Raw genomic sequence first — 72,089 nt, 5'->3', positions numbered from 1 at the left:
CATTATCATCATTGCATTTTCAATTCATGATTGGAGTATTCACCCTATCTGGGATTATTGTAGACACTTGTCATGCTTTAGTTGACATTATGCTGCAAGAATTCCTCCCCCAACCCACAACTGAACTGTGGACAGCAAACACATTAGGAATGTGAAACCAGCTGGAAGTGGAACAGAGTTCTTCAATTACAAAAAATACTTTTCCATTGTTCTAATGGCTATTGCAAATGTTGAGTGTAGATTTATTGCTGTGGACATTGGCTCATTTAGATGAGGAAATGACTCGCAGACGTTCAAAAACTCTGACATGGGCTAACGTCTGTATGGGAATGATTTCAATTTTCTGCCACCACGACCTCTTCCCAACACTGATGGACCACCAATGCCTTTTGTTGCTGTTGGTGATGAGGCATTCCAAATGTGTGCCAACCTCCTTAAACCATACTCAAGAAGGAACTTAAATCACACAAAAAAATGTTCAACTACAAATTGACAAGGGCACGAAGAAACTTGGAGTGTGCATTTGGATTTCTGGTATTGAAATGGCGCATTTTGTGCACATCCATTAATCTAATAATTGACACTATTGATGAGGTTGTGAAAGAATGTGTTGTTCTGCACAACTACATCATGGTAAAAGAGCGACCAATCTTACAACCTGAGGAACCTGTTACATTGCATGATTACCAATTTCATCCTCTGAGAACCACAGTGGCAGTTGCCCAGATGTGGGATAAGTTTGCCATTTATTTTCTTTCAGATAATGGACGTGTGGCATGGCTAGAAGAAATTATTTAAGCCGCTAAGTAAAATGTACCTGTTATGTTTAAAACATACCTGTAATGTCAAATATTGCATACATGTTAAGTTTAAGTGTACCTGTGATGTTAAAATGTACATGTAATGTATAAATTTACCCCTAATATTTGCTGAGATAAATAAACTTCCTTCCCTCAAAAATAAAGTGTGTTTGTGTCTGCAGCGGTGCATAAAGATACAAATAAAATAAGATATAGTGCAAACAAAAAACAACTTTTATTTTCAAAATTTTAACAAAAAAGAAGGGTTAAGGTTGGGGTGAATGTTTTTTTCTTTGGGGTTTACATGAGTTTGAGATGGGGCGGACCTTGGGGGTGTGAAGCTGTGAGGAATGGGTGGTAGTTGATGAGGAAGGGGTTAAAGGGGAAGGGTCTACAGGGGAAGTGGCAGCAAATTGAAGGATTGGATCAGGGATGGCAGGGGAGACATTGGGGAGAGATGACAAAGTGGAATCATGGGAATTGATAGACAAACTTGAAGGAACAGACAGAGACACAAGGGAAGGTATTGACAAATTGGTAGGTGAGGGTGGAGGTGGTGGGTTCAATGTGGGCATAGTTTTTTGGCTCCTGGTTTTTGTCCTCGTGGCAATATTTTATTTTGGACTTTCCTTTTCTTGGCTGAGTGGGAGTGGTGGCCTCTGTAGCAGTCAACTGGCATGCTGCTGGACTGAGCTGCATTGTGGATACTGCTTGCTGCAGGGGTGCTGGACTGGGCAGGGGTGCTGGACTGGGCAGGAGTGCTGTAGTGGGCAGGAGTGGTGGACTGGGCAGCATCATTGATACTGCTGGCTGCATAGGTGCTGGACTCGAGCATGGTGGATGCTGCCGGCTGCAGGGTTGATGAACTTGGCAGCGTGGTCGCTCAGTGAACTAGAGGCAGTGGTGGTGGCAGATATTTCGGTGCTGTGGGAGCTGGAAGGTAGATTGGATGCTGGTAATATCCTCCAGCCTGTTGATTGTAGGTTTGTGACTGCTTCTGGGACTGCTGCAGTTGCAATGCGTGGCTGTAAGCAACCTGGCAGGTCTGCATGACGTTCAGCTGGAGTTCAGGCGTAAGGTTTTCCAACACGCTCTGCTCAATTGCAGAAAAAAAATGTTGCGCCGGTCTCTCAAGGTCTGCTTGCAGGCGGTCAAGGCGTTTGTTGACTTCCTTGAACCCACTCTTCACTCTGTCAGCAATCAACCTAATCCCATCCTGAAAGACCGAGCTTAATTGCATAAACTCAAGCATGCCTGACCTCACTCAGGCCCTCTGCTGTTGACGAGAAGACCGAGTAAAAGCAGCAGTAGAGGGCTGGGAGAGGGGAAAACATGATGGACTGGCTGCCTCTTCCCCAGCCTGTGAAGCCTGCAAGGTTGCTCCATCGCTGGTAGATGATTGGGACTGTGTCTCTCATGTCCTTGTTGAAGCGGTCCTTCATCGAGCGCCAACGGATTTTTATTCGCTTCACTGTGAAGGGAAAAAAAAATAATTAGAAAACAATACACATCCATTCACAGTTTCACTGCCGTTTCAGACCACATTGCAATACTTAACAAAAGACAAAAAAATGGACACAAATACGTGCATTACAGGCAGTAGTCCAACTGCACACCAGTCAGCACAGGACAGGGACAGACGGCAGCAACAGGAGACAACCACAGCACAAGGAGGCGACCAAGAGAAAGCCGCTGCACCAGAAGACAACCAAGAGACACCCACCAGAGAGTCGGCCAGTCTGCAAGGAACAGAAAAAGCATTCAGAGACAGACATTTACAAAGCTTATATACTTACATAGGCAGTATTGTCCTCACCATGAAAAAAAACAGCAACAGAAGATGAACAGGAGAAAATCACTGCACCAGGAGACAAGCAGGAGACACACATTGCACCAGAGAGTCAGCCAGTCTACAAGGAACAGAAAAAGCATTCAGAGAGACAGACATTTACAAAGCTTCTATACTTACATTGACAGTGTTGTCCTCACCACAACAGAAAGCAGCACCAGGAGACGAACAGGAGAAAACCGTTGCACTAGGACAGTTGACATGTATAAAAGTAAACAGAAAACAAAATTAGTACAAAGTACAAACAGCAGTGAGAGAGACAGACATTTTCTAAGGATCTGTACTTACATAGCCAGTGTTGTGGTATCGTCTAAAGAGTTATGGCCTTGCACATGCTTTTTGTCACGGTCACGTGTGTCTGGACGCAGCGACTACCGCAAGGCGAACTCATGTGACGAACGCGACCCTGGATACACCACCTCCAGTGGGGCGAATTTAAATAATAAACACTTGCAGCTGGATACACCACCTCCAACTGGCAAATTTAGACATTAGACGTATATACAAGTCTGGAAACCCCGCCTCCAGTAAGGCGAATTTAGATAATAAAGGGGGAACCTGGGAAACATTAACAATGGTGGGCCCTGTGATAGGGAATAGGGAAGTGGAGACCTCCTGTACTCCCCTGAGCCAGTGTCCCTGCACTCCTAACGTTCCCTATGCTGGTTCCGCACCAGGCGCACAACAGGAACCTAAAAACCCTAGCTCGTCCTGACCTAAACCCTCACTAGGGAATTGGTCGGTGCGGAAACTAATCCCACCACTGCACTAAAACACACATGAGAAAAGATGACAAAACAGGGGAAATACCACTTAGCTTTGCTCTGTTGCGTACGCTCCTAGCAACAGAGCCCACCACCTGTGTGCATCTTCCCCTCCACCCGGATCCATCACCATAACTGGATCCTTCACCATAGTGCAGCCTTGGAGCAGAGTCCACCACCAGTTGCAGCTGTCCAGTAACAGAGTCCCAAAGATGAGTTCAGCTCCTGCCCAAAAAGTCCAGCATGCTTGAGTCCAGCTCTCAGCAACCAAGTCCAGCATGCTGAGTGCAACTCTCTCCATAGTCGTCACTCCACCAAGCCATGCAAGCACTTCCTGCAAACACCATAAACTGTGACTCCACCACGCCATGCCAGCCCTTCTTGCAGACCACCTAGCTGCCACTCGTCCCCTCTGGCTGGGCTGCGCAGGACTCTTGTTCAGCTCCTTCATTCACCCAGGCTTCCTTGTGAATGACTAACACACAATATCACCAACAGTGACTGAACACCCCTGGCTCCCTTTTCTAGAGCCTAACACCTGATTTGCAATTAAGTGCACATTAAACCAAAGAAATTGCAGTGCACTACCGCTCACCACCACCGGGGCAACTTAGAATGAACGACACCGTGTGTAATAATTCTAATGGCCACCGGGGGCAATCAACCCACTTTGGCACCAAGCCAAAGGGAAAAAAGTTCACTTTGTCCATTTAAGCTGTCAGATCCACCTTGGATCATGACAGTACCCCCTACTTAATGAGGGGCCTCTGGACCCTCAAGACCACTCCTCATTAGGGAAACACCTACAGCGGGGACGCCCAGATCCTGAGTTCACCCCACTACTACCTGACACTTCAGATTAATGACAAACGCACCGCTGGTATCGGCAATAATGTTCGTTTTGGAGGCACCACTCATCTCCAAGGTGCCGACCTGGGGAACGAGGTTATGTATGTGAATGTTTAGTATGCGCTGGTAACACTTCGCAACACACTTCCACTGATGTTTCTTTTTTGTGGCCACCCATACATGCTCGTTCACACACAGGTCCGGACCTGAACATTTATTGCGCACATTCATTTGTCATATATTTGGTGAACTCCTTCTGGACACGACAACAGAGGCGTCCCCCTGCTGTCACCACACTCACACCCCCGCTATTCACCAAGGGACCCCATCCTCCAACCCTTTCACCATGAGGTCTGTGCCTCCCAGGGTTGGTTAATGGCGAGGGGTGAGATTTGTCCCTACTCTCCCGCAGCACACCTGCCGCTCACGCCTGGAGAAGAAGGGGACAGGAATATGGAGGAAATATACACTCGCTGGTCGCCTTCCTCCAAACGACCAGGAAGGGGCGGCCTCTTCGGTGGTATTGAAGATTTGGCATGAGCCCCGTGGACTATCACCAGTCTGCTCACTACAGGGACGTACCCCTTCACCTCGGGGAACCCCAGACAGCACCATGGGGATCACCAACTCCACCCACCTGTCAGGTTACATCCACCTGTATGAACAAGTCCCACTCTCCAGCAGCGACTCAAGGGGCTTTTGCCAGACCCGCAATTTGCCAAAGCCGCCATTTTGACTTCCAGGTTACCTGAGCAGAGGCCCCAGACCCTGATAACTGCTGCTGCAGCGGCTCTAATACACCTTGTCGCTCCCCACTCACCTCAGTGAGGCCCAGCAGCAATTACTCAGCGGTCTCCACATGGCCAAGGCTCACCAGAAAAAAAGAAGTTTGGTTGGTGATAACGTCACGGTCACGTGTGTCTGGACGCAGCGACTACCGCAAGGCGAACCCATGTGACGCACGTGATCCTGGATACACCGCCTCCATTGGGGCGAATTTAAATAATAAACACTTGCAGCTGGATACACCGCCTCCAACTGGCGAACTTAGACATTACACGTATATACAAGTCTGGAAACCCCGCCTCCAGTAAGGCGAATTTAAATAATAAAGGGGGAACCTGGGAAAAAATAACAATGGTGGGCCCTGCGATAGGGAATAGGGAAGTGGAAACCTCCTGTACTCCCCTGAGCCAGTGTCCCTGCACTCCTAACGTTCCCTATGCCGGTTCCGCACCGGGCGCGCAACAGGAACCTAAAAACCCTAGCTCGTCCTGACCTAAACCCTCACTAGGGAATTGGTCGGTGCGGAAACTAATCCCACCACTGCACTAAAACACACATGAGGAAAGATGACAAAACAGGGGAGACACCACTTAGCTTTGCTCTGTTGCGTACGCTCCTAGCAACAGTGCTCACCACCTGTGTGCATCTTCTCCTCCACCAGGATCCATCACTATAACTGGATCCTTCACCATAGTGCAGCCTTGGAGCAGAGTCCACCACCAGTTGCAGCTGTCCAGTAACAGAGTCCCAAAGATGAGTTCAGCTCCTGCCCAAAAAGTCCAGCATGTTTGAGTCCAGCTCTCAGCAACCAAGTCCCGCATGCTGAGTGCAACTCTCTCCATAGTCGTCACTCCACCAAGCCATGCAAGCACTTCCTGCAAACACCATAAACTGTGACTCCACTACGCCATGCCAGTCCTTCTTGCAGACCACCTAGCTGCCACTCATCCCCTCTGGCTTGGCTGCGCAGGACTCATGTTCAGCTCCTTCATTCACCCAGGCTTTCTTGTGAATAACTAACACACAATATCACCAACAGTGATTGAACACCCCTGGCTCCCTTTTCTAGAGCCTAACACCTGATTTGTAATTAAGTGCACATTAAACCAAAGAAACTACAGTGCACTACCGCTCATCACCACCGGGGCAACTTAGAATGAACGACACCACGTGTAATAATTCTAATGGCCACCGGGGGCAATCAACCCACTTTGGCACCAAGCCAAAGGGAAAAAAGTTCACTTTGTCCATTTAAACTGTCAGATCCACCTTGGATCATGACTCTTTTATAGAGCTATCAAATAACAGGTAGTTGAATCACTTCCTGAAGCAACTCATTAAAAAATGCATGCGTATAGAACGCATGTGTGTATGCATGTCCTTGCGTATGCATGCATTCCCATAGACAGTAATGCATTTTTTATGCACTCATCTGCATGCGCATGAATGCGCATATTTGACAGATTTTTGCCGCTTCCAAAAATCCAACATGTTGCATTCGCCATACCCCGCTGCACACTGAAAAACAATGCGTGCGCATGCTGACACATGCGAACTGATGCAAATGCATGCCCCTGCGTACATCATGTTAAAGATAGGTAAACATGATGCATTCAGATTGCTGCAGATGAAACACTGTGCAAACAGATGCAAATGTGAAATCAGCCTTACTCAAAGAAGTTTTTTGTGGCTGTCTTGGCAAAGCTTTAAGGCCCCTTTGCATTTAGCGATTCACCAGCGATCCCGACCATGATATGACCCGGTCAGGATCACTGGTGCATCGCTAAATGGTCGCTAGTCAGCTGTCAAACAGGCAGATTTCACTAGCGATGCAGAAGCGATCGTTACTTACCTTTCAGACGCGGCGACCATGATGTCCTCTGTCCGCATCCACGCGTCGCTCGTCGGCCCCAGCAGGAAGCGCCCGATGAGAAATGGACCTGCATGATCTCGCGCGATCAGCGACAGACAGCGGGGAAGCCGGTCGGAGATAAGTATCACACATAGCGATATCGCTAGCAATATCGCTGCTGCGTCACAAAATCAGTGACGCTTTAGCGATATTGCTAGCGATATCGCTATGTGTAAAACCCCCTTTAGATGGCATTGGCTGCTTAGTGCAGGAGCTCCAGCAGAGATCGACTTTAACTCAGCACAACATGGTGAAAAATCGCTTTGGGAAGCCCTAAATAAGTTACCTGGTGACCAGATGACAGTGATTCAGATGGTGAGAGGCAGGTCAGCGAGAAGGAGCTCTCGAAGGAAGGTGACTGCATATTTCTCTCAGGACCAGGTAATGAATGCAGCTTCTAAAATGGCTGCAGCTTCTCCTTCCCCAGCTCCTTCCTGCTCATCAAGGGGTGGCTCACATGCAGCAGTCTCAGAAAGAGGTGAGGAGGAACAGACAATTACTCCCCTTACACAAAACACAATGCAGGCTTTGTTGAAGTCATTGAGATAAGAGCTCCAATCTGATCTAAAAGCAATGATATTTGACTTTAAGGGAGAGCTGGAGGAGCTGGGCACTAGAGCAGATCATCTGGAGCAGGAACTGGCAGAGCTTATTATATTTCATAATGAACTAATAGATGCTAATGAGGCTTTAGAAAAGGAAGTTTCCCAAATCCACAATAAAACCCTGGATCTTGAAGACAGATCCAGGAGAAATAATATTCACATTAGAGTGATTGATGAATCTACTCCTGACAGAGACCCGCCAGGTCTCCTGCAGAGCTTTATACTGTAATCCCTTTTGCAGACAGCAAGGACTTAATGGCAGATAGAATACACAGGATTCCAAAACCAAAAGGTCTCAGCCCAGATTTACCTCGATATGTTATTGCCCACATTCATTTCTGTACAGTGAAGGAGACTTTTATGGCTGGCCTCAGGAAAACTCCAAAACTTCCAGACAATTTGGCCTAGCTAAAGGTATTCCCTGATTTTACGGCAGGTATTTTAGCTCAGAGGAGGGATTATATGCCATATAATACAGTGTCATGAATGGGTCACCGAGAAGGATAGCAGGCCCAGGCTAAGCCACAGAAAGCCAGAGAGGTTGGTAACTAAGCGGATTGCAGACCCCTGATCCTATCCACACAAGTAGCAGTAGCCGTGGAGCGTACCTATGATGATCTTAGATGACTCGGCACAGCCGCAGAGCTAACTAAGCCTAAAGCAAGAAAGGGGAAATCTAAACTGCCTCGGAGCAGACCCCAAAGGGATAGATAGCCCCCAAGCATATATTGTCAGTGAGACAAGATGAAAACACAAATGCAGGCAGAAAAATAGACTGAGCAAACAATGGGGCCCACACTGACTAGACAGGACAGGAATGGAAAGACACTGTCTGGAATCATGCAAAAAACCCTGCAAAATTCCAACACGCCTAATGGACAATAAACACTGAAGTCGTACGACTTTGCCCCCCACTATATCACCACTCTGGTATATTCTGAAGGCAAAGCAAAAAGAGACCAATATAACAGGGGACAAAACAAACTGGCACAAGCAGTAACATATGGGCGGTGATTCAGCACAGCCCCAGCCGGAGCTAGCTGACCTGCATAAAGCAGAGATAGACAGAACCAGATCAAATGCAAACAGAATAGCAAATTAACCACTTAGCTAAACCATGCAGGGAAAGATCAGGAGACATCAGACCTCAGAAGGCACAGGAAGAAAATCACCAGCAGGGATAGAGGTAGTCAGCTGTCTTAAATCCCAATCAGAAACCCCAGATTTCCAATCATCTTCCTAATTATCAGGTGGCAAGCCTCTGTCGATCAGCTCCGCTACCTCCAGTAACCACCAGAGGGAGCCCAGAAAGAGAACTCACAACCCCTCTGTCAATCTGACCAGCTCCACTACCTTCAGTAATCACCAGAGGGAAGCCAGAGAAAGAATTCACAACACTACAGCCCTCAGAGAACAAGGGATAAAGTACCACTGGGGGTTCCCCACAAAATTGAAAGTCTTGAAGGTCAATTCCACATTTGTCTGTACATCCCCGTAATAGGCAAGAGATTTATTGCTAAAATGGAAGATTCAACCTATATATCCAAATGACAAAAGAGCTCCTCAGGCACAGAAAAAGAAAAAACTGGACCCAGACTGGTTTAAGGCATGATTGATTACTGGAGAGCCATTCTCTGTTTCCTGCTATCTTCTCTGCCTGGTACCTCTATGGTGATGTTGAAACCAGACAAATTTGCCCAGTGTGTCTTTTTCACTCCTTTTTGTAGCAGAGTGTATCTTCTGAGAATCCACCTGGTACACCTAAGAGAACTTCACTGAGCAAGTTATCTTGAGCAAACAGTATTTAGTTCATATGGGTAAACATGAGATATGAATTCAGTAGCACACAGTCCGTGCTGCTGGCATAATACCCTCAAAAGCGAAAGTAAAAGTAGCAACAATAGTGAACTTCCCTCCCCACAATACAGCAAACATAACCACATACTGCCATATGCTGTCAGGCTAGTGTAAAGTCCTCCCTTCACTTATAAGTCCTGATCTGTTGCATATGTCAACACTCTTTCTCAACAGTAAGGACTTATTCAATTAAACCCAACTTTTTCATTAGTCTGGTGTTTATCAGCATTCAGCACCTTCGTGAAGATGTGTGCTGTCATTTCTTCAGTAAGACAATATTCTAACTTCAAGAATCCTTGTTCCTGATGATCTCTCAAGAAATGATGCTTCATATTTCCCAAGTTTTTGATTTCGAAATGTCGCTTCAGGATTTTTAGAATGTTTTCTTTATCCCTTTCTTGTTCAGAACAAATCAAAATGTCGTCTACATATATGAGTACATACATCCATCTATTCATCAGCCTTTTTGTGTACAAGCATGGCTCACCTTTGCTTCTCTGAAATTTTTCATTTTTCCGTATTTTGACCCACAGAGTCATGTGAGGTCTTATTTTTTGAGGGACGAGTTGACGTTTTTATTGGTACTATTTTCGGGCACGTGACTTTTTTGATCGCTTTTTATTCCCATTTTTGGGATGCAAAATGAACAAAAAACAGCATTTCATGAATTTCTTTGGGGGGGCATTTACACCGTTCTGCATGTGGTAAAATTGATAAAGCGGTTTTATCCTTCGGGTTTTTTAATGTTTTGGCGGTTTTATACAATAAAACCAATTTTATATAAAAAATAATTATTTTTGCATCGCTTTATTCTGCAAGCTATAACTTTTATATTTTTTCGCTGATGATGCTGTGTGGCAGCTCGTTTTTTGCAGGACAAGATGACGTTTTTAGCGGTACCATATTTATTTATATACGTCTTTTCGATCGTGCGTTATTGCACTTTTTGTTCAGAGGTATGATGATAAAGCATTGTTTTTTGCTTTGTTTTTGTTTTTTTTGAAGGGGTACACTAAAGGGGTTAATTGGTGGGACAGTTTAATAGGGCTGGTCGTTACGGACGCGGCGATACTAAATATGTGTACTTTTATTGCTTTTTTATTTAGAAAAAAAAGAATTTATTTGGGAATTTTTATTTATTTATTTATTTATTTGGGGATTTTTTAAAATTATTTTTACAAGTGTTTTTTTTTACTTTATTATAATGTCCCGGGGGTAACATCAATGTCTTGTTTCAGATCGTTGATCTGACTCTTAGAACAGCGCTGTGTCAGATCGGCGATCTGACAGGCGCTGCAGCAGGCTTCTTCATGCCTGCAGGGAGGAGGACTCTCGGAGTGATGCAGCAAATCACGTCGCTCCAGGGGTCGCAGGGAAGCATGGAGGGAGCCCCCTTCCTGCGGGCTTCTCTCCTATTCCCCCGGTAGATTGCGATCATGTTTGATCGCAGTGTGCCAGGGGTTAATGTGCCGGGGGTGGTCTGTGACCGCCCCTGACATATAGTGCCGGGTGTCAGCTGTGATAATCAGCTTACAACCAGCCGCGATCAGGGGCGCTCCCCCCATGAGTGCCGCTGATCACGTGTGAAGTAATATTCCGTCCTTGGGACTTAGGTCCCAGGTCACATGGACGGAATATTATGTCCAATGTAAGAAAGGGGTTAAGGGCAGAAAAATATGCAGCACGATTTGCCATTAAAATTAGGACTGCAAATATACACATTAACAGGTAGGACATATACAGTATTTACAGGCTTGTGGTGAGAAGGGGTTTATGATTGAAACATTTTTTGTTTTTCAGGACCAAGAGCATGTTCTCATTTTTGACTCTGTGTATGTGTAAGACCAAATAGCTGTTTGAGGTCTTGATTTTTACAGAACAAACCACAAATTTTAAACATTATTTTTGTAAATTATGAGACAAAAAGTGAGGTACTCACCTATCAAACCCTATGTTATTACTAGTTTATGCAGTTGCAGCAATGATGTGCCGTCTGAACAGGTGACTTCCGCAGCCAAAAACCGTGTGCGGCGGCCATTGATTTTCTGCTTTGGTTATCTGTTGTCATTTCAGGCCTGTGGTTTTTTTTTTTTGGGGGGAGGTAAAAAAAAATATAAAGATAATGTATACATGATTTTACAGTTTTTCAAAAAACAAATTTCTTCTTTAAAGTCTGAATTTGCCTTATTTTTACCTATTATGTTTTTATTTTGTTTTTTATGCTTATTTTCATACTTATTATGCATACAGAACATGTAGTTATACTTTAGAGCTAAGCATATATATTATGTGAAAAAGAAAGCTACAGCTTTGCTTCTGCTTGTAGTTCAGTGTCTGTTTCCAGTAGAGGCTGCTCTACTGTTTAATAATATTATATGAAAGATTGCTTTAACAACTAGGAATTACAAGACACTTTTAGCCTAATCCTTCAGTTATTAGAGTTTTGAAATGGGAGTTAAGTTCCTTGAACAGCTGGCAAACAATATAGATCGAGCTAACTTTAGATCCTACATTACAGAGTTCCGGGAAACAGAACCATTTGCTAGTCCATTGTTAAACTCATTAAACGTTTTAGCTCTAAAATCAATTCTTTGAGTTATGTAAAATTTTTATAGTACTTGTCAGAGTATATATACAGCATATGCATGTGCCCATATATTTCGCATGCACATTCTTCTTCATGGTAAGTGGTCACAGATACGCGAAATATAATATGAAGCTCTATGCAACTTGTTCCATTTAACGTACGGGAAGAAGATTTTATTTGAAAGCCCAGAAGCTTATGCTGCTCTTAGGAGCATAACACTTTTGTACTAAGCTTGTCTCTAAACTGATGTAATGTGTTTGCTTGGTATCACATATCAGTCATATCAATCTCCACTATGATGGATTCAGTACATAGTCTAGAGACAAGCAGGCTGCCACATATCGCCTGAAGATGAGCATTTTGGAAGATGTCATGTGGAAAATTTCAAATTGGTATAGTTTACTGTGATTTACTGTGTTACTGGACACAAATGTGAATGGGTAGTGTGCATTTATCTCAGCTGCATGTGAAATGAGAATCATGACTTTGGGAGCTTTTTCCTAATAATATTTACAGTATTAATAGTAGAATTTTAAGGAAGAGAATTGATCAATATTCAGTTGTGCAGCTATGTTGTGTGTTAATGGGATATCCTATGTCGGATGATTCCATTTATTTCAGAATTAGTTGTACTGAATAAAATGTGTAAATTGAATAATCTATCTCAGAATTTAATAAAAAATAATTTGACTCTATCATGAATTACTCAGAAGGAGGATCAAGAATTCTGACTTTCCATCTTGATTGTTTGAGGTCTTTTTTCCATTTTGATTGCTTCCATCTTAATTGTTTGAGGATAAAATTGGGTAAAGTAAAAATGGCAATATATTTTTACCAGAACTTTCATATTCAGAATTAAAGAAGAGAAGATCGATTAGCGGAAGGTTGTGTTCAAGTCAAATTTCCTGAAATTCACGGTTTTACTTGAATATGTACATTTTGAAATTCGATTGGCAATTTTCCAAAAAAAAATGTCGGACACTATTTACATCACTGCTAAACCATCTCAGAGTGGGCTAATGTCATTTTGCGTTGCTGTTCAAGCTTCCCAATAATGCCATTTGGCAATGACATCTTATGGATTATCACACCTTGTACAGTGGTGGTCAGTCCTTGGGCCATCACAGGTCAGTGGTTCCCGGAGGAACACAGTATGTATGACAGAGTCATTTTCCATTTCCAGTCACTGGTTAAGTCTCTCTCTTCTGTAGAATGTAAGATCTTATGGTCAGTGGAGTTCTGTCTCTCTCTCTCTCTTACCTGTAGGTGTAATGTCTTATTGTCAGTAAGGTCCTTTCACTCTATCTAGTAGAGTGTCAGATATTAAGATCAGCAGGGTCATCTCTTTTCTGCAGAGTAAAGTGTAAGCTGCTTTTGGTTAGAGCGGCTCTATCTTTTTCTTCTGTACAGTGTAAGCTCTTAACCCCTTCGTGACCTTCTGCTCTGCGGGAGCTGCGTTTGTCCCCAGAGCAGTACTATTATGGCAGCACGATCACGTGGCCTCATGCTGAGCACCGTGGCAATCGCTGTGGGTGTCAGCTATATGTGACAGTTGACATTCTGCAGCATCACCGACGATCAGTGCTAGCTCTAGTCACGGTCATTTTACCCCTCTCATGCAGCTGTCAGTAGAGACAGCGGCATAGAGAAGACTCACGCAAGTAGGGGGCTCCCTGTGCGCTTCCATCAGAATAATGCAATGCAATTGCATCATGATGTGCTGATGGTCTCTATGGAGACCCCAGGCATTAAGATGGCCTAGGGATCCTTCGGGGTCCGGCAGGTAAGGTGGCTTGTGAGAATCTGCTGAAAGCAGGCTCTAGCATGCCTCCTTCCTTGCCTGTCAGATCCTGATCTGATATTCTGCAGTGCAATGTCCCATACTGGAGCAATGTAAAAAAGTAAAAAAAAAATATATTATAAAGTGTAAAAATCATTTAAAAAATCCCTAAATTAAGAAAAATATAATAAATATTTTTCCAATAAATACATTTATTTATGTAAATAAAAAAACTATTAAAAGTACACATTTGGTATTTCCATGTCAGTAAAGACTTGCTCTATAAAACTGTCCCACTAGTTAAACCTTTCGGTGAACACCGTTAAAAAGAAAAAGCGAGGCAAAAAACAATGCTTTATCATAATACCACTGAACAAATAGTGCACTAAAACGCGATCAAAAAGACAGATGTAAATAAGAATGGTACCACTGAAAACATGATCTTGCCCCACAAAAAACAAGCCACCATACAGCTTCATCAGCAGAAATATAAAAGTTATAACTCTTAGACTCAAGTGATGCAAAAATGATTATTTTTTCTTTAAAGTAGTTTTATTGTTGAAAAGCCCCAAAGCATAAAAAAGATATAAATGAGATATTGCTGTAATCATACTGACCCAAAGAATTAAGCTGCTTTACCAATTTTACCACACGCAAAACGGTATGTATAAAAAAAGCAATTCCTGAATTGCTGGTTTTTGCGCATTCTGTCTCCCAAATGTGGTAGTAGAAAGCAATCAAAAAATGTTATGTGCCTGAAAATGGTACCAATAAAAAATATGGTGACTAGAGTTGAGCAAAACAGGTCGGCCAGATTAATAAGTCACTGACTTATGCCAAAGGCAGGTTTCGCCGACCGAAACCCGACCATAGCGTGAAGTCGGCCATGCGGTCGGCAAAACGAGCACCAAAGTCGGATTTCCCAGAATGCTTGCAGGTGCCTTTTTTCAGCCAATGAGCAAGGACGTATACTATGTGCAACGAGATGACATGTGCAGCGTCCACCACCATCGTAGAGAAGGGCATTGCAGTGATTGGCTTACTTTGATGGGTGTCATAGTGTCTATAAAAGCCCTGACCGCCGAGCTCCATTTTACTTCTGCCGATCTTAACAGTAGGGAGAGGTTGCTGTTTATCAGTAGGGAGAGAGTTAGGGCTGTAAAGATATAAGAAGTTCTTATGTGCTTGTGCTGATAGCAATTGTGCTGCACAGGGGAGTATTTTCTTGTTTGCAGCAGCGCTGGTTATTAGGCTGCCTGATAGCTGTATTGCTGTGTATACACTGCTGTGCAGACTGTTTTTTACACAGCACTAATACTTTTATTCTTTTTTTCTGCACAGTTACCGACTGTTCATTTTTTCGTACACCGTATAGAGCTGTACACTCCTCACACACTACCGTGTACCGGCTGGTATCACGGACAAATACATGCTGACTATCTGTGTGTGACTCCGGAAATAAATACGGAGATTTAAATTTTACCCTACACCGTATACAGCTGTACGCTCCTCATACAGTACCGTATATCTGCAGTTTGTATTACGGTCAAATCCATTCTGAGTGAGCGTCTCTGTGTGAATCCAGAAATAAATACGGAGATTTAAATTTTTCCCTACACGTTATACAGCTTAAAAACTCATGTGACATGCACATATGTGAACAGGTCAGTCGGACAGTGTTCACACCACCCACTGACTGAAACACAAAAAGAAAGCACAGAATGACAAATGTGCAAAAATACTCTGTAGTAAAGAATATAACAGTAGTCAGCTTAGTGCTGGTAGAAAGATGATGACAAATACAGGGTATTTAGTCAATACGTTTTTTGCAAAAAATGTATACCAAGCTACTCCACCTCGTCACGGTAACCCTTAATGGAGCAGTCCCTATCTAATGTATTTAAAACCCAAACATGTGAACAGAACCCAAATGAGCAGGATTCAGACAGGCGCTTCCTCATGTGGGCACGTGGTGTAAGATAGCTTTTCGGAACTCCGACTTTTGCTGATAGTCGGCTGATTTCATTCGACTCGACTTTTGGTAATGTCGGGTGGTCCGAAACCCGACGCAATCCTCCCGGAGGCAAAGTTGCTCATCTCTAATCTTCACCCATAAATATTACCAAATCATCTAAATTTCATGTTGAAAACTTTTTCTTATGGTGCAACTAACACTGTTAAAGGAATACAAATAAACGTAGTTAACCACGAACCTGTGAAACCACAGATTTACTATTTACAAGATATGGACGATGATGGTATTGATGACGACTTGGAACTTTCCCACATCCCCACCGAGAAGATGAAGATCACAGCTGCAACACTGCAAAAAAGGCCGGGAATGTCTGGAAATTCATTTTCTCTTGGGCAAACTTTAACTCTTACTAAAGTTGTACAGAATGACACAGCTTCCATGTCTACTCAGCACAAGACTTTGCCACCTTTATTTATTGTACACAAAGGCTCTAAAAAATGTGTCATGGACATTTGTCACAACTAAGGACAGTTCTCAGTAGGGTCGACCCTAAAGAGTCTGACATTAGCCCTTCCTTTAGAAGGCACAAAAATGACCATTATTAATTTGCATCCAAGAGCCACAGAGATAGATATCATGTAGCTTTAATGTATATGCGGTGCATACACAGTCAACACTTGTTGAGTTCCGGACTTACAGAAGTTTTGTTTGTAGGAAAGGAAGATGCAGTTGGTGACTACAAAAAATACAACAACACATACCTAGATGGACAACCAATGAAATGCAATCTACATTTGAATGTTAGTATGATAACATCAGACCAGCCCATTCTTCTAATATTAAGTGACACCCCATCAAAGAAGTAAGGTGAATTTACAAGAAACACATCCTCCTCCTCCTCCAGTGTTGCATTAAATCCTCCCACTGAAGTTGATCCTGATATTATCTTAAAAGCACTCTTTAAATTCTCAGGGTCATCAGCAGTCACCCAAGCAACTGCATTTAAGATTAAGCTCTGATGAGACCAACACAAATTGGAAACTGTAGTAAGACAGATTCCCAAGTCACATATGGGCCCAGAGACTCCTTAAAAAAATCCTTCATTTTGCTTCTTGGGTTTTGTTTAGCACTGATCATCACCAGGTAGTTAATGTTTGAAGGAGTCTGGCATCAGACATTGGACAATCAATCCTATTCCTATCATTGTATAGTTCACCTTCATTGTGGAGCAGTTGCGCCATTGCATAAAGAATTTCCGTGTTCCCCTTGCTCCATTATTCTGATATAGCACAAATATGGTTTGTGTTATGATTGAGTCACCGTAGGAGGCAGACACAAAAATAGAAGCTACGTCCAGAAAACCAGAGAAGTTGGCAACTATCAGATTGCAGACCCCTGAACCTATCAGCACAGTTAGCAGTAGCCGTGGGGGGTTCCTACGGTGCCCTAGACCCCTCGATCACAGCCGGAGAGCTAAATAGCCTAAAGACAGAAAAGGAAATCTAAACTGCCCCAGAGCAGACCCCAAAGTAAAAGACAGCCCCCAACATATAATGACGGTGAAGCAAGATGAAAAAACACTCACACAGATAGAAAGATAGGCTGAGCAAACGATGGGGCCCAAGCTAACTAAACAGAACAGGAAAGGAAGGTTGCTGTCTGCAATCTGCCAAAACCCTATCAAAAACATAAGCCAACAAGCTGATATGGAAAAAGACCCTGAAGCAGCTAGGCTTCAAAAACTAAATCAGCACTCAGGTATTTTCAGAAGACAGAGCTAAAGGAATTCAGCTCACCCCAGCAGGGAATGGCAGAAATCCAGAAAAACAAAGCAAAACAGTCAAAGCACAAATGCAAAAAGCCGAGCAGAAAACTTAGTTTTAGAAGAGCAGGAATTCAGACTGGTCTCCAAGGATCCCACAGAGAAATCACCCGCAGGGCAGAAGGGCGTTGGCAGCCTTATATCCAGTCAGTAACTCCACTCAGCCAGTCATCATCATTAGGCTCAGGTGTTTGATAATCAGGCTCACTACCTTTCTTTACCAGAAGCGGGAGTTCCTCGGGCCTCAGTAGTGAAGGGGAAAATGAACTCACAACAGTACCTCCCCCTTGAGGAGGGGTCACCGAACCCTCAACCACGCCACCAGGGCGATCAGGGTGAGCCCGATGAAAGGCACGCACCAATCTTTTGGCATGAATATCAGAGGCAGAGACCCAGGAATTATCCTCCTGACCATAACCCTTCCACTTAACCAAATACTGGAGTCTCTGTCTAGCCAGACGGGAATCCAGTACTTTCTCTACCTCATATTCCATGTTACCTTCAACCAATACAGGGTCTGGAGGTGCTACCCCCGGAACAACAGGTTCAACAAACCTTTTCAACAAAGATTTATGGAACACATTATGGATTTTAAATGTGACAGGAAGAGCCAAACGAAAAGAGACTTGATTAATAATCTCCAAAATCTTGTAAGGTCCAATAAATCTAGGCTTAAACTTAGGAGAAGCCACCTTCATAGCAATATATTTTGATGATAACCACACCATATCACCAACCTTAAACTGGGGACCAATGGTCCTATGTCGGTTGGAAAACCGCTGGGCCTTTTCCTGGGAGAGAGATAACTTATCCACCACTTGGTCCCAGATCTGGTGCATTCTCTCCACCAAAGTGTCAACACCTGGGCAGGCAGAGGGCTCCACCTGCCCTGAAGAAAATTGAGGATGAAACCCAAAGTTACAAAAAAAGGTGACATCAAAGTGGCAGAACCAGCTCTATTATTTAAAGCAAATTCAGCCAAGGGCAAAAATGAAACCCAATCATCCTGATCAGCGGAAATAAAACATCTCAAATACGACTCCAAGGTCTGGTTTGTTCTCTCTGTCTGCCCATTGGTCTGAGGGTGAAAAGCAGAGGAGAAGGACAACTGAATTCCCAGCTTGGAACAGAAAGTTCTCCAAAATCTAGACACAAACTGAACTCCTCTGTCAGATACAATGTTCTCAGGAATCCCGTGCAAGCGAACCACCTGTTGCAAAAACAGGGGCACCAACTCAGAGGAAGACGGCAACTTAGGGAGTGGTACAAGATGAACCATCTTAGAGAACCTATCACAAATCACCCAAATAACAGTCATCCTTTGAGAGACAGGCATATCAGAGATGAAATCCATTGAAATATGGGTCCATGGCCTCTTGGGGACAGGCAAAGGCATCAACAACCCACTAGAGCGAGAACACGATTTAGACCGGGAGCACGTCCCACAGGACTGCACAAAATTCCTGACATCACGAGACAAGGAGGGCCACCAAAAAGACCGACTCACCAGATCTCTAGTACCAAAAATACCTGGATGACCAGCCAAAGCAGAGCAATGAACTTCAGACATCACTCTCTTCTTCCACTGGTCAGGAACATACAACTTTCCACTGGGACAACGCTCAGGTTTGTCCTCCTGGAACTCTTCCAGAGCACGTCTCAAATCGGGCGAGATGGCAGAAAGAACTACCCCTTCGCCTAAGATGGTAGCAGGCTTGGTCACCACAGGAGAATCAGCAAAGAAGCTCCTAGAGAGGGCGTCTGCCTTGACATTCTTAGTTCCAGGAAGAAAAGAGACCACAAAATCAAAACGTGTAAAAAACAAGGCACACCTAGCCTGTCTAGGGTTCAAGCGTTTGGCCGACTCCAGGTAAATCAAATTCTTGTGGTCAGTGAGGACCACGACTTGATGCTTAGCTCCCTCCAACCAATGTCTCCACTCCTCAAATGCCCATTTCATGGCCAACAGTTCCCGATTCCCCACATCATAGTTACGTTCAGATGGAGAGAACTTTAGGGAAAAGAAAGCACAGGGATTCATTTTAGATGTTACAGGATCCTTTTGGGACAAAACAGCTCCTGCACCAATCTCAGAAGCATCCACCTCTACCTGGAACGGAAATGAGACATCAGGTTGCCGCAAAACCGGGGCGGAGGTGAATCTTCGCTTCAGCTCCTGAAAGGAAGAAACAGCCTCCGGAGACCAATTTAACACATCATCACCCTTCTTAGTCAAATCAGTCAATGGCTTGGCAATACTACAAAAATTTTGCTATAAATTTCCGATAAAAATTAGCAAAACCCAAAAACTTCTGGAGCGCCTTCAAAGAAGTGGGCTGAACCCAATCATAAATGGCCTGTACCTTGGCCAGGTCCATTTCAATAGTTGACGGAGACAAAATAAATCCCAAAAATGAAATCCTCTGTATGCCAAAAAGGCATTTCGATCCCTTGACATACAGGGAATTCTCCCTCAAAATCCGGAACACAGTCCGAACATGTTCCACATGAGAGTCCCAATTCTTGGAGAAGATCAAAATATCATCCAGATAGATAATCAAAAATTTATCCACAAAGTCTCGGAATATATCGTTCATGAAGCACTGGAAGACAGAATGGGCATTAGTGAGCCCAAAAGGCATCACCAGGTACTCAAAATGTCCCTCCGGAGTATTAAACGTCGTCTTCCATTCATCCCCATGCTTAATGCGAATAAGATTATACGCCCTCCTGAGGTCAAGCTTGGTAAACCAGCAAGCACCTTTAACTCTGGAGAATAGATCAGAAATCAGGGGTAACGGATACTGATATTTAACAGTAATTTTGTTGAGGGCACGATAATCAATACAAGGTCTTAATGATCCATCCTTTTTGGCTACGAAAAAAACCCGGCACCTAAGGGTGACGAGGATGGTCTAATATGACCCTTCTCCAACGCCTCCTTAATATAGGATCGCATAGCCTCGTGCTCGGGTACAGATAAATTGAAGAGCCGACCCTTGGGAAATTTACACCCCGGGTTCTGTTCAATTGCACAGTCATAACTCCTATGAGGAGGCAGAGACGCAGACTCATTCTCACTAAATACATCATAAAAGTCCGCCAAATAATCAGGAACATCATGCGACTGAGGAGAGGTGGAAAACACCGGAGCCTCACTAAAGGCACACCGACAACCCCAACTCACCACAGACACAGATTTCCAATCCAAAACTGGATTATGAATTTGTAACCAGGGAAACCCCAGAACAATAGTATCATGCAGATTATGCAACACCAAAAATCTGCAATTTTCTTGATGGTCTGGGGCGACCCGCATTACCACCTGGGTCCTAAACTGAGGTTTATTTTTAGCCAAAGGAGTAGCATCAATCCCCCTCTAAGGGATAGGCGTCTGCAGAGGTGTAATCGGAAATCCACAACGTTTAGCAAAATCCAAGTCCATTAGGTTTAGGGCTGCTCCCGAATCCACAAAAGCCTTGGCGGAAAATGTGGACAGGGAACAGATCAGAGTAATAGCCAGAAGAAACTTAGGTTGAACACCACCAACAGAAAATGTGTGTGCAAAGCGTTTCTCTCGTTTAGGACAGGCAGAAATAATATGCGAGGCGTCTCCACAGAAAAAACACAACTTATTACACCTTCTGAACTCCTGACGCTGCTCTCTGGACAAAACTCTATCACATTGCATAGGTTCAGACATTTGTTCAACAGGTGGCAACACCTCTCGTGCAGTTTTGCGTTCGCGCAAACGCCGATCAACATGAATAGCTAATGACATAGAATCGTCAAGACCAGAGGGAACAGGAAATCCCACCATAGTATGTTTTACGGCTTCTGACAACCCCTTCCGAAAGAGAGCAGCCAAGGCATTATCATTCCAGGTAGTAAGTACTGCCCATTTTCGGAATTTTTGACAGTACAATTCTGCAGAATCTCGACCCTGGTTCAATGCCAGCAGGGTCTTTTCAGCCTGATCAATGGCATTAGGTTCGTCATACAACAACCCCAAAGCTTGAAAAAATGCGTTCACATTAGTCAGAATAGGATCATCTGGCTTCAAAGAAAACGCCCAATCCTGGGGATCGCCACTCAGCAAAGAGATGACAATTTTAACCTGCTGCGCGGAGCTCCCTGACGAGTTAGGCTTCGAGGCAAAAAATAATTTACAATTATTTTTGAAATTCAAAAATTTAGACCGATCCCCAAAAAATACATCAGGTGTAGGAATCTTTGGTTCAGCAGCATGTGAATGAGCAAGGTAGGCGGAAATTCCCCGCACTTCCGCAGCGAGCTGCTCTACACGATCAGACAATTGCTTTATCTCCATTGAGAGAAAGAAAAATTCCCCCTACGGCCTCAGAGATATAGAGGAAAAAATATACACACTTTTTTTTTTTTTTTACAATTCTTTCCTGCTATTGAGTACCCTAGGATCTGCGGTATGGCGGGTGATTCTGTTATGATTGAGTCACCGTAGGAAGCAGACACAAAAATAGAAGCTACGTCCAGAAAACCAGAGAAGTTGGCAACTATCAGATTGCAGACCCCTGAACCTATCAACACAACTAGCAGTAGCCGTGGGGGGTTCCTACGGTGCCCTAGACCCCTCGATCACAGCCGGAGAGCTAAATAGCCTAAAGACAGAAAAGGAAATCTAAACTGCCCCAGAGCAGACCCCAAAGTAAAAGACAGCCCCCAACATATAATGACGGTGAAGCAAGATGAAAAAACACTCACACAGATAGAAAGATAGGCTGAGCAAACGATGGGGCCCAAGCTAACTAAACAGAACAGGAAAGGAAGGTTGCTGTCTGCAATCTGCCAAAACCCTATCAAAAACATAAGCCAACAAGCTGATATGGAAAAGACCCTGAACCAGCTAGGCTTCAAAAACTAAATCAGCACTCAGGTATTTTCAGAAGACAGAGCTAAAGGAATTCAGCTCACCCCAGCAGGGAATGGCAGAAATCCAGAAAAACAAAGCAAAACAAAGTCAAAGCACAAATGCAAAAAGCCGAGCAGAAAACTTAGCTTTAGATGAGCAGGAATTCAGACTGGTCTCCAAGGATCCCACAGAGAAATCACCCGCAGGGCAGAAGGGCGTTGGCAGCCTTATATCCAGTCAGTAACTCCACTCAGCCAGTCATCATCATTAGGCTCAGGTGTTTGATAATCAGGCTCACTACCTTTCTTTACCAGAAGAGGTAGTTCCTCGGGCCTCAGTAGTGAAGGGGAAAATGAACTCACAACAGGTTTGACTGTTATGTCAAGGGAGGCTAAATGTTGAATAACTTGTTTAAATTTCTTCAATAATCTGTTTCTAGTTAAAAGATAATTTTTATTGTTTTGTAGTCTTAATATCTGGATTCCTACTAATGGACATGGAGACCTGCATATTCCAGTAAATGGGGGGGGGGGATTACTTAGTGTCCACTGACTGTGTTCTAGGCCAGTAAAGTTTTTATGCCTAATTAATCTTTCATACTGTGAAAATGTCATCCAGAACTCTAGAATCGTAGGCAATACTTATTGCCCTGCAGTTGAAGCATGTTGTGCTATCTGTGGTCGGAATGCAGAGAAATGCTGAAGGGAAACAGATCACACTACTGGTGATCTAAATACTGAGATGTGTACAGATGAATGCTGGGATGACACAGTTTGTGGTTTTCTAGAATCTTCAGCTGCATTTAAAAATTTGTATTTAATGCTGGTAATAAAAAAATTACTCGAATGTTGGCAGGGCGCAGTGCTATACCACATACCACAACTATTTATTTGCTCTTCCTGTACAACCCAATTTTTTTTTTAAATTCATATTTATTTGGACTGCACACTGGGAGGAGGGGTCCACAAGAAACGATAGGTGAACTCTGCTGACACTAAAAGCAAAATTTGAAAACAATTTAAAAACAATTACGTGGCTGCTGCATCATGGAACACGTTCACACTGGTGATCTAGTGATGGTGTCAGAAGAGACATGGAGGATGGTCTACTAAAAATCTTTTCCCAATTTAAGGAGTGGGTCTCCTATGATTTTAATGCCCATGCACTAAGTGTATGGGCTCACAAACATTTCCACCTGGGGGGTACACTTCAACATACTGTGTAAACATTTTTTGTACGGGCATCATAAACACCCTTGAAAAAAATAACTTGGCTGTTGCATCACGGAACACGTTCACCCTGGTGATCAAGTGGTGGTATCGGAAGAGATGTGGAGGATGGACTACTAAAAATATTTTTCCAATTTAAAAGAGCAGGTCTCCTATGGTTGTAATGCGCATATACTAAGCATATGTGCTGACAAACATTTCCCCCTGGAGGGTACACATCAAACTAATGTGTTTTTTTTAGGGTATTAAAAACTGCCTTTAACACAGTAATGTCGCTGTTGCACCACAGACCATGGTCACCATGGTGATCTAGTCCATGGTGATCTAGTGGTGGTGGCTGGTGAAGATGAGGAGAAGGAGGGGGACAGCAAATAGGAAAAATCAGGAAAAGTACACCCATGTATGGGTGTGAAGAGATGAATGGGAATATACCCCCCAAAAAATGACACTGGATTTGAGGTTATGTTTCGCTGTTATCATTCGGTGGTGTCGAAAAGTCTAGCCCAATCCAGTTCTTGTTCATTTTCATAAGAGACAGCCTGTCAGCATTTTCAGTTGTCAGGTGGATGCGCTTATCAGTTATAATTCCACCAGTGGCACTAAATAATAATAATCTTTATACAGGGCCAACATATCCTGCAGTGCTTTACAGTTTAACAGATTCAAACACAACAGTCATAAGTAACAATGTTAACAATACAATAATTAAAGCAAAATAAGACAACCTTGCTCATGAGAGCTTGCAAGCTACAATGAGATGGGGGAGATACAAAGTACAGGTGTGTATTTACAATGATGGCCCAGCCATCTTGAAGGAATGGGGATAGATGTAGATAGTGAATGGGTTACACACACACACTTACACATAAAATTACTTTGATTAGGGAATGTAATAGGCCGCTCTGAACAATCATGTTTTGAGAGAATGCCTAAAACTGTGAAAGATGTGAATGTTCCTAATTTCTCGGGGTAGAGCATTCCAGAGCACTTGCACAGCACAGGAGAAGTCTTGGAGTCGGGAGTGGGAGGTATGGATTAGTGTAGAGGTTAGTCGAAGGTCGGTTGCAAAGCGCAGCGATCGGTTAGGCCGATAGACAGAAAAAGCTTTGTGGGTGAGAACAAGTACTTTGAATTGGATCGTGTAGTGAATGGGCAACCAGTGTAACGACTGGCAAAATAGCGGACACGTCTGAGTACCTATTAGCACTAAAAACCGGCTCTAGCAAAACGCTAGAAGCAGGGCAGGAAAGGACCTCCAAGCCATAGAGAGCCAGTTTATACCATGTTTCTAGCTTGGATACCCAATAAATAAAAGGCACAGAGGAATCACGGAGGATGTTGGTTGTTGGTACTGTCAGCAAGGTAGTCCCTCAGCATCTTCCAAAACTTTGCACTCCTTGTACCCCATGCCTCAGGGCCAGTGTGATGGGAGGGTCTGAAAAAAACTCTCCCAGAACTTTGCCAATATTCCTATGCCTGTGCTGGATTGAAGTTGTGTCTCTCTCGACTGTACTCCTTGGTTGTCTACAGAACTGTGACCTTTGCTGCCAGCATTTTCAGATGGGAATTTTTTTTTAAAATTATGCAACAATGGCCTGCTGGTACTGCACCATTTTAGTACACCTGTCTGCCTTTGGAAAAAGAGATTGAAAGTTCTCTTTGTAGCATGGGTCTAGAAGTGTCACCAAACAGCAATAATTGTCACGCAATATCTGGAGAATATGAGAGTCATGGGAAAGGCAGCGCAACATAAAGTCAGCAATGCATGCCAGACTGCTAACAGGCAAGACTGCCGTGTCCTCACCAAGAGGACGACTGACCATGCTCTCCTCCTCCTCCCTGCCCTCAGGCCATCCACGCTGAACAGACGGTATAACCATTGTGTATGTAGTACCATCTATAGCGCATGAAAATTGCTCCTGTTCAAGGGCACACAAGCGGCGTACTTTGACAAGCAGATCCCGCAGCTCCGGGTAGGTTTTGAGAAACCGTTGAGCAATGAGGCTAAGCACATGGGCCAGGCATGGTACATGTATAAGCTCGCCTTGCCTCAGTGCCATCACCAGGTTCTGGCCATTGTCACACACAACCAAGCCTGGCTATAGGTTCAGCGGTGTCAGCCACAGATATTCCTGCTCTTTCAGATCTGTCCACAATTCTTCAGCATTGTGCCATTTGAAACCTAAGCATTTTAGCTTCAGTACAGCCTGTTGCTGCTTGGCTGAGGCAGTGCTGCAATGCTTCCAGCATGGACAGATGTGGTCATTTTGGAGATGGAGGGCAAAGACAAGGAGGAGGAAGTGCAGGAGCTGTAGACTGTGGGAGCAACCCTGATTGATATATGGCCAGCAATCCTCAGTGTCGGGAGGACATGTTCCATCCCAAGGTCCGACTGGGTCCCGACTTCCACTATGTTAACCCAGTGTGCCATCAGTGAGATGTTCCATCCCTTGCCATAAGCACTTGTCCACATGTCTGTGGGTGGGTAGATTTTCCCTGTAACAGCATTGTTGAGGGCACGGGTAATGTTGTGGGACACATGCTTGTGTAATGCCAGGATGGCACATTGGGAGAAATAGTGGCGGTTGGGGATAGAGTACCTAGGGATGGCCTCCGCCATCATCTGTGGTCTATGGGACATTGGCTGCATATTTACACTTGCAGTCCAAGGACTGGGGTATGTTCAACTGAACGCTGCTCTGGGACAAGGACATGGACATGCTTGATGATGGTGTTAGTTGAGTGGGTGCAATGACAGGTGCAGGGCAGGAGGCATATTCACAGGCACCATGGACAGGGGATTGGCTTCCACGCAGAATAGCGGAAGAAGCAGTGGTATCACACATAGACAGTATTCCTGGACCCTGGGGTTCGGCCCACAAAGTCGGGTGATTTGCTGCCAAGTGCCTGATCATGCTGGTGGTAGTCAGGCTCATAGTTTTGCTACCCCTGCTGATGCGGGCATGGCAGGTGATGCAAATGGCCTGTTTGGGGTTATCGGCAGAGTCTTTAAAAAATCAAACAGATTCGGGAAGACCAAACTGTTGAACTGCCAACTTCCGTCATGTTGGTGTTGAGAGCAACAGTTGCCCACCTTCTGTCTGCGGCCACCACACTGCTACTTCCTGCCTGTTGGGGTGATATGCTTCCTTACTCCTATGTGCTGCTGTCCTTGTTCTGCGTGTCCACCTGCTAGGTTTGGTCAGTTACTATATCATCCACCAACTAGTCCTCCGCACCCTGGTCCTCCTCCTGACTTTCTGGCAATTGTGTCTCATCTTCATCCACCTCTTGCGACTTGTTCCCACTGTCGACTGTGACCGTAGCTGCTCAAATATTTGGGCATCTCTACATGCGATCTCGTCTTGCCCTGCTTCAAGTGGACCGGGTGAGAGGCTCGAATCTTTAAATGGAAATGTGAACAGCTCTTCGGAGTGTCCAAGTGTAGGATCAGTTATCTTCGGGCACTCAGCATGGTGGGAGGAAGGTGGATCAGGGTGAGGAATATGCGGTCCAGACTCATGGCAACTCAAACTTGACCATGTGGAAGACAGGGTGGTGGTGGTGGCAAACTGACTGGAGGCATTATCCGCTGTCCAACCAACAACCTTTTGACACTGCTCTGGGTTCAATAGTAGTGTGCTGCTTTGGCACCCTAGTAATTGGGACTGGAAAGTTGAGCAAGAACATGTGGGTGTTTGTTGTGGCCCAATTTCAGCTTGGCCATGGCCTTGGCCTCAGCCTCTGCATGCATCATCACCATCATGTCCACCTCCTCATCTCTTACCATGCGACTTGCTCCTTTTAAATGGACTACAATATTTTCCACGTTCACTACAAGTGGATGAATTTGGAGAGAACTTCTATGTGATAGTGTGTGGGAAAAACACAGTTTAAAATCTCTGGCCAATAGGTAACAATTTTCGTTCAGCAAACTGGTGTCAGTATCTAGGCTAAGACACAGAAAGAACAGTTGAATGGAGGCCTCAAATGCCACAATTTGTAGCCCACAGATAGATGAGGTATGTGACGGAGATACCACACTGTAAAATATGTGGCCTGTATTTTTTTACAGCAAAATAGTGTTAATAATTGGAGTAACACACAGCAAAAACAGTTGAATGGAGGCCTCAAAAGCCACAATTTGTAGTTCACAGATAGGTGAGGTGTGTGATGGAGATATTACAATGTAAAATATGTGGCCTGCATTATTATTTTTTTTACAGGGAAATAGTGTCAAAAACTAGGGCAACACAGAAAAAACAGTTGAGTGGAGGCCTTAAATGCACAATTTGTAGCTCACACATAGATGTAACACACTGTAAGATATGTGGCCTGTATTTCTAAATTTTTACAAGGAAATAGTGTCAAGAACTAGGGTAACACACAGCAACAACAGTTGATTGGAGGCCTCAAAGGCCACAATTTGTAGCCCACAAATACATGAGATGTGTGACGGAGACACCAGACTTTCAAAAATCTGGTCTTATTTGTGTCAATAAGTATCCTAAGACACAATGAAAATAATTCTATGGAGGTCTGAAATGGCACAATTTTGACCTCTATGATATGCGATCTGTATGGCATGCAAAACCCCTTGGAAAATATCTACCATGTAGCTAAATATTTTTTTGGCAGCTAAATATTTTTGAGCAGCAAAATGGTGTCAAGAAATTGAATATGATACTAAAAAATATTTTACAGCAACACAAAAATGGCAGAATTTTCTGCACACTCAGATGTGATTGCTGGGATAGGCAAACGTTTAAAATAGCTGGATTTTCACTCTGTAGTATGAAAAGGATCTGGCTTTATTCTGCAATGTCAACAAGCAAATGTAGAAAAAAATGTGAGCTCTGGATTGCTTTTGAATAAAATAATCAGGAATAAGATGCCCAAAAAATTATTCCTGGCCACTAATATCTGGGGCTATGTATATGCGGTCAATATATGTAATAGGCAGCAGCAGACAGTAATGGAATGGACCCTCTTGATGTATGCCACATATAATGTCTGCCTGACTAGCCCTGAAATCTATATACCCACATACAGTGCCTGCATGCCTTGCACTGATATCTACAGCTCTGGCAAAGATTAAGAGACCACTTTCAAATTTTCAGTTTGTCTGATTTTTCTCTTTATAGGTATATTTTTGAGTAAAATGTAAATTGTTCTTTTAGTCTACAAACTTCTGACAACATGTCTACGAATTTCCCAGCAATATATCTTGTATTTTTTTCTGACAAAGAAAAATGGTTAAGATAAAAAAATCCCCAGAGCTTTCAGACCTCAAATAATGCAAAGAAAACGAGTTCATACTCATTTAGAAACAACAATACTAATGTTTTAACTCAGGAAGAGTTCTGAAATCAATATTTTGTGGAATATCCATGATTTTTATGCCCTTACCAACCGCTGACGGGATAGTACGTCAGTGGTCGGAATCCCCTGCTTTGAGGTGGGCTCCGGCGGTGAGCCTACCTCAAAGCTACGACATGTCAGCTGTTTTAAACAGCTGACATGTGTTCGCAATAGGCGTGGGCGGAATCACGAACTGCCCGTGCCTATTTACTAGTTAAATTCTGCTCTCAAGCGTTGACAGAGGGCATTTAACTAGTACTTCCGGCGTCTGGCTGGAAATGAGCGCATCACTGACCCCGTCACGTGATCGGGGGTCAGCGACACATTGCCTTGACAGCCAGAGGTCTCATAGAGACATCTATGGTTGTTGCCGGCAGATTGGTTGGCGCTCATAGCAATGCTGTATTTCTGCTACATATAGGCGATCTGAGCATCGCCTATATGTAGCAGAGCCAATCAAGTATGGCATGCTTCTAGCCTCCTATGGAGGCTATTGAAGCATGCCAAAAGTAAAAAAGTGTTAAAAAATTAAAAAAATAAAAAAGCGTAAGAGTTTAAATCACCCCACTTTTGCCCCAATCAAAATAAAGCAATAATAAAATCAAACCTACACATATTTGGTATCACCGCGTTCAGAATCGCTCAATCAATCAATAAAAAAAGAATTAACCCGATTGCTAAACAGCATAGTGAGAGAAAAATCAAAACGCCAGAATTATGTTTTTTTGGTTGCCGCGACAATGCAATAACGGGCGATCAAAAGAACATTTCTGCACAAAAGTGGTATCATTTAAAATGTCAGCCCAGCATGCGAAAAATAGGCTCTCACCCAGCAAAAGATCGCAAAAAATGGAGACGCTATGGGTCTCAGAAAATTGCGCTTCTTTTTTGGCAACCTTTCGAATTTTTTTCACCACTTAGATAAAAGAGAACATCGACATGTTTGGTGTCTATGAACTCATAATGACCTGGAAAATCATAATGGCAGGTCAATTTTAGCATTTGGTGAACCGAGCAAAAAAGCCAAACAAAAAATAAGTGTGAGATTGCACTTTTTTTTGCAATTTCACCGCACTTGGAATTTTTTTTCCCATTTTTGAGTACAAGACATGGTAAAACCAATGGTGTCGTTCAAAAGTACAACTCCTCCTGCAAAAAATAAGCCCTCACATGGCCATATTGATGGAAAAATAAAAAGTTATGGCTCTAGAAAGAAGGGGAGTGAAAAATGAAAACAAAAAAACTAAAAAAGCTCCGATCATTAAGGGGTTAAAAACAGCTTTCATGCGTTTTGGCATGCTTTCCACCAGTCTTTCACACTGCTTCTGGCACAAAAATGTAAGCATTTCCTCCTTGTTTGATGGCTTGTGACTATCCATCATCCTCTTGATTACATTCCAGAGGTTTTTAATGGGGTTCATGTCTCGAGAATGGGCTGCCCTTGACAGGGTTTTGATGTAGTGGTCTCTTATTTTTTTTTACAGAGCTATGTATACCCACATACATTCCCTGCCTACCTAGCACTGCATTCTATATACCCCCTAATCAATCAGAAGGACTGTTGATTTATCTGGATTTGTGTATTCAATTATTGCATACCCACAGTAACTGTATACTCCACCTATTCTGTCCCTATTGCTGCAGCAACTCTCCCTACTCTGGTGATTCCGGAGCTGACTGTGCCGAGCAGGGCAGCACCAGGTCTGATATAGACCTGATGATGCTTTGCGGCCAGCCAATCACTGTAATGCCACAAACAACATGGCTGCGGCATTACAGTGCGTGGCAAACAATCCCTGTATGTTGATTGGTGCTCATAAGATTGGCGCTCGAGCTCCCGCCGAATAATCCCGGAATTGATCGGCACTCACCGAGCACCGCGAGTACAGCAATGCTCAGGTGAGTAGCAAGCATTACCGAGTATGCTCTCTCATCACTAATAACATTTTTAACTAAAATATTTTGAAAGTGTAGTAGATGTACTTAGACAGTCTTAAAGACATAAAATAGAAATAAGGTCATAAATAGACCACTGAAAGGCAACAACTGGTGGGCCTCATTAAAATACTGAATATTACAAACATTTTATGTGCTGCTGTCATCTGTTGGGGTGGAAAAGTGTGGGTTAATCCAGACTTTGTTCATTTTTATGAGAATGAGCACGTCTGCATTTTCTGTTGACAAGTGAAAGCGCCTGTCTGTTATGACTCCCCTGGAGGCACTAAAACAAATGCTCAGACAAGACACTAGCACCAGGGCAGCATAACATCTCCAAGGCTTAATTGGTCAGCTCATGCCAGGTGTCCAGCTTTGAGACCTAATAGTTGTAAGTCGCAATGGAAGTTGGGAGTAAGCAGGTTCTGTAGGTCAGGTTTTGCTTAACCATATTTAAAAACTTTTCCCTCCTTGTCACAAATGCCCAGTGATCAAGCCCTGATCACTGGTGTCATGAAATTGGCCCATGACATTGACAACGTATCCCTGCCTCTGCTTTGTGTCTCCGTGGCTTATCCTATTTGGCTTTGCAAGGAAGGTAGCCCCCTGCTGCTAGCATTGTCTGAATTTCCACAATGGTCTCTGGTATAGCACCATTTTAGAAGACCTCTCTAGTTTAGGAAGAAGAGATGCAAAGTTCTCCTTGTAGCATGGGTCTAGCAGGGTGAAAAATTAGTATTCTTTTTTTTGCCAAGATGATTGTAACACACCATATGTGCCAAGCTCCATACAGTCGAAACTTCCTTGTCTCTATCATGATGATGACTCGCCATCTCCTCCTCCTCATTCCCATCCTCACCTCATCCACGTAGGAGAGACGGGACAAGGTTGTGTGGCTACTAGCCTCTGTTGAGCTATCCTCCAGTTCCTGTTCCTCCTCAGTATCCACCTCCACATTGTTACCCAATCTGCACTGATCACAGATGAGATGAGGCTGGGCTGGCTACAATCACTCTGTGTTATGTCTTGCTCCATCCCTACCTGGTCCACATGCAAACTTCATATTTAATTGTGAGTAGCGACTGTTTAAGTAGGCACATAAGTGGCATAGTTGCACTGAGTATGGCGACATCAGCTCTCACCATCTTTGTGGAGTCCTCAAATTCTTGGAGAACCAAACAAGAGGGGAGTGGGCATGGATGTCTGACATTTAAGTTGTTATGTGCAGAGGCTGACCAGAATACTGACAGGCATCTTGGAGCTGGTACTCAATCCCTGACTACTTCTGCTCTTAAACCTTGCCAGCTTGTGTAGTGTGGAGTTCCAGCACATAGTAACTTCAAACACCAGTTGGTGAGCTGGCACTTGTATGCGCTACTTCGCACTGCCAAAGTGGCGCCATCTGCATCTGACTTGCAGAAATGTGTGCAGGGACAGCTGAATGCTGTGCCGAAACAAGGATTTGGAAGTTGCCTGATGATGGTAAGTCAGAATAGGTAAGGATAGGTGCAGGGCAGGAGGCATAAGCGCCAGTGTTTGGGACAGAGTATTGGAAAGCACATAGAACTCTGGAAGAGGCAGTGGTGTCACCCAATGGCACCAATCTTGACCCAAGGCATTCTGCTCATCGAGTCTTGTGCTTAGGTGACATGTCCCTGATCATGCATGTGGTGGCTAGGTTCCTAGTGGTCAGGCACCTGCTGATCCTGGCATGGCATAGGTTGCAAATTGCCATTTTATTTGTCTCAGAACTCTATTTAAAAAAGTCCCAGACTAGGGAACACCTATCATTTTAATGGAAAAATTCTGGAGTGTTGGAGCTCTGTGGAACAGTTGCCCCTCTGGTCACTCCACTGCCTCTTCCTGTCTGTTTTGGTGCTGCCTATCTCTATCCCTCAGTGCTGCTGGCCTCACTCGACATGCCAGATTCCCATGTTTGGATGGTTACTTTGTCATCCACTATGTTATCTTCCACTACTGTACTTCAGTTCTACTGACTTTGTGACTTAACTACAACAAAACTAAGCGGCAGCTGAGTCTCATGATCATCTTCTTTCTTATCCCAAATTCTCCTTTCCCCCCGGCATGTTTTTGTGGCTGTAGTTTCCAATAATAATAATCTTAATTTATATAGCGCCTACATATTCCGCAGCAATTTACAAAACAACAGTTCATATACAATTCATAAGAAGCAACATTCAAAGTAATACAATAATTAAAGCAGAAGAATGATGACCCTGCCCATAAGAGCTTACAATCTACAATGAGGTGGGAGAGACACAAATTACAGGAGCTTATTTACAATGATGGTCCAGCCATCTTAAGGGAATAAGGATGGATAAAGGCTGCATGAAGTAGTTACCAGCCAGTTTGTGTGCTCTAAGCTGCTCTAAGGTTTTTGCATCACTTAACAGCATGTCCTCCTGATCCCTCATGGAACATGTAGGTTAAGAGTTCAAAATCAAGAAATTATAAGAAATTATGTTGTAAAGTGCTCCTTGGAGTGTCCTAGTTAGTGAGTACTAGTCTCCTGAGACTCAACATGGTAGGAGGAAGGAGGATCATGGTGAGGATTAAGTGATCCAGATTTTAGGCTGGTGAGATTGGACCTTGTGGAAGACTGTGTGGTACTGTCAAGCCGACTGGAAGCATTATCTGCAAACCAACCTACCACCTGTTTGTACTGCTCAGGCTTCAGAAGTGGTTTACTGTGCCTCCCTGCAAAGTGGGACAGGAACCAATGTGTTGTGGATGGGCTTGTTTCTTGTGCTTGGCAACAGGCATAGTCACACCTGCCCTACGTCCTCAGCATCTGTGTGCACCATCATCAGCACTTCCACTTCCGTGTTCCTTAACTCATGCCTTACACATTTTGTAATTGCTAGGTCTCTTGAAACCAAGTGTATTTCTAATAAAAAAAAATTGGTCACATGCTGCAATCAAACATTTTTCTGGAAGTTTACTCCACCATAATGTAACAGAAAGAGCACAAAAGTGTATATTTGACAATCAAATTAAATCCAGAAAAATGTCTCAATGCTGTTTTCCAGTTTTAGAAATCACAGAAATGGTCACAGACCTGTAAAACTGTATGTCTGAGAAATGGACACCTACAACATTTGTAAAACCTTTTCTCAATTTTAAAGATCATAGAAATATTCACAGACCACATATCACTGTATGACTGAGAAATGAAAGCCTACAAATTTTTGAAAACCTTATCAGTTTTAGAGATTACAGAAATATTCACAGACCACGTAAAACTGTATGTCTGAGAGATGCAAATCTACAAAATTTTTTAAACCATTTTCTCATTTTTGAAATGTACACCACACTATAGAATAATGTATAGCTGAGAAATGTAACCAAGGAATATTTTTAACGATTTTTGGTAAGCACGTAATACTTAATGGATCAAAATAAATTGATTTTTTTCAGCCCTACAAAATATTGGGTAGTTATGTATTTGCCAATAGACTGCACAGGCCTAATCCCTGTCTATAGACTCGATTCTGTCATTCACCCTGCTCCTGCTACTCTCAGTCTCCCTCTCTTGGCTAAATGCAGATTGTATGTGACACAAACAGCAAGCAAGCTCCCCCTCCAATAAAAGTGTTACAGAGGTGTGCAATGATGTTAGTGTGCCGAGCGGTACCTGTACTTTCATAATTCCTGATTATATCAGATAGCCAGACAATCACAGTAATACCGCAACCAATATGGCTATGGCATTACAATGATTCACATACAATCCCTGCATGCTTATTGGCTGCATAACAGGTGCCAGAGATACAAGGCGAAGATTCAAGTTTAAACCTGAGCATCGCCCATTGCTCACCGAGTAATGAGCACATCTGAGCACCGTGATACTCCAGTGATAACTGAGTAGCACCGAGCACATTTGCTCATTCCTAATAAACACAAGAAACAGTCCCTTGCTCACCAAGCAAATGCACAAATGTTCCCAAAGCGCCAATGTATTCTATGTAGTTCCTGCTATTCACAGGCTTTGAATGTAGTGAGACCAGGTAGCTTTGATAGGTGCTGTAGCCAGTACCCATAGCCTGAAAATAGCTGTAGCTCAACTGCTATTTACAGTCAGATTTGAGTAATGGTGAACAAGGGACTGTTGGATCAGAATCTGAGGATTACAGCAAACTTGCATGACATTTTTTTCAACAAAGTGGTGAATCAAGATTAAATCAATAAATTGTTAGGGAGTCTTAATTCAAATAGCTTGTTTTATTTGTGTGTTTTTATTTTTGACTACTGGGTTAGTGATGAAGGTGTCTGATAAACACATCTCCATTACTAAAGGCACCGTTACACATAACGATGTCCCAGCGATCCCACCAACGATCTGACATGGATGGGATCGTTGGGGCATTGTTAAGCTGATCGCTGGTGAGCTGTCACATAGACAGCCCCTCCAGCGATCAGGACCAGCGAGCAAGCAGGTTTCCAAGGTAAACATCGGGTATCTAAGAGCGGCTCTTGGATACCCGCTGTTTACCTTGGAAACCAGCGTCTACGCTGGTTTCCAAGATAAACAGCGGGTATCCAAGAGCCGCGCGACTCTTAGATACCCGATGTTTACATTAGAAACCAACATCGCTGATCGCTGTTCTCTCGCTGCCACACGCAGCGATGCATGCTGGCCAGCGGGAGACCAGCGATCAAAAAACAGCCCAGTACGATGGAGCGCAATCAGCGATACCCGACAGGGGGGCCGGTCGTTGATCCCCATCACACACAGCGATCTCGCTGGCGAAATCGCTGTGACATCACAAAATCAGCGATTTCGCTAGTGAGAATGCTGTGTGTGATGGGGCCTTAACACTAGGGCTTGATGGCAGCTGTGATTATTGACAAATCACAGCTGCCATCAACCCCATCAAGCATTATCCTAATTGCCACCGCACAAGGGCAATCCCTTCAGCAGTACATTGTTTCTCATCCCCTTTAAGTACAGCCCAATCCTGCAGTACATAACTCACCTAAGCCACTCTACACTCAGCTTTATCCTGAAGTACATCACTTTTCTTAGTCCCTCTCTACACAGTCCAATCCTCCAGTACCTCACTTCAGTAGCTTCAGTGTAGGACATCACTCTCGGCCCTCAATAATTAGCCCTGTCATGCAGAATATCATTCCTTTCAATCCTTATACACATCCTGAAGTACACCCTTCTTCTCAGCCTCTTTATATAGCCCCATCCTGCAAAATATCACTCTACGTAAACCATGTATACAAAGGCCACTTCTATCAGTCCCTCTATATAGTATATCATTTTGTAATACATCACTCTATTCAGTCGCTCTTTTTATACAAATCCACTATGAAAAAACATCACTTCTCTCAGCCTCTATACAACCCGATGCTGCAGATCATTACTTCTTTCAGACCCTTTATACAGAGCCTCATCCAGCATTACAATGCTTTTCTCAGTCCTTCTATAGACAACACCAACATGGAGCATATTGTTCTATTAAGTAACTCTATACACTGCCCCTTCCTGCAGTATATTGATCCGCTCAGGCCTTCAAATACAGCCTACTGTTGTACTGAATGGTCTGTTTGAGTAAATTCTTACATTCTGCATCTTTCATCTCTGCTATCTTTGTCATTATTTATGAAAATTAATGAATAGTTTCATAGCTGGGTATTATTCCCTTCTTTATAGAGTGTGTCTCTACCATCTCTGAAATTGTTTAATCAGTGCAACAAGCTTCAGTCTCTATACCTTATTGAAAAGGGTAATAGTATATTATTATTATTATTATTTATTATTATAGCACCATTTATTCCATAGCGCTTTACATGTGAAAAAGGGTATACATAATAAAAGCAAGTACAATAATCTTAATCAATACAAGTCATGACTGGTACAGGAGGAGAGAGGACCCTGCCCGCGAGGGCTCACATGTCAGTTTAATCAAACATTTTCAAGAGAAATAAAGGTAGAATAACATAATACATAGTTCTGAGAAAATGCTTCTTATACTATTGTTAACACATGTTAGGCTGGTTTCACATTCGCGTTAAAACAACGCTGCGCACTGCGTCGTTAAGCCCCGCCCCGATCCGGCTCCCTGCCCGCCCCATCCGGCATCACCGCCTACTTTCGCATTTGCACGCATGCGATCGGCACACCCTATCTTTAGCATAGGGTGCGCAGATCATGCGCTGCCAGTGTGAAAGTAGCGTGCTGCGCACTTTTGACGGTGCGCCGTGCGCGCCGAAATGCAACATGCTGCATTTCGGCGCGCACGGCGCACCGTCAAAAGTGCGCAGCACGCTACTTTCACACTGGCAGCGCATGATCTGCGCACCCTATGCTAAAGATAGGGTGCGCCGATCGCATGCGTGCAAATGCGAAAGTAGGCGGTGATCCCGGATGGGGCGGGCAGGGAGCCGGATCAGGGCGGGGCTTAACGACGCAGTGCGCAGCATTGTTTTAACGCGAATGTGAAACCAGCCTTAGAGAGATAATGAGAAATGAAAAGTTATTTCTAAAATAATTTTGTTGTTAACATCAATAAAATAATTTCTAAACACAAAATTTAGTTTTGCAAATACTTTTTTAACTTGTCACATGAATCAATTACAAAATGTAGTTTGCACTCATAGTTAATAGCAACTGCATACAATAACTGACACATGTTATAACTAGCTTTAAGAAATAACAAAAAAAACAAAAACAAAAAGCTACCCCAAGCTAAAAGATTTTGTACTCAAAGAATGTAAACTAACAATGCAAATAGTGATGTATTTTACAGTTTCAAGGCCAAAGGTTAACTTCTAATTAAATGACATGCAGAGCAGTTTCTGTTTTTTGTCCTTTGTTTCAGAGTTTATTTCTGTGAGCTATAAAAATTTCACATAAACAGTGCCTCAATTTTACTTAAATAAATTAAATAAGTACAAACCTGATCACTTGAGTGAAGAGTTGTGGGAAAAAGCTAATTTCTCAATATTGCCTGTTAAACTGCTGAGCTGAGCAATTTCAGGAAGATTGACTTTAATTAGTATAAATTCTGAAGAAAAAACAGAGGTAGATTAAATTTTAGGATAGTAAAAGAACTCATAGTGTTCAAACTGAAAATAAGTGCTACTTTAGCTTTGTACTTTATCCTTTTCATACTATATATCAAAATAAAAAGATAGATAGTGCCTGAAACGGCCGTTGTCCACTCTCTGTACGTTCCTCCCGTGCCAATGCCTTTTAATAAAGAATTGTCACGACAAAACGGTGAGCGCCATCACTTTTTTTTTCTCTTTTGTACAAAATCAGATTACATGTTTGCTTTTCTGGATTGAGCACCCGTTCTGACGGTATTTTGGCGGTCGGTCCAGGTGTGTGATTTTCGACTTGAATAGCAGTTATGGAACTGCTTTGGGGTTAAGGAGCAGTGCCAAATCTTCTGCCTCTTAGATAGATAGATAGATAAATAGATAGATAGATAGATAGATAGATAGATAGTAGATAGATAGATAAATGGATAGATATACAGGAGGCATCCTGGAGTGCAGAATTGCATTCTCCATATACAAGGCCCCTAAGTACTAGAAGAGCAGAATCCCCCCTCAAGTGACACTGTTTTGGAATTATACTCCTTTGTGAATTTATCCACAGGTGTCGTGACGATTTTGACTTCATGGGTGTTTTCCAGAAACAAGCAGCAGTGGATGTTGCTGAGTGAAAATTGCAAACTGCCGTTATGTTGAACAGTACGTTGTGCCCAGCTCATACATCTGTAAACTAGGTGGGCTCTCATCAGTACAGAAATGCCAAACATGTGGACGCTATAAGTTTTTTAGGTACACTGTGGGGCTTAGAACTGCAGGGGGGAATTTAGATTTAGGAGCACAGAATTTGATTAATTTAGTTTGGGGGTGAGGACCATTTCACTTTTCCAGGGCCTTTGTGCTACCAGTAAAGTGGAAGCATGCTATATTTCCATTGACAGATGAAAGACATGAGTGGGGACTTTCATTTTTTGTGGTTTGAGTTGAAGCTTTAATTGGGAATATTTGTAATCACTTTTATCCAGCGCTCTATGCTGAGCACTTGCATCAGGGTTTACATATAAATCTCCAAGTGGCATGATTCAAATGAAAGCTCCAAGGGAGGCACTCACTATGAGGAGGCAGCAAAGTTACTCCAGACTCCATCTGGCCTCTGTTCAGAGGTGTCCTTTTTTTCAGAGGTGCACAAAAGTGTAACCAACTGCACTTTTATGCATGCCTAAGAAGACGGACACCAGCGGATAACAGGTCAATCGGCATCCACAGTGCCTCATTATAGGGAAACGTCTGCCAGGAGTTTAGTCTGAATCACGTATTTCAGAGATTCACACAGAAACCCAGTGTAAGCGCTCAGCATAGAGAGCAGGATAAATATGAGCTGAGACTTACTGCAATCTTTGGGAGGCAGAATGAAAGAATCAACAGCAGGTGATGAATTGGTTTTATTTATTTTGCCATAGGAATTAGTGATTCATCAGGTGAGTGCAATTACAGCGACACCATATTTGCATTATTTACATTATTTTTGCCTGCTGTCACACACTTTTTTTCAAAAACTAGTTTTTGCATCACCATATTTTGAAAGCTATAATTTTTCTATATTTCTGCTGGCAGAGTCATGTAAGGGCTTGTTTTTTGCGAGATGACTTGACTTGCTACTGGTACCATTTTCAGGCGCTTAAAATTTTTTCGATCGCTTTCTTTTCAAATTTTTGGGATGCAGAATAAAAAAACAACAATGCATGAATTGTATTTTTTTCATTTATTTTGTTCCGCGTGTGGTAGAATTGATAATGCAGCATAATTCTTCGGGTCAGTAAGTTCACAGCGATACATCATGTATATCAATTTTGTTATGTTTGGGCACTTTTAGGCTGGCTTCACATTTGTGTTTGGAGGCGCAGCAGACACTTGCCGTGAAGTTTGGCCCCCTGCCATGCCTCCTCCGGTCAGCTCCGCCTATGGGCGCACACCGCTTCATGTGTCCTGCGTACCCTATCTTTAGCATTGGGTACGCAGGCCATGCGCAGGTATGCTTGGAGCTGTTTTGCAGCTTGTTTTTTGTGGGACAAGATGATGTTTTCAGGTATACCATTTTAATTTACATTTGCGTTTTATTCCACTTTTAGCTTGGCAGTATGATGATAAAGCATCGTTTTTTGCCCTGTTTTATTTATTTATTTTGTTCGTGTTCACTAAAGGGGTTAACTAGTGGGATAGTTTTATAGGTCGGATCATTTCGGATGTGACAATACCAAATACTGTGTACTTTTGTTTATTTAATTTTTTTTCATAATATTTATTTGTAGGTACAATATATTTTTTATCTTATTTTTATTATTTTGTAATTTTTTTTAAATACTTTTACTTTTTTTTTCATTTTTTTAACTACGGTAAGTCACAATATGAGAATTTGACTACGGTTTAACTATGGTAAGTCACAATATAAGAATTTGACTTTCTGCAGTCTGATCAAAATTATAAGGCATAGGAATGCAGGAGCATTGCGATACCTTACAACTTGTCAGTGCTGCAGACACAAGCTATTTAGATCATGCACTGCACATGAATGATCTAACTAACTTGCTAGTCCCTAGTTACCCAGATGTCTTCAGAACAACATCGGGTCACCATGGCAACGATCAGGCCCCCACAATGCAATCGCGGCATTTACTTTGTTAAAGTGTCAATAGCAGTGCGGGCACCGCTCCTGGCACTAAGAGCTGGGTGTCAGTTGTCAGGATAAGCTGACACCCAGTGGTAATCGCGTGCACACAGCCTATGTGTGCGTAAAATCACCAGGACATATCCATATGGATACATCTAAGGTCATAAAGTGGTTAAGCATTGGGGTGGATTAATCATGCTTTGAAGTTGTGTAGCAGCCAATGGCACAGGAAACATTTCTTGGGTACAGTTTCCATATCAAATGGCATGGGTTTAGTCCTACTTGCAATGTTATTATCAAGTGTGAATTGTAAGTCCATTAAATTCCCTCCTGCTCCAGAATCTAACATGGCAGAGTATTGTATTTTTTGGCTCCCAATTATGACCTGCATGGGAATGAAAAAAATGAGACGCTGGTGATTGTGCTTTGTCTTTATCCTACAATACACATGAGATGGTCTGCATAACCGAATCTGGCTGTTCAAAAAGGTTTAAATCGCTTTCAGTCTTAGCATTTGAGAAAGCTATGGACCTTTTATTAGGACAGTTGATGATGGCAAAATGTTCAGAACCCCCACAGTAGAGATATAGATTCTCTGTACGTCTCCTCTCCTTCTCTAATCTGTATTAAACCGAATAATCATGAAGCGGTTAGTTTTCATCTTTTTTCATCTCATAAAATTCCAGTTGTTCTTGTTAGGAGTCAGATTCCTGCGTTTACTCAGCAGGGATCCAGATCCTCACATTCTGCACTCTCCTCCTATTTTGCCACTGCAGATGAGATTGCAGAGGAGATTGCCTTGCAGCAAATCTCTCCTGAGGCTAAGTCCTTCTATCCTCTGACTGGGCATGCTCATGGGACGATCAACCATTGGAAATCAGGAGTCATGTGCTCAGGACCCGCTCCAGTTCTCATTGGTCCATCTCAGAGATCTGGAAGCGTGCAGAAGGTCCCGGCTACTATAAAAGGCACACATGGCTGTTCCGCATGATTCTGGTGACTGACTCATTTGAAACCCCTTCCCTCTGATATTACGCATGTCAATAGGGACTGAGTTAGTTTCAGCACCAGCGCTCCTCTGCTTCAACTCGCACAGCTGCTAGCATCCGACATTGCGCTTGCGCCTTGCCTTTGTCGTTTAGTGGCAGTGTCCACACCGCGCTGCAGTAGCAGCCTCCTTTGCATTTGCAGTTGCAATGCCGTGCACATGGTAGGTCTAGATGGACGCAGTGCCGCCGTCTTGGGCTACTCCTGTGACCGTATACCGTGTGTGCATTTTTTACTGAGTTCTGTGACTACAACAGGCTCAGTTATTTGTGTTTGTATTCTTGGCATCTCCGTGAGTTTAACTGAGATTGCTCTGCACACCTGGGTGGAGTTTAACCCCGTGTGCAATTCTGCCATATTGCTCCTGCCACCACCTATCAGCGGTTATTTCACCTACTGCACGGTGGACCCCGAGCGGCGAACGCACTTTATTTATATTTTTATTTAGTGCGTTCCGCCGTTCCTAACAGTTCTATGAATTCCCTGGTTTTCAATCCATAGCCCATCTATCAATTGGGCATCAAGGACCATTACCTTTCCCTGTGAGAACTTTAAGAGCAATTGCCATGCTAATTTATCTGTTTACAAACTTACTCAAGCTTCCGAGATATCTCATCAGAATTTTGATAAACTACCACCTCACTACCAGCAGTTCAGTGAAGTCTGCAGTAAGATGAAAGCTGATCAACTGCCTCATCATCATTCTTATGACTGTCCTATTGAATTACTTCCTGGAGAGTCCATTTCCATTGGGCAAATTTACGACAGTACTAAAGGAATACCTAGATGAAAATTTGGAGAAAGGCTTTATTCAACCTTGTTCTTCACCAGTTCGAGCACCCTTGTCTTTTGTAGAAAAGGACTCAACCCTGCTGCCATGTATTGATTATAGAGAAATAAATACAATTATCATTAAAAATAGCTACCCACACCCCTTAATTCCTGAGTTTCTGGAGAGACTGCATTCTGCCTGAATTTTTACCAAATTCGTTCTAAGAGGGGCTTTTAATCTCATGCGAATCTGCCAGGGAGATGAGTGGTAAACTGCCTTTAGAACTAGATATACACATTTTTAATATCTGGTTATGCCTTTCGGCCTTAGCAATGCCCCTGCCACCTTTCAGCATTTCATTAATGATGTTTTTCAAGATTTCTTGGATCAAATTTGTTGCTGTTTATTTTGATGACGTTTTTATATTTTCAGATTCCTTGGAGGAGCATCGTAGACATGTCCAGTTAGTCCTGGAACTTCTACAAGAAAACCATCTCTATATCAAGCTTAGAAAATGTGAATTCGAACAAACCAGAACTCAATATCTGGGATATATCATCTCCATGAGCATGATCACAGTAAAATAAGAACGGTAGTTGACTGGTCTACCCAAAAAATTTAAAAGACATTCATCCGCCCTATATAGCATTTGCAAATTTCTACAGACGATTCATTAAATACTTTTCAAAAATAATTTTATCAATTACTTCACTCAAAATGAAAACCAAAATCTCTTTCTGGTCTCCAGAGGCAGAAGTGGTGTTTGACAAACTAAAGACACTTTTTACGTCTTCAACATTACTTATCCATCCAAATCCTGAACTGCCATTTGTTGTTGAAGTATACGCCTCTGTCTCTGCGGTGGAAGCTGTTTTAACAGAGCGAGTTGGAGACAAAATGTAGCTTCATCCATGTGCATTTCTTTCGAATACAATGTCAGCTGCAGAAAAAAACGATGGCATTTGAAATAAGGAACTTTTAGACATTACAGTTGCCTTTTTTCAAATGGAGACATCTTTTGCAAGGGGACACTCATCCAATGATTATTCTTACTGACCATAAATATTTAGAATTTATCCGTACCGCTGAGACAAGCACGTTGGGCCTTATTTTCCTCCAGGTTTAATTTTATAATTTCTTATCTGCCTGTTTCAAGAAATGGCAAGACAGATGCTCTGTCCAGGAACTTTGCTGATCCTGGACCTCGGGAGAAATCCAGCACTGACTGTACCATTCTACGTCCGGCACCATTTTGATGAATGTTAATTGTCTTTTGTAACCACACAATATGGTATTCAGAATGTAAAATAGGGGGCAGGTCATTGAAGGATCTGTGACCTGTCATAAGTCCATATAGATGAATATGTAAGAAGAGTACCACATAACTCCCTCCCACAGGCCGCCCTGGAGCATGAGAATCTCATTAACTTAAAACTGCATATAAAGATTAAACAACAACCACAAGATGGATTTAATCCACCCAGGTATGATTTAGCTGTAGATATAGTATATCTTGACTTCAGCAAAGCATTTGACAAAGTCTCTCATACAATCCTTATTGAAAAAATGACTAAGTATGGAATGGACAAGGCAACTGTTAGGTGGATTCATAACTGGCTTAGTGATCGGACCCAAAGAGTGGTCGTAAATGTCTATACATCCAGTTGGAAGAATGTCTAAAGTGGGGTACCACAGGGCTCTGTCCTGGGCCCTGTATTGTTCAACATCTTTATCAACGATTTAGATGAAGGAATTGAGGGTAAACTGATTAAATTTGCTGATGACTAGTGTTGAGCTTTCCGATACCGCAAGTATCGGGTATCGGCCGATATTTGCCGTATCGGAATTCCGATACCGAGTACCAATACTTTTTTCGTATCGGATACCGGAATCGGAAGTCCAAAATGCAATGAGCCACTTTTGTGGCTCTGATTGGCTGCCGAAATGACGTCATCATGATGCGCTGTCTGTGCGCATCATGATGCGCCGTCAGTTCGGGCCTTCGGGGGGGCTGTGCCGACTGTCCGAGGGTCTGTGCCGGCCTGCCGGTGGTCTGTGCAGGCTCCGGGGGTCTGTGCCGGCCTGCCGGGGGGCTGTGCCAGCCTGCTGGTGGTCTGTGCAGGCTTCCCATGCAGCAATGGCATAAAGTGAGACTAGGGACTTCTTTTTTTTTAAAGTGGTGGAGGAATACAGTGCGGAAGGATACCTACCTTCCGTCATTGTATTCCTGGAGTTGGTAGAGAACGGTAGCATCAGCTGATGCTGCTGTTCTCCACGCAAGATGGACGTGGGACCCTCGTGGACTTCTGCGGATCGGGGTAAGTATATTGGTGTTTTTTTATTTTGTTATTTATTCCTCAAGGGGACAATGGCTTCGGGGATCAAAGTGACAAGTGACGGTGAGTATGTACTCTATGTTATATGTACTGTATGTCTATATGTATGTATTGTATGTAGTATATATGTATGTTGCATGCATGTAGTATATATGCAGTATATATGTAGTATGCATGTCGCATGCATGTGGTATATATGTAGTATGTATGTAGCATGTATGTAGTATGTTGCATGTATGTAGTATGTATGTTGCATGTATGTAGCATGTAGTGTGTATGTATGTAGCATGTATGTAGTATGTATGTTGCATGTATGTAGCATGTAGTGTGTATGTTGCATGTATGTAGCATGTAGTATATATGTAGTATGTATGTTACATGTAGTATATATAGTATATATGCAGTATGCATGTTGCATGCATGTAGTATGTATGTTGCATGCATGTAGTATATATGTATTATGTATGTAGTATGTAGCATGTATGTAGCATGTATGTAGCATGCATGTAGTATGTAGCATGTATTAGTATGCATGTTGCATGTAGTATATATGTAGTATGTATGTTACATGTAGTATATATGTAGTATGCATGTTGTATGTATGTAGCATGTATGTAATTTTTTTTTTTTTTTTTTTTTACATTCAACACATTAGCCGGATGATGGGACTACTACTGTCCCATCATTGGCTAATGTGTCAATCGCTGTCATGGTAGCAGGCATTGCCCGATGGGACTTGTAGTCCCATCGGACGATGCCTGCACAGACCCCCGGAGCCTGCACAGCCCACCGGCAGGCCGGCACAGCCCCCCGGCAGGCCGGCACAGACCACCGGAGCCTGCACAGACCACCGGCAGGCCGGCACAGCCCCCCCGGCAGGCCGGCACAGACCACCGGAGCCTGCACAGACCACCGGCAGGCCGGCTCAGCCCCCCCGGCAGGCCGGCACAGACCCCCGGAGCCTGCACAGACCACCGGCAGGCCGGCACAGCCCCCGGCAGGCCTGCACAGACCACCGGAGCCTGCACAGACCACCGGCAGGCCTGCACAGACCACCGGAGCCTGCACAGACCCCCCGGCAGGCCGGCCCAGCCCCCCGAAAGGCCCGTACAGACCCCAGAGAGGCTGTACAAGGCAAAAATAGGGTTTTTCTTATTCCGATACCGGAAGTCCCATAGACTTGAATGGGACTTCCGGTATCGGAATCGGCGATACCCGATATTTTTTTTAGATCGGCCGATACCATCCGATACGATACTTTTAAGTATCGGACGGTATCGCTCAACACTACTGATGACACAAAGCTAGGAGGGATAGCTAATACTAGAGAAGAGAGAGAGAGGATTCAAAAAGATATAAATAAACTGGAGAAGTGGGCAGCAACTAACAGAATGGTTTTTAACAGGGAGAAATGCAAAGTACTACATCTGGGCAATAAAAATGAAACAAGCATATACAGAATGGGAGGAATAGGGCTAAGTGACAGCACATGTGAAAAAGACTTGGGTATACTAATAGATCACAGACTGAATATGAGTCAACAGTGTGATGCACAGCAAAAAAGGCAAATGCAATTCTAGGATGTATTAACAGAAGCATACAGTCTAGATCACGTGAAGTCATTATTTCCCTCTACTCCTCTTTGGTCAGACCTCATCTGGAATATTGTGTCCAGTTTTGGGCACCACATTTTAAAAAAGACATCAACAAAGTGGAGCAAGTTCAGAAAAGAGCGACCAGAATTGTGAACGGTCTGCAAACCCTGTCTTATGAGGAAAGGTTGCAGGATTTGGGAATGTTTAGTTTGCAAAAGAGAAGACTGAGAGGAGACTTAATAGCTGTCTACAAATATCTAAAGGGCTGTCACATTGTAGAAGGATCAACTTTATTCTCATTTGCACAAGGAAAGACTAGAAGCAATGGGATGAAACTGAATGGGAGGAGACACAGATTAGATATTAGAAAAAACTTTTTGACAGTTAGAGTGATCAATGAGTGGAACAGGCTGCCACGAGAGGTGGTGAGTTCTCCTTCAATGGAAGTCTTCAAACAGAGGCTGGACAGACATCTGACTGGGATGATTTAGCGAATCCTGCTTTGAGCAGGGGGTTGGACCAGATGGCCCAGGAGGTCCCTTCCAACTCTACGATTCTATGATTATATGATAATCAGTATAACAGCATCAACCTGACTATGTCTGTAGTTTACTGTGCACAATTCTGCTAACATGTTCACCTTAGGGCTCACTGTCTAGATACGAACATACAAAATATACAGAAAATTAGTCGAAAATATTTGAAGGAATGTTTTAGTATTCAATTTCCTTCAATAAAGACTGTATGTCAGAGTAGAGTAGACAATCTATCTATTAGAAGATTTAGTTTGTATATTGACATAAATTGAGGTGACAGTTAACTTGGTCTGAAGTCTCTGGATAGAAAATCTTTTACTGATAGGCAGCCAAAGGCATTTAATTTGAAGAAATCTTGTAGTTATAATTTCATGTCTCACAATTTTTTGTAAACAATGTTTGATGTGTCTACATACAGTATTGCTTTAATGTACAGTCATGGCGGAAAGTGTTAACACCCTTGAAATTGTTCCAGAAAATGAAGTATTTCTCCCAGAAAATTATTGCAATTACGCATGTTTTGTTGCACACATGATTACTTCCTTTGTGTGTATTGGAACAACATGAAAAACAGAGAAAATAAGGCAAAATGGACATAATTTCACACAAAACCTCAAAAATGGACATTACAAAATTGTTGGCACCCTCAACATAATATTTTTAATTGCACACCCTTTGAAATAAATAACTGCAATCAATAACTTCCTATAACCATCTGCAAACTTATTACAACTATCAAATGGAATTTTGGATCACTCTTTTTTTGCTCAAAGTCTCTCATATTTGAAAGGTACTGTTTCCCAACAGCAATTTTAAGATCTCTCCGCAGGTGTTCAATGTAATTTAGATCCAGACTTATTGCTGGCCACTTCAGAACTCTCTAGTGCTTTGTTTCCATTAATTTCTGGATGCTTTTTGATGTATTTTTGGGGTCATTGTCCTGCTGGGAGTCCCATGACCTGGGATGCAAATCCAGCTTTTTGACACTGGGCACCACATTGCAAACCAAAATGATTTAGCAATCTTTAGATTTCATGATGCCTTGCACACATTCATGGAACCAAGTGCCACAGGCAGCAAAACAACCCTAAAACATTTTTGAACCTCAACCATATTTGACTATAGGTACTATGTTCTTTTTTTATAGGCTTCATTCTGTTTTCGTTAAGCAGTAGAGTAATGTGCTTTACCAAAAAGCTCTATCTTGCTCATATATTTCCATAACACATTTTCCCAGAAGGATCTTGACATAATCATGTATAATTTTGACGAACTGCAGTCAAGCTTTTTTATGTCAGCAGTGGGGTCCTTCTGGGTTTACTGCCTTAGCATTTCAATTCATTCAAACATTGATGGATAGTTCACGCTGACACTGATGCATCTTGAGCCTGCAAGACAGCTTGAATTTCTTTGAAACTTGATTATTGATGCTTACCACCATCCAGACTATCCTGCGTTGCAACTTTTCATCAATTTTTCTCTCCTCACCATGTCCAAGGAGATTAGCTACAGTGCCATGAGTTGTAAACCTCCTGATTATGTTGCACACCATGGACAAAGAGACCTTAAGATTTCTGTAGATGGATTTGTAAAGCTTGAGATTGTATTATTCAACAATTTCGGTTCTCAAGTCCTCAGACAGTTCTTTTCTCCATACGTAGTGTGGCACACAGACACACAATGCCAATATTGAGTCAACTTCTCCCTTTTTATCTGGTTTCAAGTGTGATTTTGATTTTGCCCTCACCAGTTACTTGTCAAAGATGAGTTTGAATGAGCATCATAGCTTGAAACAAATTTATTTACTCAAAAATTTGGAAAGGTGCCAACTAGTGATCTGTGAGTGTGCTCTTTACTCAAGTTTTCCGAGCATGCTCGGGTCTTCTTCCAGTTTCTTGGGTGTGCCCTTAAATTATGTCTGAGTCCCCGTAGCTGCATGATTTGAGGCTGCTAGACAGCCTGAATACATGTGGGGATTCCTTAGCAAACAGGCCATCCCTGCATGTGTTCAGGCTGTCTAGCAATCATGCAGCTATGGGGACTAAGCCATAATTTACGAGCCACGCTCAAGACACTCGGAGAACAACCGAGCATGCTCGGAAAACTCAAGTAACGAGCACACTCGCACACTCACTAGTGCCAACATTTTTGTTCAGAATTCCTTTTAACTCCTTCTTTGGTTTAACCCCATCCTCCAATCCTCTGTGCATTCCTCTGTTAAATGTGTGATTTTATTTGTATGTTTGGTATTTTTTGTTACCCCTGTTCATGTTACCTTGTTAATCTAGTTGGTGTATTATGGTACACTACTACTCCCCTCTTCATTGGATGGGGGAAGGGTAAAGACTGAGGGCAGATACAGGAGCTAAGGCAAGGTATGTGGCCATGGCAGTTTCACCATCAGAAGTAATCTGTGAAACAGGGAGAGCTATGGCACCCCTAGCGTTAGGGACAATAAAGTCGCTCCTGGTCCTGGGACACCAAGCAACAGAGTAGTGGCATTGTCCTTCTAACCAGCTAATTCTTTTCTATTTGGTCTAAGACATTACATGATTAAATTAATGCTGTACTCTGAAACACTGTAACATGCGAACATTGAATTTATGAAATTGGAACTGCATTACTGCTGTAGAAAACATGTTAAAAAATGCAGGTACTTAAAATACAAATTGGTCAATTTGTGTGAGCCCAATAGCTAGTGACAAGGCATACCCTTTTATTGAGACTTTAAACCTGACATCATGCCTCTCTCGGGGGTTTTTGTAAAATGATTCCTAATTTGCCTTTTTTTGTTTTTTTTTCTGCTGTTCCAATACCCACAAAGAAAATAAAAATGTGTATAACATTTACAATTGCAATAATTTTCTGGGAGAAATATTTCATTTTCTGGAATAATTTCAAGGGTGCCAACACTTTCAGCCATAGTTGTAAATATCACAAAAAATTTGAGCAAGGAAGAAATTTAAATTCATTGTAATGAATCTCTATTTCAGGATTTAACCACACATTATTGGTTTCACAGCAAAAACTATTAAAAAGAGCAAATCATTTTAAGCTCTGTTTTTATTTTTTTAAGTTTCAAAAATTTTCCTAATATATTGATTAAAAAAGCACTCCCATCAACATTTTTATCCTCTTAATATATTGCAATCATCATATTATGTACTTATAATTGCTCTTTTTGCCTGTCACAGGTTTACTGCTACAGCGAGGAGCAAGAAGACCACTGCATCTTCTTTCTCCTACTCCTGCACTGATTAGAAGCACTTCACATTCTTATTAAACGGCGTAGATATATTTTGGCAGTGAAAGGCTTAGTCTGATCTGTTGAGAAAATATGTTAAAAAATGCAGGTACTTAAAATACAAATTGGTCAATTTGTGTTAGCCCAATAGCTAGTGACAAGGCATACCCCTTTATTGAGACTTTAAACCTGACATGATGTCTCTCTTGGGATAAAATCCTACAATAATATGGGCAAGTAGAATTAAGCTCTATTTAAAATTGCCTTAGGCTGATAGGAACAGTGCTTAATTATTATTATTATTATTATTATTATTATTATTATTATTATTTATTTATATAGCACCATTAATTCCATGGTGCTGTATATGAGAAAGGGGGTTACATACAAAGTTATAGATATCAATAACAGTAAACAAATTTACAATGACAGACTGGAACAGAGGGGAGGGGACCCTGTCCTTGTGGACTTACATTCTACGGGATAGTGGGGAAGAGACAGAAGGTCGGGGGCGTGCAGCTCTGGTGGTGATGAGGCGGCAGCTCAGGCAGTGGTGAGGCGGCAGAATGGTCATTGCAGGCTGTAAGCTTTCCTGAAAAGATGGGTTTTCAGGTTCCGTTTGAAGGATCCCAGGGTGGTGGATAATTGGTCGTGTTGAGGAATGGAATTCCAGAGGATAGGGGATATTCAGGAGAAATCTTGGAGGCGGTTGTGTGAGGAACTAATAAGTGTGGAGGAGAGTAGGAGGTCTTGGGAGGATCGAAGATTATGTGAGGGAAGATATTGGGAGATTAATTCAGAGATATAGGGAGGGGAAAGGTTGTGGATTGCTTTGTAGGTCAGTGTTAGTAGTTTGAACTGGATTCGTTGGGTAATTGGGAGCCAATGGAAGGATTTGCTGAGGGGGGAGTCAGGGAAGTAGTGAGGAGAGAGGTGGATTAGTTGGGCAGCGAAATTGAGGACAGACTGGAGTGGTGCAAGAGAGTTAGCAGGGAGGCCACAGACGAGAGTGTTGCAGTAGTCAAGGCGGGAGATGATGAGGGCATATACAAGAGTTTTAGTAGATTGAGAACTGAGGAAGGGACGGATTCTGGAAATATTTTGAGTTGGAGGCGACAGGAGGTGGCAAGAGATTGGATGTGTGGTTTGAAAGACAGGGCAGAGTCGAGAGTTACACAGAGGCAGGGGATTTCAGGTGCGGGAGAGAGCGTGATGCCGTTTACCATAATAGATAGATCAGGTAGGGAAGATACGTGAGATGGAGTAAAGATGATGAGTTCAGTTTTGTCTACGTTGAGTTTTAGGAAGCGAGAGGTGAAAAATGAGGATATGGCTGATAGACAATCGGGGATTCTGGACAGCAGAGAGGTGAAATCTGGGCCAGAGAGGTAGATCTGAGTGTCATCTGCATACAGATGGTACTGGAAGCCATGGGACTTTATGAGTTGTCCTAAGCCAAGAGTATAGATGGAAAAAAGTAGGGGCCCCAGGACAGAGCCTTGGGGCTCCAACAGAGAGGGGGCAGGATGAGGAGGTAGTGTGGGAGTGGGAAACGCTGAATGTGCGGTCAGAAAGGTATGAGGAAATCCAGGACAGGGCAAGGTCTTTGAGGCCAAGGGAAGAAAGAATCTGTAGCAGTAGGCAGTGGTCAACTGTGTCAAAGGCAGAGGACAGAAGGAGGAAGATCTGTGTGTTAGCTTTGGCTGTGAGAAAGTCATTAGTAATTTTGGTCAGAGCAGTTTCAGTGGAGTGGTGGGGGTGGAAGCCATATTGCAGGATGTCAAGGAGGGAGTAAGATGAGAGGTGGGAGGAAAGTTGAGCATGGACATGCTGTTCAAGGAGTTTGGAAGCAAACGGGAGCAGTGATATGGTGAGATAGATGGGCATAGCAGTTGGGTCAAGGTTTGATTTTTTGAGGATGGGTGTTATGGTGGCATGTTTGAAGACAGAGGGGAAGGTACCAGAAGTTAGGGATAGATTGAGGAGATGGTTTAGGGCTTGAATGATCATGTTAGTGAGGTTGGGGAGCAGGTGTGAAGGGATGGGGTCAAGTGCACAGGTGGTGAGGCGTGATTTGGAAACGATATTAGTAAGCTCTCCTTCAGTGATGTTGGAGAGGAAGCTTAATCATTAGGTGTTGTGAGGCAGTGAGGGGAAATATATGTGAGGGATGGTATGTATCCCCCAGGATGAACATAGAAGTGAATTGAGGCTGCTGGAGTGAATTGCAGTCACTGACATAGCTATGGTTGCAGTGCAGAATAAAAGTAAGTGTGGACATGGTCAAGCTATTTGGCCAAGGCAGAATTAAGAAAACCCGACATGAGCTTTTATTTTTGGAGTGAACTACAGGATGGTAGTGGTACTGTTCACTCCCTCCATCCACGTCTTACAAGTGGCCCATTTCCATAGATCCCATTTAGAATGCTGCAGAAAAGGGTTGGGTGTGTCAGTGTTGGTTTGCAAGCTGCAGAGCAGATGGCTCTGCAACACCTGGCTTGTGTGTGAAATCAACTCTGAGCCAAGGAAAGTGAACACCTGGCACCCCTTCAGCATGACACAGTGGTGCAGTCTTTCATGGCAACCGGTCTAGGATTCAGACTGTTTTGACGCCTCAGCTGTGATCTGGAGGATACCATTGGCTTTTCAGTTGTGAGTTTTGGACAATAAAGATATTTATGTTGAACTTTACTGGGTCACTGCCTCATGGTGTGAACACCGCCCACTGCAGCGTGTACTAACAATTTAAACAAACTGACCAGCACTTCCCAAGAGAAATAAAAGTAAGCATGGTGAAGCTATTTGGCCAAGGCAGATTTAAGAAAACCCGGCATGGGCTTTTAGTTTTGGAGTGAACTACAAGATGGTAGTGGTGCGGTTCACTCCCTCCAGCCACGTCTTACAAGTGGCCCATTTCCATAGATCCCATTTATAATGCTGCAGAAAAAAGGGTTGTGTGTGTCAGTGTTGGTTTGCAAGCTGCAGAGCAGGTGGCTCTGCAACACCTGGCTTGTGTGTGAAGTCAACACAGAGCCAAGGGAAGCGAACACCTGGCACCCCCTCAGAATGACACAGTGATGCAGTCATCCATAGCAACCGGTCTAGGATACAGACTGTTTTGATGCCTCAGCTGCGATCTGGGGGATACCATTGGCTTTTCAGCTGTGAGTTTTGGACAATAAAGACATTTGTATTGAACTTTACTGGGTCACTGCCTCATGGTGTGAACACCACCCACAGCAGCGTGTACTACCATTTTAAACAAATTGACCAGCACTTCCCAAGAGTAAAAGATGTGTGTGAACAGGTGAAAGCTAAGAGAGACAGCCTACATAACTAACAAATTAAAGATGCACTCTGAAGCGCTAAAGCATGTAAATATTGATAATATGAAATTGGAACTGCAAAACTGCTGTAGAAAACATGTTAAAAAAATGTAGCTCTCTTACGTTATTATAATCAGATTTTGCAGCAAAGCATATCAATGTTTCAATGACATCTTAAGAACTTCCTGCAACTTCGTCCTTTGACAAACACATTGTTAAATATGATGTGGTTATAACTGTGTTTTATTGGTTAACTTCCACACGTAACCCTACATTAGAGAAAAAAGATTTAATACTGTACATCTTTTAATATATTTAGCTCCAAAGGATAGGTTCAGTACAAGAAAATATTATAGATTAAGCAGCTAAAGATAAAAACTGAAGGTCATTTCGGGATTTCGTTCCCTTTCGATCTAATCGGATGAATGCAATTCGATTACAAATGAGATTGCATCCGTACCAATTTAATACTATGCTTGTGTGCTCAGTGGCATTTTTTTTTTGCCCTGCTCCGGTCGCACTGCGATCAGACAAAAAAAAGCAGCATGCTCTGACTGCATGCAAAATTCAGATCGCACGTGCGGGGGAAACACACTGCCCTCAGATATCACCCGAGTGCAGTGAGATTCCTGAGTATGCCGGCAATGAAGTAGATGGAGAAAATAATTTCTCCGTCTCCTCCACAGCTTTGCTGCAATCCTTTCATGTGAGAGAATCGGAGTACAGAGCACTGACACTTGGCTCATGCTTACCTCAGAGCAGTTGCCTAGTGTCATTAGCACATCACATCAGATTCTCTAGCATCGGATTTGGTACGCTCGCGTGTCTCCGGCCTTTAAGAAATAAAAGTTGAAGTCCTATCTACTATTCTAAGAAATGTGGTGGACCTCCATTAAGTGAAATAAAAAAAGCTGGGTAATGTAATGAAAAAAATCTAAAAATCTGAATGCTTGGATTTTATTAACGATGCCCCTGAAAATTGATAAGGCTTTCATGTAAACACATTGGACGTAATGTGCTCTATAAGGGATTCCAGAAAATCATATAATAAATAATTAGTTAGCAATGTACTAACAAATTATTTTGAATGTATTTGAGCTGCTGTTCTAGTAGAAATGTGTTTTCCTGCAGCTTAGATGTGTCCAGTGCATAGCGAATAACTGAACTGAACACACTCAATCATAAGAAAAAAAGTAAAATAAAAATCAGCTTCCAGAAATGAGCTACACAGAATACCTATCTGTAAAGAACCAAGAAAGCATCTCAAAATGGATTGCGGGAAGCATGCAGAATCTGTGAATGCTTCAAATATATGACGTGAAAAACAGCAAATGGGAAATTTAACAGCTCTCCTTTCCCATGCTGCAGATTACTATGGTTCTTGATGTTTTACTCCGATTTATCTACAAAGTAAAAAGTTCATGTTTATCCCTCCTTAACTTCTAAGCTCCAGTTTGTCTTTATCCTTTATCCTTGGGTCCCTTCAAAGAGATTCTTCAGCTGAAATATCATAAAATGTACTACCAGATTGGTTACCTAAGTCCATATTTGAGCGCTCCTGGGTAGGTCTTGGCATTCTGCAGTTTTGGGATATACTGTGAGCATATGTGGTGGAGCTTCTTCGGCAAATCAGAAAGTTAAGCAATGTTTTTATTTGTGTGTGGAATTATTTTTTTAAATTTAATTAGAAAAAAAACATTATATCAAGCAGGTGTGACATTTTTATAATTCCATTTACTTTTTTTTATAATTTTCTTGTTTACTGTCACAATTTTAATATTTGTTATAAATTTTTTTATTGATTCAAAAAACAAAATAATTGAAACCTTGAATACACCTAAATTGAGTATACAGTAGTTTCAACACATATATTTTTTTACATTGATATACAGTATATTGAGACATTGACAGCGCTGGGATAATAGGAAAAATGTTATGATAATCTCCTTTCACAGTTGCCAGAATGTGTATTTGAAAGCGTGATGCCTTTTAGAAAACCTTGAAGAAGTTGAATTTCCTGAAATTTCAAACAGATTGCAATTTGCTCAGATGATCCAGAAGTATAAAATGTTCAATGCCATTTCAAACATTGCTGAAAAGTCACAGCGCGGGTTACTGATGCCAGGTGCAGTTGTGCGGGCTTCCCCTTGCCTGGTAGCTATCACATCACATGATCTCACATAAAAAAATCAGGGGGACTAAGACAGTCAGGATAAAAGATGGTGACCAACTAAGCAGCGCTAATTTACTGTATGTTTCTATAGAGTAGGGATAGCAGTAAAAGCGCACAACTCATTTCACATAGCGACAGAAAAAGACTTTAGTGTTAAAAACATTGCAGTAAAAAAGTTTGATCCCTCTCTCTCCTTGGTCTCTCTCTATCCTGTATTTTGTCTCTCTCCTTTATCTTTTGCTTGCTCTCTTTCTCTCCCCATCTCTGCTGTCTCCTTTATCTTTCTCTCCAGATTAAAGGCCCCTTTACATTTAAGCGATGCACCAGCGATCCCGACAACAATACGACCCGGTCAGGATCGCTGGTGCATCGCTAAATGGTCGCTAGTGAGCTGCCACATAGGCAGATCTCACAGCGACATAGCAGCAATCTAGCGGACGATACTTACCTTTCAGACACGGCGATCCTGACGTCCTCCAGCCCGTGTCTACGTCTCGCTCGTCGGCGCCAGCAGGAAGTCCAGCAGGAAGCGCCCGATGAGAAATGGAGTTGCACAATCTCGCGCGATCAGCGACAGACAGCGAGGGAGCCGGTCGGAGGTAAGTATCACACATAGCGATATCGCTAGCGATAACGCTGCTGCGTCACAAAATCGGTGACGCTTTAGCGATATCGCTATGTGTAAAGGCCCCTTAAGAAGTATTCTGATTTACTGTGCAGGAGTGTAAAAAGAGTGGAAGCACACTTCTGAAAACCTTATAGAACTGATATGTGTTATATTGCTGCATTTTTTTGCTAAGTTGATATTTGATGCAATTGTTCAATGTGTGATAAATGCTCCTTTATGCACTCATGTTTGGAAATTCAAAGTAGCAGCATAGATCCAAGGCACAGAAGAGTAAACAGTTAGTAGCCCTGTAGATGGGATGGTTTTTTTGGAGTAAGAATATAGTTGTTCCTGGTTACAGTGAGTTAGTATTTAGTAACTGTGAAATTAGCACAGGGAGTGTGGTAGACTAGGGCACATACTGTGTGTGAGTGGAAGAAAGATTTTCTGAGGTAGCATGCCTTGTGAGGTCTTCTGCATCCTGCTAGTGCATTAGTCAGGGTTTGGTGAGGCTGCCTTTCATATGTGTTTTTTTTTTCATTTTTTCCTATGTTCTCTGTTCAGATTTAGTGTTAGGGACTCTCAAAATCTGGGGACCCTTGATGTTTGGGTTGTGAGCTTATCTGCTATTGCCAAAATAGTAACTAATACCCCATATCTTTTTATCTTTTTTGCACTTTTTATCATTTTTGCAGGATGTAGCTAGGCCTCTTTATGTTGGCTTGGTTTTTTCTGTGTGTTGCATGTATATAGTACTGAGCAGCCCACCTGCTAATACTATGGGCATGATCAGTAGACTTAGCTGTGTGACTGATGTCCTATGCAAGCCTTAGGGTGGTTTCACATTAGCGTTTCAGGCCGCAGAGTCGGCCTGTGCATGGCTACCGCTAAGTCCCGCCCCTTGCCGTGCCTCCTCTGGTAGCTCCGCCTAGGGGCGCGTGACACTGCATGTGACCTGCGTCCCCTATCTTTAGTACTGGGGACACAGGCCGTGAGCAGGTATGCATTTGGCCGTGGGTAAGTGTGCGCCAAACGCAACCTGTTGCAATTTGGTGCGCTCGGCGCACAGTCAAAAGAACGCATGCGCCGCCAAACGTATACCTGCACACGGCCTGAAACGCTAATGTGAAACCACCCTTATCTTTGTGCATTTTTCCCACTAGTCAGCCAGCCCCTCCATTGTTTGGGTGGGTAGCTGGTTGTTTTCATCAGTGGAATGCACCTGTGTTGCCCCAGCCTTTATCAATGGAGGTCTGCTGCATCCTGCTAGTGCATTAGTCAGGGTTTGGTGAGTCTACCTTTCATATGTGTGGTAAAGCAGAGAGCCAAAGGAGTGATAACTGTGGGTTTTGGGTAGCTCTGAGATAGCACAGGTGAAGTAGGACTTCAGAGGCAACGTGTATACCTTACCTGAGAATCTTATTGAATGGATACTAGAGTTGACAGGATGGAGAACAGGTATGGCACATAAGTGGAGTGTGGTCAGTAAAGAACAGATGGATAGAATGGAGCATTCAAGTCGCACATGTTGTTTTGCTGAAATGCTATTTATAAGTGATGTACTGCCACATGAACCAAATATGTCTGTGCCTCTGTGTAAAACAGAAGATGATGTGAAAATGAAGCTTTGTACATGCTAACCTACTGTATATGTGTTTCATCAGTGCATAAAGTTTACCTTATTTTTATGAAATGGATGAAACGCTCCTTGATAATGCACTGCATCTGGGGTTCCTGTGTCATCTGAGGGTATGCAGCCTGAGTGAGAAACATCTACAACAAAATGCCAGATGATTTAGTGAAATCCATCTCACTGCTGTCTATGGTTGTGACAGAACATCTCTCCACTTGCAACCCTCAGCTCACTGAAGTAAAAAACATCAGAGTACAGCGCAGGACTGAAGGAAAATATTATCTCATCATGGGAGGAAGATGCCTGAGAATGGTGTGAAGTATAGAATATTGTTTACCTGGCATGAGGGTTAGTAATATGTCATGAAGTGTGGTTAAGGGTGGATAATGTGTTTGGCAAAATTGACTCTTTAATTGAAACCACAGTTTGTCATTCAACCATTGTGTCACTGTGGTATAATTTCCTTACCATCTTGCCAGCTGTCTCTCGTTTGGATTTTAACCCTAATAGTTTTATATAAATGTGGATAAAGTCAGTAACCACTATGACAACACACCACATGCATTATAAACTGTATATATTTAGTTGTTATTTTAATTTGGTGGTATTTTCTTCTGATGGAAATGGACGTACCCCAATCCCATTATTGCTAGGTTGCTGATCGCACTAAACATAAAATATGAGAAAGTGCGATCGCAACCCGGGGTCCATCTTGCAGAGGTGGTATGCTGCTGCTAGGTAATGACGGATGCTATATGGTGGTATAAAGGAAGAACAAACACGGGTTAATGTCACCCAGTGTGTACAGGGCGAACTCTGCTTCCTCACAGAGCCGCACTACCGCAGAACATAAATGCCGGAGCCTGTTTAGCTCACAGAGCTCGGCAATGGAGGGCACAGAATGTGGTCACAGAACTCTGCCCCAAGGACATGGGTCAGAGACCCTCTAGACCTTCTGAGCGTGTGGCGTCGCACCTGCGGACGCCACTATAGGTGCTGACTATGGTGGCTTGTCGAGCACGTGCATCGTGGCGTGCAGAGCCACCGGTGGACACTGATGCCAGTCTCAGACTCTGCCTCTACCTACACCTAAGCCTGGGTGCTTAGCAGGCTAGGCTGCACAACACATGTGTACCAAGGGTAGGGGTTTCTTAATGAGTCATTCACCAGAGACATTCATACATGCATACAACAAAAACTCCTCATAGTCTGGTAATGCAGTCTATACTAGCGCATGGCAGAGTGACCATGCGAGCCTTTAATAGCGGCGTCCTTCCAGGACCTTCCTGAAGGTCCAGTCCAAGCTGGAGAAGGACCTGAGCATGTGACCTCCTATCTCCAATGAGAGATCATCCCACAGGCATGCTCAGTGGACCAAATGGAGGACATAGTCCCTGGAATAGCTCACTGCTGACCAGCATGCATTGCTCTAGCTGGACCAGAGGTGGCAGCAGCAACCAAACCCACAGAGCTAGTCTGGGCAGAGCGCCGGGACCGACGAGTCTGCTAAGCAGCCTCCTCTGCAGCTGAAGAGGAATGGGAGACTGCCGGAAGCAAGGCTCGGGATTCCCGTTGTGCAGCGACAGGAACCCGACGCCTAATATTATCATAAAAGTATAATGTCTATTTTTGCCCAAAATAAAGTTGTAAGTGCTTTAAATGCTAAATATAATGGAAGGAAATTTGTAAGAAGACCTAAGGTAACTTGCAGAACAACTCACAGAACCTTAGAACATGAAAACATTAACTTGACTGCAGCCACGAGGTAAGAGATTTTATACATGTGTTATTAAATGATTAGACATTGATACAGTTAGTAGAAAAGATGCTCGCCTTTCATGAAAAAGACATCACAGTCTACAGATTATGGAGCATGCAGAACGACTAACCTGTCCAGCACTAATGAACACTCAAAGCTAAACAGCAAGTAGTCTTCCATAAAAGTAATGACCTTTACAGGTCATGTTGGCATCATCTCAGAAAATTAGTGCCAAATAATTTTAAAGAGGGATGTATCAGTAATCAACGTCAGATTTACTAAGTAACAAGCAGCCTAATGTCTACTATCTGTTCAGACCATAACGCCTAATAGCTCTAAGTAACATTACGGTCCAAAATAGAATTCTAAAATAAAGTATAAAATGAATGTTCATTAGAACTTGTTCTTTACTATTATTACTGTTGCCTCTGTGCAGTGTTAAATATGTAAGATGAATATTGTTTTATGATAATATATGGTTTATCACTACATCAGTAAGTTATGCTAGAAGATTCCTTTTAAGTTTAATGTCTCATCCAATGAGTGATTTATAAAAGGCTTCAGCATACAGTTATATAACAATGGGCTAGAAACAGCTAATTAAAATGTAATTAAACATTAAACTGCATTATAGAAAAAGAAAATAATGTGTATATTATTGTAGGTTGTATATCCTCAAAATTAACACACCGTAAAAGTAGACTAAAGGTTTCTTGCAAAAAGCAACTGCGCTGATTGTACTTTTCTGTATAAAGAAAACTTGTACAATTTTTTATTTTGTTATCACTGGATAGACAGTGGCAGCTAATGTACATACTTTTTTTTTCTAGGATTCATAGTAAAGGCAAATTACAAAAGCATCCCATTCATCAAAAGCTGAAATAATTTCTTTCTTTGTTACTTTAGCCGACGTCCTGAAAGCAATGCAGATAAAAAGCAGACACCATTTAAAATCATATCTACTACAAATGAAACATAATATGGAGAGAGAAAAAATGTAATTAGTTTTTTAATATAACCCTTATTCTATGTTTTTGTGTTTAGCGCCAGTTTACGGGATGCAATTTCTTAACACTTGAAAACCAGGCAGCCTATTATCTAATTGAGTTTGATGACAATGTGACCTGTTGAGAGCTCTACAAAACTCTTTCCTTTTGGTTCCCTGTTCTCTCAGCCCATTCAAGAATGTAGTATTATTGGAATTTATCTACTTTACATTAACCATACAGAAAAATTCATGCATTTGGAAAGAATAGGGTAGATTTCTATAATTTATATGCAAATTGTTACCAGGTAATTACATGAGAGTCTTCACAGGACTGAATATATACTTACATTTGAAATATACCATGTTGTTTCCTTCTGTCTCACCAAACGACTTTTCTTCTTATTGCAGTTAGATTACCATGTAAATAAGGATGTTTCTCGTGAACGGCTAGACTTGCATTTGTATTTTGACTTTCTGACTTATTGTAAATAAATTCTAAACATTGTATATTGATAACTTGTTTTTAGGTTGTCAATAAATTGGAAAATGGAATGAAAATCTATGCAAGCCTAGTGTCAGGAACACCGCACTGAACTTGCTCACTGAGCCAGTGCGCGTGCCCTGAGTAAAGCAAAAGCGTGCTCAAAGATACCTGTGGAGCGGGCAGCAACCGAATAGATGTGTACTTCAGACCCGCAGGACCTGAAGCACGTGACTGCTAGAGGCGTGGCCTAAACTCCACAGAGCTAGGAGCTGCAAGACAATTTCTAGCAGAGTAACTGCGAGACAAAGTTACCAAGGGGCATAGACAGGGAGGATAGTCAGGACATAGCCAATGAGTCATACACAGAGATAGCTGCAGGGTACAAGAGGGGTGAGCAGAGAGTAGTCAGATCACAGGCAATGAGTCATACACAGAGATAATAACGCAGTACAAAATCAACAGGCAAACTCACAACGGGAAACAGAATCGGGTCAGAACCATATAAACAAGCTATAGCAACATACAGGCACACGGGGGTCAGCACACTAGGCCAAAGGCAGAAGTATAACTGGCAGGGATTGAAGCTACTCAGAGGTTTATGAAGCTCTCCCAGAACCAGAAAGAGGCCACAATCATTAACTCCAAGTGTGCAGGTCAAAACCTGCACAGAGCTCCAGACATTAACCCCCGGTGTGCAGCTCAAAAACCTGCACTGGAATCATGACACCTAGCCCCTAAAAATCTTATTGGTGACGAGTAAATCTGTTGAAATTTGAATCCAGCAGTTAGTACAAATTTGGCCAGGTAATTCAATTGGCATTGAATGTAAGCAATGCAAAGCAAATGTGCACTACTATAATAATCTCTTTATTTATGTAGCATCAACATATTCCGCAGGGCTTTACAGTTTTTGCACACATTATCATCGCTGTCTCCAATGGTGCTCACAATCTAAATTCCCTCAGTATGTCTTTGGAATGTGGGAATAAACTCACGCAAAAACAGGAAGAATATATAAACTACTTGCAGATATTGTCCTTGGTGGGATTGGAACCAAGAACTCCAGTGCTGTAGGGCTGCAGTGCTAACCACTGAGTCACCATGCTATGCTATTATAGGGTTTACCCTAACCCCAGAGCATAGTAAGCATAAGGTGAAAAGAAAACTTCACCACTCCTCTGTCCCACTGCTGCATCTCCCTGCTCTCCATCTGTGCCTTTTCTTAACCCCATTTCACAGGACATTATTTCTCTTGTTCTCCTTCCAAAACTGGGGCTTCAGGCGCTCGGTAGGGTTCAGACATCATGAGTGTCACTCACGGCACTGACTTGGTCTCTGGAAGCACTTGCTGTGATGTAATGATGTGCATGAGACCTTCTTGGTTCATGAAGCCGAGAACAAAGTGATGATGGAAAAAGAGGACTTCTTATGTCATGGACAGATAAAGAGGCCAAAGGCAGTTTCCCAGGGGACCAGTGGTGAGACTGATAAAAACTGAGATGAATTAATATTTTTTTCATTATTTTTAATTAACCACTTTCTGTGCTCAATAAAAATTAGCAAAAGAGTTGCTGGCCACCAGTTTGCTGGATGCACATGAGATGAATTACAAAAAAATTGAAATTCAGAAGAATTCCATTTGACTCAACTGATTGGGTCTTCTCAGGAGTATATATATATATATATATATATATATATATATATATATATATATATTTTTTTTTACCATGGGGAAATTATGTGGGATTGGCATTAATCCTTTATTGACCTTATTTCTCCTTCATAAGCCGTCTTTTGTCCTCCCCTTATTCCAAGAGCAATAACTTTTTTTATTTTTCCATTGATATAGCTGTGAAGGCTTGTCTTTACCGGGGCGAGTTATACTTTTGAGTTACACCATCCATTTTATCACATAATGTGCTGGAAAGCAGGAAAAAAATTCAAAGTGTAGCAAAATAGCAAAACAAAGTGGAATTCTTTTTTAGGTTTTTGATTTACAGCATTAATTATACAGCAAAACATACTCATCAATATGATTTTCCAGATAGCTACATTTGCACATACACTGTGTGCAGAATTATTAGGCAAATGAGTATTTTGATCACATCATCCTTTTTATATATGTCGTCCTACTCCAAGCTGTATAGGCTTGAAAGCCAACTGCCAATTACGTAAATCAGGTGATTTGCATCTCTCTAATGAGGAGGGGTGTGGTCTAATGACATCAAAACCTTATATAAGGTGTGCTTAATTATTAGGCAACTTCCTTTCCTTTGGCAAAATGGGTCAGAACAGAGATTTGACGGACTCTGAAAAGTCGAAAATTGTGAGATGTCTTGCAGAGGGATGCAGTAGTCTTGAAATTGCCAAACTTTTGAAGCGTGATCACCGAACAATCAAGCATTTGATGGCAAATATCCAACAGGGTCGCAAGAAGCGTGTTTATAAAAAAGGCGCAAAATAACTGCCCATGAATTGAGGAAAATCAAGCGTGAATCTGCCAAGATGCCATTTGCCTCCAGTTTTGCCATATTTCAGAGCTGCAAAGTTACTGGAGTATCAAAAAGAACAAGGTGTGCTATACTCAGGGACATGGCCAAGGTAAGGAAGGCTGAAAAACGACCACCTTTGAACAAGAAACATAAGATAAAATGTCAAGACTGGGCCAAGAAATATTTTAAGACTGATTTTTCTAAGGTTTTATGGACTGATGAAATGAGAGTGACTCTTGATGGGCCAGATGCATGGGCCCGAGGCTGGATCAGTAAAGGGCAGAGAGCTCTACTCCGACTCAGACGCCAGCAAGGTGGAGGTGGGGTACTGGTTTGGGCTGGTATCATCAAAAATGAACTTGTGGGACCTTTTCAGGTTGAGGATGGAGTGAAGCTCAACTCCCAGACCTACTGCCAGTTTCTGGAAGACACCTTCTTCAAGCAGTGGTACAGGAAGAAGTCAGTATCGTTCAAGTAAAACATGATTTTCATGCAGGACAATGCTCCATCACATGCATCCAAATACTCCACAGCATGGCTGGCCAGTTAAGGTCTAAAGGAAGAAAAAATAATGACATGGCCCCCTTGTTCACCTGATCTGAACCCCATAGAGAACCTGTGGTCCCTCATAAAATGTGAGATCTGTAGGGAGGGAAAACAGTACACCTCTCGGAACAGTGTCTGGGAGGCTGTGGTGGCTGCTGCACGCAATGTTGATCACAAACAGATCAAGCAACTGACAGAATCTATGGATGGAAGGCTCTTGAGTGTCATCGTAAAGAAAGGTGGCTATATTATTCATTGATTTTTTTTGTTTTTGAATGTCAGAAATGTTTATTTCTAAATTTTGTGTTATATTGGTTTACCTGGTGAAAATAAACAAGTGAGTTGGGTATATATTTGGTTTTTATTAAGTTGCCTAATAAATCTGCACAGTAATAGTTACCTGCACAAACAGATATCCTCCTAAGATAGCCAAATCTAAAAAAAAAACACTCCAACTTCCAAAAATATTAAGCTTTGATATTTATGAGTCTTTTGGGTTGATTGAGAACATAGTTGTTGTTCAATAATAAAAAGAATCCTCTCAAATACAACTTGCCTAATAATTCTGCACGCAGTGTATATTAACATCTGATATACTATCCTGTCCACGGTACCTGGGCCCGTACGACCGAGTATGGGTTAGTACGTCATAGCGATCAGCGGCGCTCTCGAGGGGAATGCAGCTGATCGCGGCCGGGTGTCAGCTGATTATCACAGCTGACACTGGGCACTTTGTGCCAGGGGCGGTCACAGACTGCCCCTGGCACATTAACTCCTGGCACACTGCGATCAAACATGATTGCAGTGTAGGGGGCATAGGGAAGAATCACACAGGGAGGGGGCTCCCTGCGTTCTTTCCTAAGACTCTCGGAGCAACGCGATGTGCTCGTGTTGCTTCAAGGGCCTCTCCCTGCAGGCCCCCGGATCCAATATGGCCACGGGGCCTTCAGGGTCCTGCTGGGAGGCGGCTTTCTCAGTGCCTGTTGAGAGCAGGTGCTGAGAAAGCCTTCTCAGTGCCTGTCAGATCGCTGATCTGAGACAGTACACTGCAAAGTGTCAGATCAGCGATCTGACACTTTATAATAATGTCCCCCTGGGACAATATAATAAAGTGAAAAAAAAAATCATGTGTAAAAATAATTTTAAAAAGAAATCCTAAATAAAAAAAATTCCCTAATAAATTCATTTTTTGTAAATAAAAAAACAATATAAATACACATATTTAGTATCGCCATGTCCATAACAACCCCCCCTGCAAAATGGTCCCACTAGTTAACCCCTTTAGTGAACCCCTTAAAAAAACAAGGTAAAAAACAATGCTTTATCATCATACCGCCGATGAAAAAAGTGCAATAACGCGCGATCCAAAAGACGAATATAAATGATCATGGTACCACTGAAAACGTCATCTTGTCCCTCAAAAAGCGAGCCACCAGACAGCATCATCAGTGAAAAAATAAACAAGTTATTGCTCACAGAATAAAGTGATGCAAAATAATTATTTTTTATATCAAATTGTTTTTATTGTATAAAAGCGCCAAACATAAAAAAAAGATATAATTGAGGTATTGCTGTAATCATACTGACCTGAAGAATAAAACTGCTTTATCAATTTTACCGCGGAATGGTGTAAACGCCCCCCCAAAAGAATTTCATGAATTGCAGATTTTTGTTCATTATGTCTCCCAAAAATCAAAATAAAAAGCAATCAAAAAATGTCATGTGCCCGAAAAAGGTACCAATAAAAATGTCAACTCATCGTGCAAAAAATATGACCTCACATGACTCTGTGGGTCAAAATATGAAAAATTATAGCTCTCAAAATGTGGTGATGCAAAAACTATTTTTACAATAAAAAGCGTCTTTTAGCATGTGACAACTGCCAAACATAAAAACCCACTATAAATAGTAAATCAAACCTTCCTTTATCACCCCCTTAGTTAGGGAAAAATAATAAAATTTTAAAAAATGTATTTATATACATTTTACCATTAGGATTAGGGTTAGGGCTAGGGTTAGGGCTAGTGTTAGGGCTAGGGTTAGGGTTAATGTTACAGTTAGGGCTAGGGTAAGGGTTAGGGTTAGGGGTGTGTTAGGGTTAGGGCTAGGGTTAGGGTTGGGATAAGGGTTAGGGCTGTATTAGGGTTAGGGCTAGTGTTAGGGCTAGGGGTGTGTTGGGGTTAGGGCTAGGGTTAGGGTTGGGATTAGGGTTAGTGGTGTGTTAGGGCTAGAGTTAGGGCTAGGGTTAGGGGTGTGTTAGGGTTAGGGTTGGAGTTAGAATTGGGGGGTTTCCACTGTTTAGGCACATCATGGGGGTTCTCCAAACGTAACATGGCATCTGATCTCAATTCCAGCCAATTCTACGGTGAAAAAGTCAAACGGTGCTCCTTCCCTTCCAAGCTCTGCCATGCGCACAAGCAGTGGTTTACCCCCATATATGGGGTATCAGCCTACTCAGGACAAATTGTGCAACAACTTTTGTGGTCCAATTTCTCCTGATATCCTTGAGAAAATAAAAATTTGAGGGCAAATATATCATTTTTGGGAAAAAATATGATTTTTTTATCTTATGGCTCCACGTTATAAACTTCTTGAAGCAATTGGGGGTTCAAAGTGCTCACCACACATCTAGATAAGCTCCTTGGGGGTCTAGTTTCCAAAATGGGGTCATTTGTGGGGGTTTTCCACTGTTTAGGCACATCAGGGGCTCTCCAAATGCAACATGACACCTGCATACCATTCCATCAAAGTCTGCATTCCAAAACATCACTACTTCCCTTCCGAGCCCAAACGTGTGCCCATACAGTAGTTTTCTCCCACATATGGGGTATCAGCATACTCAGGAGAAGTTGGACAACAATTTTGGGGTCCAATTTTTCCTGTTACCCTAGGGAAAATAAAAAAAATGGGGATTAAAAATCATATTTATGGAAAAATATGATTTTTCTATATTTATGCCCGGGTGTTATAAACTTCTGAGAAGCACTTGGTGGTTCAAAGTGCTCACCACACATCTAGATAAGTTCATTGGGGGGTCCAATCTCAATTCCAGCCAATTTTTGTTGAAAAAGTCAAACGTAGCTGCTTCCCTTCTGAGCTCTGCCATGCGCACACACAGTGGTTTACCCCCACATATGGGGTATCAGCGCACTCAGGACAAATTGCACAATAAATTTTGAATATGCATATGTCTCCGCTTTCATAAGCGTGAAGCGCCTATCCATTACCTTAATGAGCGGTACAAAGTGACCGCTCAGCACAGGAGGGCTGCAGGAAGCCAAGACAACTGATATTCAGAGATGTGCAGTGATGGCGCGAGGAGGGTGAGTTTGACAGGGGAGGATGGGGGAGCAAGGAAAAGCATGGAGGAGCACGGAGGAGGACAGGGGAGCACGGCGCAGGACGGAGAACAGAGGAGCACAGAGCAGGATGGAGGAGGAAGGGAGAACACGGGGGAGGACAGGGGAGCAAGGAGCATGATGGGGGAGCACAGAGGATGGCAAAAGAGCACGGAGGAGCATGGAAGAGGATGGGGGAGCATGGAGGAGGATGGGAGAGCACGGAGGAGGATGGGGAAACACAGCCATGCATAGAAGGATGGGACTGTGGGGAGCCACACAGGGCAGGACAGGGATGAGGGGACAATGCATACCTGGCTTATACTCGAGTCAATAAGCTTATCCAGTTTTCCATGGCAAAATTATGTGCCTAGGCTTATACTCTGGTCGGCTTATACACGAGTATATACGGTATGTCTTTAAGAGCGGCATAACATTTTCAATTTTCAGGTATGAAGCTGTAGGAGGGTTTGTGTTTTATGTCACAAGCCGATGTTTTAATTTATATCATTTTGGGAATTATGCGCCTCATACGTCCGTGTGATAAAAATTTGTGGATTGTAGGCCAGTACTCCAGAGTTTTCCTGTCTGGTACTCAAGTTATACACAGCACTATGTTGCATTATTTTAAACACAGGCCACAATTTACAGTGGGGTCTATCTGTGACATGCCTCATACATCCGTGTGCCAAAAATTGTGGCATTTTAGGCCTGACTTCCCTTTTTTGGGCAGTCTGTCACTCTCTTTATATTCAGCCCTATTTTTATCCCCCTCAAAAAATAATAATTTTTTACAGCGGGTATGTTGATAGAAAGATTTCTGTGTCAAGTTGTTATGGCAGCTTCATGACTGTATTAAATGCTCCAACTGCTACCACCATCATAATCTTCAGCCTAGAGGCAGATAGTCTGAGTAGCAGAGGGTGAACACTTAGGCGGTGCTGTACTCTGCATTGTGCTCAGTCTCTGTATTATGAAGGCTAAATCTTCTTGATGAAAACATGCCTAGAAGAGCCAAAGCAAGATAATGTTGAGGATTACGGGGACAGGACTCACAACTACTGAAGCCTGGTGTTCCTGGGCAGGATTCTGACAAGCCATCACCTACTAATACTGAATTGGTTGGACGATGATGTTTAAAAGGAGCCCATGCATTTTTCTATAACTGAAGCTAGAGATCTTGACATTTTGGATGCATTTCCAGAGATGTCAATTGGAGAGCGTGGTGATCGTAGATGTGACTTCTACATCACTACACGAGCTGCGGCCTCTACACCACCCGAGGTGCTGCACCCACCACCTTCTGTCTCTTTCCCATTCTCCCGCAGAATGAAAGTCGGAAAGAACAAGGTCCTCTCCCCTCTGTAACAGTCTATCACGGTAATTTTTATTTGGGTAAACGATATCTATTACAATGTATCTAAATAACTAAATAATAATAATACTAAATGGGTGTTTCCACTAGACAATCTATCAAACATGTTATTGAAGGATTTTTTTTTCTGACAACTCTGTTCAGCTGTGCACAAACTATGTCAACTTGCTAGCTATACCCCAGTGGGTGTTAGCACCGTGTCATGTTGACTGCAGTCCCCAGATGTTATGTGAGTCCCTAATCTCACCTCTACTTCTGCAGCAGGATGAATTAATTGGAAAAGCATGTGGTATTGGTGTAGCTGTTGTTTTCTTCACAAAGAAACTCAATAACATCAATGAGGTGGTTAGCCACACATGGAATGGAGAAATAGTAAAGATGACAATTGACAAGTATTTTCACATTTGAGGTAAAACACTTCAACATGTTGCTTTAACTCTTACAACATTATATTCCAAAGCCTTGAAGAAAAAGATGAATATATTGTGAACCAAATAGGTATGAATAATTAATCACGCAAATGATGTAACATAATTCTAAACATACCCAAGCTGCCAGTGGGGAAATTATTTTCCACCAAAAATTTTAAGTATGAGACTTGTGTCATCTTGTGGAATGATATGAGCCACAAAGTCCTTCAAATTGAAACTGTTTGGGATGTACTGTACAATTTTCTCTAGAAAATTGGAAGTACATGCCTTCTATGCTGCTTGCATTAAAGAACTGATTTGCCAGATATGTAAGGAGTCAGGATGACCGGGCTGTGGGTACCTATGCTGCGCCATTTACGGAACTGTCAAACCTGCGTCCCCTGTTTCCCGGCGTAAGGAATAGGGTAACGGACAGACCCCATTATACCGAAAGAGGGTCGCGTTTAGACAGAGAACCTGGTCAGAAGCTGATGGATAAAAGAGCAAAGCAGGAGTGAGTCCCCAGCTTTGGCTAAATGTAGCTGACAGAAACAGTGAACTAGAGGCATGGGTCCAGCTTAAGAAAAATTGGGCAAGACATCAAAGATTTTTGGCATGGACAAGCAGCACATAGGAGGCTGACTAGCGTGCTCCATCATTAGAGCAGTGGCTCTGCAAAGGACAATTTCCTTTGTCTCCTGCCACTAAAAGCGATACTGCCATTTACCAAGGCGCCGTTTGCCCAGTAACCGCCAGAGAGCGAAGCACTGTTAGCTCCTTGACCATGAATACAGCACATGTGCAAAGTAGAGAGAGACAGTTCTTGCCACGTGTTCAGCGGGGATAACCAATAATTAGAAGGCACAGAGGAATGACAGAGGATGTTGGTATGGTCAGCAAGGTACTCCCTCAGCATTTTAAAAAACTTAGGGACAGGGCAATGTGAGGGTCTGAGAAAACTCTCCCAAAACTTTGCCAGTGTTCCACTACCTTTGCTGACTTGGAGTTGTGTCTCTCTCACCTGTACTCCTTGCTTGGCCAACAAATTTTGACCTTTGCTGCCAGCATTTTTAGATGTGAAGTTTTTAAATAATTCTGCAAGAAGGGCCATCTCTTCCTCCAACATTTTAGTACACCTGTCTGCCTCTGGAATAAGAGATGTAAAGTTCTCCTTGTAGGCTAGGTTTAGAAGTGTCACCAATCAGTATTGCCCATCACCCAATATTTTGATAATGCAAGGGTGATGGGAAAGGCAGCGTAACATAAACTCAGCCATGCGTGCAAGACTGGTAGCAGTCAATACTTCTTTGTCCTCACCAAGAGGACAACTGACCATGCTCTCCTCCTACTTCTTGTCCATAGGCCTCCAACACTTAGAACTAACCTCAGTAATATCATTGTACAAACATCATTGTAAATACCTTCTTGCAAATACACCCCTGAATATTTTATCTCCTCAACCTCATCTTAGATTGTAAGTTGTCACTAGCAGGATTGATTTTGTTTTGGTTTAATTATTGTTCTCGTTGTTACTTAGTGTAGATTGTAAGCTGTTATCAGCAGGGTAGTTTTGTTTTGGTTTAATTATTGGATTATTGTTATCGTTGTTACTTAGGACTGTTGTGTTTGAAACTGTTAAATTGTGAATACGTTTTCGCTCTATAATAACTCTGAATCTTCAAATTAGAGCATAGATAAGCAGGATGCAGATATTAATTATGGTGTCATTGATGCTCACCCTCTTTGTGGATTTGTCAAAGTTTTGGAGGATGTTACATATGTCAGACATCCATGTCCACTCCTCACATGTTATGTGTGAAGACAGAACTGAACACCAACAACCTTGTTAATGCTGGTGGACTATTCAACAACTGCCATCTTCTGCTCACAAATCTTTTCCAACATCTGCAGTATAGAGTTCCAAGGCCTGGGGGCTTCACACAACAGTTGTTGAGCCAGAAGCTGCAAGCGCTGCTGAATCACGGGAAGGGCGGATGAAGCTGCAGCTGACTTTCTAAAATGGGTATTTTGAACGATGTACTTTTCTGAGCAGATCTGCCAGCTCTGTGTCACTTTTCAAAAAATGTTGATTAATTTGGTTAAGCGCATGAGCTAGGCATGACACGTGTGTGGGCTCGCCTCGACACAGAGCAGCCACCAGGTTCCAGCCATTGTCACACACAGCCATGCCTGGCTGTGGATTCAGCTGTCTCAGCCACTGATCTGCCTGCTCTTTCAGAGATGTCCACAACTCTTCAGCATTTTGGAGTTTGTCACAAAAGCAGGTTAACTTCAGAACAGCCTGTTTCCACTTTCACGTGGCAGTGCTGCAGTGCTTCCAGCTTGTGACTGATGTGCTACTTTTTGTAGATGGAGGCTAAAGAGGAGGCAAAGGAGGAGGAGGTGTAGGAGCTGTAGACTGTGGGGGCAACCTGGATTGGCGTAGAGCCCGCAATACTCGGGGTTTGGGAGGACGTGCACCATATCAAGGTTGGAGTGGGTCCCAGCTTCCACTATGTTAATCCATTGTGCCCTCAGTGAGATGTACCGTCCCTGACCACAAGCACTTGTCCACGGTCCACATGCTTGTGGTTAGGTGGACTTTCCAAGTAACAGCATTGTGGAGGGCACGGGTAATGTCATGGGAAACGTGCCTGTGGAATGCTGGGATGGCACAAAGGACCAATATTCCCTAATGTTCATGCCCTCGGGGTGATACTTGACTCTGCCTT

This window comes from Dendrobates tinctorius, unplaced genomic scaffold, assembly GCF_039654945.1.
Source record: "Dendrobates tinctorius isolate UK_male_01 unplaced genomic scaffold, ASM3965494v1 ptg000060l, whole genome shotgun sequence".
Classification (NCBI taxonomy): Eukaryota; Metazoa; Chordata; class Amphibia; order Anura; family Dendrobatidae; genus Dendrobates; species Dendrobates tinctorius.
The sequence above is the reverse complement of the archived record's forward strand: the minus strand, read 5'-3'. Positions refer to the sequence as shown.